This window comes from Nannospalax galili, unplaced genomic scaffold (genome assembly GCF_000622305.1).
Source record: "Nannospalax galili isolate Female #2095 unplaced genomic scaffold, S.galili_v1.0 scaffold31, whole genome shotgun sequence".
NCBI classification, from domain to species: Eukaryota; Metazoa; Chordata; class Mammalia; order Rodentia; family Spalacidae; genus Nannospalax; species Nannospalax galili.
In genome coordinates, this window is record NW_008332149.1 from 5774757 (window position 1) to 5838914 (window position 64158).

Genomic DNA, 64158 nt, shown 5'->3' on the forward strand with positions numbered 1-64158 from the left:
TGATAATTTTATACATGTGCACTATACATTGTAGCTATTTTATCTCCCATTTCCCTCTCTCATCCCTCCACTGAACCCCTTCTTCTTCCCAACAAGTCCCCCTCCTATTTTCATGTTTTGGAGAGAGAGAGAGAGAGAGAGAGAGAGAGAGAGAGAGAGAGAGACAGAGACAGAGAGAGAGAGACAGAGAGAGACAGAGAGAGAGACAGAGAGAGAGGAGGAAAGGAGAGGAGAGAGGAGAGAGAGACCTGTTGTGCTTAATCAGGGTTGGGTGGGAGCTGATTTACTTGAGCATGGACAGGTTATCACTGGCTACACCACTGATAGCCCCCCCCCCACTCACACCCCAGTGACTATTAACTGCTAAAAGCCCCTCTACTAGGGGTGGCGTCTCATGAGCCCCTCTACATTCATGAAGGAGTGTCGAGAGACTCAGTTTGGGGCAGATAGTCATAAATGCTGTGAATTAATGAGTGTAATAGTCGTATCATGCTGAAAAGACAGCGTTTCACAGAACCTCCCCATACTCAGCTCTTGTTTATTCCACCCCCTCTTCCTCCATGTTCCCTGAGCCTTGAGTGATACAGATGCTCAGTGAAGAGCTGAGCACTCAGCAGTCACTTACTCTGAGCACACTAACCAGTTCTTCTGGAAGGCACCCCACATGCCCACTCTCAATTGGAGGGGCATTAGAAGCATGTGAACGGCAGAAAGCAGGGCTCATTGGAGGTCACTTTAGGGTCTGTCTGCTATAGATACTAAAATAAAAACTTCATTTGGAGGGGAATCTTTTTACATTTCAAAGTAACCATAATTTAAAAGGTGAAAATGATAATAATGGGACAGGGGTGGTGTTTTCACAGAAAGGGAAACATCTGAAGTAAAAAATAAGAGATTTTAAACTGCTGGGCATGATGGCACACGCCTTTAATCCCAGCACTTGGGAGGCAGAGGCAGGAGATCTTTATGAGTTCGAGGTCAGCCTGGTCTACATAATGAGTTCCAGGAGCTGGGGCTACAGGAGACCCTGTCTCAAAAAGACAAAAAAAAAAAAAAAAAAAAAAAAAAAAAAAAAAGATTTTAAAAGGTACTTTTGGTAAATGCTTTCAGAATACAATAAATTGAAGTTTGCATTATAAATTATTTAAATAATAAAACAGAACTAAGACATTAGCTAGCTGCTTTTTTGGATGTTTAACTGCCAGCAATAGTTTAAGTGCAAAACAGGATTCAGAAATTGTTTTAAAAAGCTAAAAAGGGCAACAGAAAATATTTGCAACATATTTTTAAAAAGAGAGGATTAATATCCAAAGCAGATTAAGAAGTTACAACCAATCAGTACAGAGAAAACAAGTCTAAAGAAAAACATAAGTAATGGAACTGGCAGTTCCAGAAGATAAATACAGAATTCCCTTATAACTAAGCAAACAAATGTTAAAATAATAATGAATCATAAAGGCCCATTCAAACAGTTAGAAGATAAGGCAAAATGATTTGTAATATCAAGATCTGTCATGAAGGTGAGAAACTGGGCAATCAAACGGTTAAATAAAAGATAAACAAGCTCTGTGGAAGTCAATTTTATAAAACCTTAAAAAGTTTTTTTAAATGCTTACTATTTGACCCAGTAATTTCACTTCTGGGAAGCTGTCTTGAAGAAAGACTTCTACTTCTTTCAAAGTAACACATAAGGATATAGCAGTATTTTTAAAATAGTGAAACACTGGAAATAACTTCAATGAAACACAATGAAGACTTTAAATATAACATGCAAATGCTTGTGAAATTATGACACCAAGTTGGCTTTTGCTTTTGCATACCCGCTTTAAAAGTTTGTGGCATAATGAGCAGAAAAGACTACACAATATATAAATCGTGGTCTTGTTTATGTAAGCAAGATCAGCAGAGTCATATGCTTGTGTATTCAAAGGACTGAAGCCTGTCAACCACTCAGCATTGGTAGTAGGAACAGAAGAGGAGGAAGAGGAGGAAAAGGGGAGGAGGAAGAGGAGCTCAGAGACAATCCTGCCATGTTTTGTGTACATTGAAAATATGCATTGGAAATAGAGACGGATGAAGAGGTTGTGGTGATGCCTCAGTGGGTAAAGCTTTTGATGCTCAAGGGTGAGGCCCTGAATTCATATTCCCCAAAGTCACATAAAACTAGAGGTGGTAGTGTGTGTCTGTAATCCCAGCACTCCTAGGATGAGATAGGAGGTGGGGATGGAAGAATCCCAGGAAGCTTAAAGGCCAGCCAGCCTGAAGTGTGCAGCAGTGAAAAGCAGAGAGACCCTGCCTCAAACAAGGTGGAGGCAAGGATCAGTACCTGAGCTGTCCTCTGACCCAAGTGCCATGCCATATACACCTGAACTCATACACAAACATGCATACATCACATATGCACATATACACATCACATACATACAAGGAATTTTTTTAAAAAATCAATGTATTTTAAAACAAGCAACTAAATTTAATGTCCTCCTTTACAAATTGCTTTCTGAAGCTGGGCATGATGGTGCATGCCTTTGATCCCAACACTTGGGAGGCAGAGATAGGTGGATTGCTGTGCGATCCAGGCCAGCCCAGTCTACATAGTGAGTCGAGTCCAGGCCAGCTGGGGCTACAGGAAGACCTGTCTTAAAAAGACCGCAAAACAAAAATCCTTTCTGAGTCCATTGCCTGGCTTGTGGATAAAAGATCCAAAATAGCTTATCTATCATCTATTTATCAAACTATCATCTATCTATCCACCTATTATCTGTGCTGTCATCTATCATCTTCATCTATTATCTATTTATCACCTATCATTTACCTATGTATTTATCATCTATCTACCTATCATCCATCCATCCATCCATCCATCCATCCATCCATCCATAGCATTTCTCCAATCCTGCTCTCTATATTTTTTATTTATTCTTGATCATTTATATTACTTTTCACTACAGACCTAAATTTATACCTTTTCTGTCTCAAATGGCTTCTTTGGAAGACCATGATATCAAGAGATGGAAGACCTGCACGAAACCCTGCTTGGCATTGGCATGGCATCGAGAAAGCCTTTCTTACCTGTGTTCTGTTTCCTTCTAGGAAAGACTCCAGTGGTTTGATTTTCTTAGCGAAATGATAACAAGCTGTAAGGAGCTCGCTCTGTGCTTCTGATTTTTTCCCCACAGAGAAGGAGGTTTTAATCTGACCTCATGTCACTTTGCTGTGAGAAGTGTGTGTAAAATGTTGCTGAGTTTTATGATGATGCTAGCTTTGTGGACAGCACAAGCAGCATTTTCTAAAAACCTCATTGTACTTCTTTTACATAAAAAAGCAACTGAAAAGCTTAAAAGTTAAACTAAAAATTAAAAACATATGGTCTTGGGTTTCCACATTTGATTGGGTGATTGTATGTATAAATTATAATTCGACCCAAAAGTACCACTTGCCCATTTTGGGTTTATAAGTGCCAAGTCAGCACAAAGCCTTGTAAAAGCATACCTGTACAGGCTTTTATTCCATAAACTCGATGCAATAAAGCCCATCTTTCAGGCTCAGTGAAGTTCAGAAGATCTGGGTCTTCCTTCCTATAAATGTATCACGTTGCATTTACTGCCTAATAAAGTCTCAGAGAACAAGATTGTCCTGTTCACAACTTGATCCTTTACAAATTTACAAATGTAATGCTTTAACCTGCTTGAACTCCACACTGTCTCCCAGAGGGAAGATGGTAAGCAAGGAAGGTGTCTGTTCCCTGTTAGCTAGACCAGGCCAACAGCAGCCTGAATCAGGGGAGGTAGCCTCAAGCCTGAAGGGTGCAGCTGATCTCTGCTGGAGGTCTGTGGAGCCCCAGCTAATGAGGTTAATACTCCAAGGTCAAAACAAGAAAACAAAAGGAGAAAATGGGCACCCAGAACGCCTGCGACAGGGGCCTGGTAGCAGAAGGCTGGGTCACGAGGCGAGGACTGTTATAAAGCTGGAGGTCAACCCCCTGAAAACCAAACAGAGATAAAAGCTGATGGATGTGGACTAGGTGACATTGTTCCTTGTTAGCCATCACATGCTTAGAGGACATTTTCTCTACATTTGGATCAACTTACCTGGAAAGGGGGTTGTGACATTCATGTGGCCCCAAAAGATTTTGCAATAAAAGTTCAGCAAATTCTCTATCCTTCAAAATCTACCTAGAATGAATCACTTTAGCTCTTAAAAAAAAAAATGGCATGGCTTGGAAACAGCTCCAAAGGAGGTAAGTGAACCCTAGCTATCTTGCAGGTAATGAGGCGACAGTGACTTGGATAAAAATGTATTGTTTTATATCACACAATAATATATTTTAACTGTACAACCCAGAGCATTCTGAACTGAAAACAGCAATACAGAGAGCTGACATAGGAAATGCATGGGGTGGTAAAGAAAAGAAAAATCAAAAAGGGCCTTTGAGATGACTCAGCAGGTAAAGGTGCTTGCTGCACAAACCTGAGGATTGGAGATATGAATTCAATGCCTAGAACCCATGTAAAAGTGGGGAGACCCGATTCCACAAATTTGTCCTCTGGCCTCCACATGTGTACCTTGGCACATGACACCCCCCACATCATGCACATACACACATACACAATATCAATAAATGAGTAAAGAAAAAATAAAAAAAACATAGAACACAGGCTAGTTTGGCCCAGTTAGCAGAGACTTGCTTAGTATGTCAGAGACCCTGGGTTTAGTCTCCAGTATGGAATAAAACAGGTATGTTGGCATAGTCTTTAATCCCAGCACTTGGGAGGTAGAGGAAGGGAGAGTTAAGAAACTCCTTACTTAGAAATGGGGGCATGTACCTCACTCAGCATATGACTGTCGAAGTCCATGTGTGTTACAGGGTTTTCAGATTCCCTTCCTGCAAGGTTGGACCTTGTTTAAATTCCCTGAATGTTAGACCATAAGTCCACTGACTTGCTAAAATAGATAATTAAAGCTGTTTGCTAAACAATTCAAGGAATTACTTCAATTCCAATGACAAAGTTATAAGGCATAAATTAGGTAATTTCAAACATAAACATTTATATCTAAAATAATTAGCCAATGTTTCATTCCACCTTGTACAACAACTCAGCATCTTGGATAGAAAGTAATTTTTCAAAAATTTGTTTTTATTTTCTGTTTATGAGTGTTTTGCCTACATGGATGTAAGTGTACCATGTGTGTAAGTGCCTGCAGAGGTCAGAAGAGAGCACCAAATCCCCTAGAACTGTAGTTACAGACACCTGTAAGTCACTGTGTGGGTGCTGGAGTTCCCTGTAAGAGCAGCCAGTGCTCTTAACCATTGAGCAATCCTTCCATAGCAAGAAAGAACAAGTCATTCTAATCAAATGATGGTAGCTCTGTCTCAGGATGAATGTGCAGCCCTCAGAAATAATATTGCCCAAGGCCCACAATTGGTAACATTTTAATCCAGGTGAAAAATCAAGTTTTGCAGGTCTCTATGGTCACCCTAATGACTGGAAGAAAGTCAATCTAAAGGTGATCTGTGGAGGGTAGAGAGAGCAAGTGAGGGAACAGTGACCGATTAGAATTAAAGGAGAATGTTCTCAGGCAAACAAATGCCCAGCCCCCCTTTCTACCCAGTTCAACTCCTGTGATATGAGATATTTTATTTTTAACATATAAGGAAACCAGCCCTACAATTCCATGTTACATTTTAGTACCATAGGGCAAGGGGCTGAAACAGTTAAAAGTCTTTGATTAACAACTTGATGAACAAAACAGCACCCTGTGTTTTGGGTCTTAAAACACCAGTTGGTCTTTGTTTTATAAAAGGTTCTGGCCTTGTAGCTGTATCTAATGCAGCTACATTTTTTCCCCCTTTGGCGAAGACTTGCACAGAAAAGCTTGCCAGTGAAAAAGTCTGCTCGCAGTGGTAATGTGCTTGCGTGAACATTTTGGGAAATATTTGCTTATTCTTCACAACAAATATTTGGCACAACTACCGAGTCTTAAATAGTAGCTAAAACTGTCATGGAGGTATTTGAGAAGTAAGCTGTAAACAGTTCATTTCAGTGCAGCATTAACTTGCCTCTGCTGGGAATAATACAGGAAGTGTAAGAAGCACTTCCGCCACCCCCCTCCTTGTTTCAAAGAGGAGAGATGAAAATAAAGAACTGTGTGAGACAGTATGTAATTAAATGCAAACATGGGTCATGCCAAATGCATTCTTGCTTTAAGCCCTAAAGGAAAAAATTACATTGCACCAAAGCTCTGCTCTCTTAAGAAAAGTTTTCTTTCTTTCTTTCTTTCTTTCCCTTCCTTCCTTCCTTCCTTCCTTCCCTCCCTCCCTCCCTCACTCCCTTCCTTCCTTCCTTCCTTCCTTCCTTCCTTCCTTCCTTCCTTCCCCCCCTTCTCATTTTCTTTCGTTTTTCCTTCTCATTTTCTTATCCCCAGCCCTTCAGGCAACCACTGATAGCAGTTTCTTAAGTATTCTTCCAGAAATAGTCTTACCTGTAAGAATGTCTGAAGCCAGCCATGGTGGCACCCACCTCTAGTTTCTTTGGAAGGCTATATGCTACAGTGGGGAAATTACAGTGCACACCATCAGTCCAGTCAGAGGGCAGTGGGAGGCAGCAAATATCTCAGTCAGCTCATCCTTGCCCAGACCTGGCTTTGAACTCCAACTCCTCCACTCATTAATTTTGTGACCTTGGACAAGTTTTTTAACCTCTTTGAGTTTCCCATTGCAGACTGGAAAAATACCTAATACAACTGACTTCTTTCAGAACCTCAGTAAACGGAATGCCAACATGGAATGGCTTTGTTTTTGTCTGGTTGTTTCTTTTAGAAATGTTTGGAGAAAAAAAAAAAAAACCCTACCATTCTCATTCAAGAACTAAGACCCTCATAATTTTTTTGTCTGTGTTAACCAGCTCTGAGCCTAGAAATAATTTTCTGCTGGTATGTTCAACTATATCGAGACCAAGCAAAGTAACTGAGTTGCTTAACCTGGAAAAAAATTGGTCTTGGAAAATTATACTTTAACTAGAAAAGATTTGTTCTAGAAGATAAGCTGTTAAACCAAGCAACTAAGTGATTGACTAACAACTTGCTCAACAGATTCACTTCAAGACCCTAACTCTGATTCATACTTATCCAAAACTATAACTATCATGTCATGGGTGGTCACTCAGCCATGCCACCTCTGACGTTCAATACTCACCCTTAAGGTCACCAACTTCCCACCCCAGCTCCCTTTGCAGATTTCCCCACTTTGAGACTCAATGTTCTGTCAACACGCTCTTCTCTCTTCTCACTATAGATCTAATAAACATCTCTTGGCTTGACCAGCAGGCGTCTAGGAGAAGAGAATTAACAATCAACGCATCCCTTAACATTGCCTGTAAAGGGTTTCATAATGTTCTAGACACTGGAATTACAACATATACATCCTTGTTGTGACTTAAAGAGTTCTGTTTATAACCTTCTAGAAGCACTGTCCTAACCTTAGCTCACCATGGGCATGTGACTGAGGCTCAAGTGATTTGGAATGGGGAGGCAATTGGGGCATCTTAAATAGGGATGAGACAAGAGGGGAATGTGGTTTGAGATACCCCTATCTTTTTCAAAAGACTTAGTATGGTGACCCAGCCCCTGCCCGTGGCTGGTGGACACGGCTCTCCCTCTCTGAGCATAATCAGTATCACTGATACCTGAATCCTAGAAGTTCAACCTCCCCATCAGTTCTTGCCTCCAAAAACCTTCCTTGGTGTAGTATTGCCACGTTCACTGCCTCATCTTATAAACTCAGTGCTTCTTTATGGAAAGCCACAGGGACCCTGAACATAGAATCAAAACGTAGTGGTGGGAATGAAATTCACTCCTAAATATGATGAGTGTGATAAATAACTGGCCATTTTCATTCTTCTTCTTACCTGCAATATAATGTGATGGTGATACTGCCTTGGAATAAAAATGGAAATATGAGAATATTGCTTAATTGTACTATTTTTAAATATGTAAGAAAAGGGTCACTAATATCAATACCACTGTTTTGTTTTTAGTTTTACAGTGCTAGGGATCAAATCCAGGGCCTTATGCATACTGGGCAAGTGCTTTAGGACAGAGCTACACCCCAGCCTGCATTTATATATCAGAAATAAAAACGAACCTATTGTGAATTCATTAAATGGCAAACTAATATAATTTATCATCACGTCCTTCAGAGTTCTAGTCAAGACCAATAGAAAAACGAAACGTCGCAACCAGGGTGATACTCCATTTGACATGTTTGTTGTTGTCGCGTCTTAATAATTTTAAATTCTGTGCTTAAATGTAGATGATTCATCACTGATGTGGTTAGACACCATTTAAGGTGTGAAGTTAATATTTGCCAGTACAAAAGGGGGACTATTCCTCTAAACATTTTCTATGACTTGTCTTAAAGACTATTGCCATTTGGGAGAGATCCAAAGAGCAAAGTGAGAAATGTTTACAGCATATGAGCATAATAAAAAATGCAATCATGAATAAACAATACATTAAACTGGTAGGACATAGTTCACATTAGATCATAAGAATAAATATCAAAAAATACAGGCAGTATTTTTGAAAAAAACAACCAGCAGTAAAAAATTTATTTATAATACAAACCAGATACTCCAAAATAATTTGTGGTTTACTTAATTCTTACCGTTCATCCTATAGTCTTTTGAATAAGCTGAAGGAAGGCACCCGATTAACTACCTCAGCTGGTTTTGATTTTGATTCTGAATTTTCAGTGAGATGAAACCTCTAGTCCATATAACAAAAAGAGATGGCATGTCATTTTTAGAAATTTAGATCCCCCCCCGCGCAATATAGCTGCATATTAAAAAGAAATGTATTACAACAAATTCCTGTATTTCCAAATTGTCTTATTATTTCTGGCCAAACAATAATTGTATAGAGATTCTGTATAAAGGATGACCAGGCTGCTTCCGTCTCTGTAACGGGCACCCATAGAAAATCATTACAGTAACAAACCAGCTGCATGTAATAGAACACAAATGATTTACAACGTTCCTATGAGAAACTACTTTATTTCACATTATCATAAAAAGAACAGAACTGGCTATTTGCATGACAAATGGAAGAATTCCAAAATTCCAAACACAACTTGGCTTTCTAAAAAGAGTTAAATCAATATTACTGCTGGAAGGTGGTCTCCAAAGCCCTCTGCTCTAGGAAATATTAACATTTAGAATTTGCAAAGTCATCATTTGGCCCACAATGGAAAGGAGAAAAATCTACAAACACGAATCGAATACTGGGAGTCATACGTGCCCCTATCATCAGCATCCATGTTGTAAAGCGCTTACAGTTAGACATTCTGAACACTTTACTTCATTTAAGCCAAGAAGTAGAATACATTTTTGTTCCTAAATGAAGCTTGACCCTGAAATTTGAACCATACCAAAAGCCTTAGATGTCTGTGTGTTAATGTGTTTTGTGTGTGTGTCAGTCACTGTATCTGCCTTGTCAACAGTGCAGCCGAAGAGAACTGGTTCCTCCTGACAGCCTGACTCAACTGGGAAAGGAATGCTCGGATAACTCAGAAACCCAGTGCTCTCCCTCCACCCAGATACAGCCATGGGTCATAGAACCAAAGCTACTAGGATGGCCTGCCTCAAGATAAATCGAAATGGGTACATGAGACTCCTTGTCAGCTGTGGATGGATATGAAAATTGAAAAGCTAAATTCAATGCTGTAACTGGCAAGACCGAAAAATATCAAACAAGTCTGGAATAGGGGAGAGTGGAGATACAATGCCAGGTGACAGAAAGGAGACAGTGGGACAGGGAGGAGAAGAACCACAGGCTATCAGAAATGGGTCATCCATGCCAGGCATGAACGCCTGCTGCTAAGGCTCCCCACCCTCCAGCTCAGGACTGTGACTCGGCTTAAATAACCATGAAATTTCTTGTCTCTGATTTTGCTCCATTTATATCAATATAATAAAATTATAATATAATAACATACTGGTAATATTTATGTTTGTAACAGGATAGTAAACATAAAAATTATATGTAGTGTATATGTTCTATATTATGCACATTACATTTATAAAATTTAGGTTCTTATATATGTCACCAGATCAGAACAAGGTCCCAGGACACAAATGTTTATGTCTGAAAACCAGAATTCTAGTCTCATAAAAACTGCTGCCTTAGTATTCTCTTTAGGGGCTTAAGATACGGCTTAGAATTACACGTACTTGTTGCTCAGAGGATCTGAGTTTGACTCACGGCACTCACATCAGGCAGCTCACAACCACTTATGACTGCAGCTCTCGGAGATCAACTGCCTTTTTCTGACCTCCACAGGCACCTGTACTCACATGATGTACATTCCCAACATAGACACATACATGATTAAAAATAACAAATCTTTCAAAAAAAATCATCAGAGTGTCCTCTTCACAGTCATGCTTCTTTACAGATGTAGCTAATTCAAGTTACCTAATAAACTTTATGGTGGGTGCACTGGGTGAATGTAAAACATATTTTAAACATAACTGAAAAAGTACACAGTGAGTACAGGCTTTCGGTGTCTTTCTTCATTACTTCCCACCATGTCACAGTAACACTGTACAGCAACACATCGGATCTTAGAGAGGGCCAGCACTCAAACTTCAGGATTCTCCTGTGACGTCTTTGCTTTTACAAATTTGAATATCCATCTCATCAATGGATGAAACCTATCAAATGAAATGGATTGGCCCAAAGTGAGAGTATGTTCAAGAGAAACTAGAGGAATCAGTGTGGACAGGTCTTTCAAGAACTTTTGCTTCCCAAAAGGAAATAGCTACAGAGGTTGTGTGTGTATGTGTGTGTGTATGCATGTGTGTATATGTGTGCATATGTCTGTGTGTGTGTGCATGTTGTGTGTGTGTAAGCATGCAGTTAAAGGTCAGAGAATGACCCTGGGTGTTGTCCCTCGGGTGCTGTCCACTTTTTAAAAATGATCTATTTGTACTTTATGTGTATGAGTATTTAAATGCACCATGTTCATGCAGTGTCCACAGAGCTCAAAAGAGGGTGCCAGATCCCCTGGAACTGGAGTTGCAGAGGGTTGTTAGCTGCCACCTGGGTGCTGGGAACCAAACCACCAAACTCGAATCCTCTGCAAAAGCAGCCAGTGCTCTTAACTTCTGAGCCACCTCTCCAACCCCTCGTTTTTTGTGTTGTTTTGTTTTTTGAGGCAGAATTTCTCACTGATCTACAGCTTGACAAGTAAGCTAGCCTGGCTGGTCAGCAAGCCCTAGGGATCCACAGCCACCTGTCTCTACTCTCCAGTACTGGGATTACGAATGAGTGCCACCATTCCTGACTTTTTTCTTTTTAAACTCAGGTTCTGGGGATAGAACTCTGGATCTTGTGCTTGCAAAGTAAACACTTTATGGAGCTACCCCTCTAACCTCTTCTTGTTTTTTTAATGTGCGACTACTTTTATGTTGATGAGATTGATCCAGTAGAGAAGAAAACTCTTGAAGATGTGAGAGGGAGAAAGGATAATGGCAGATGCAAAGAGCTGGAGAAGACAGGAGGATGAGAACCAGGACCTGTGTAGATGAACTGTTCTCAGGTTGGGACACAGAACTGAGCTGTGATCTAGTGGAACAGGAGAGGACAGACAAGGATAGTGCTGGGGGCCTTTGTGGAATATACTGCTACCACTGTACCTCAAAAGTATATTGATTTTGTAAGGAACCTCACCACAATACCAATTTCCACTACAGTTGCAACCTACCCTGAGTCTGTAACTTTTTCCATTATGCTGATGACTATACTCTCTAGATGCAGTTAATTCTTAGGACAAAGTTCATTGACAGTATGACTTCAAGTTTCTATTAACTCATTTGTAACAATTAGTCCTAATGTACTTCCAGAAGTCGGGGGAATAGGGAACCAACCAGCACCTCACAACAGCATGGAAAACTCCCTGTTTGCCTCAGATCCCTGGGCTCTGGCCATCACTCTACTTTACTTGGAAAGTGATGCCTTTTGAATCAGGGATGCTAGCTCAGGCTCCACACTCAGGTACTGGATAAGAAATGTAAGGCTGTTTCCCTACATATATGCTGAAATAACCTGCTTTAAAAACACTTTTATTGATTCTTTGAGGATTTCATACAATGGATTTTGGGCATCCTCCCCCATCTCTACTCCCACCTACTACCTCCCTGACTACATAGTCTTTACTATTTAAAAAAATTATTTTTATGAGTGTATTGCCTGCATGTATGTAAGTGCACCTGTGGCATGCAAGCCCATGGAAGTCAGAATAAGGTGAATCCTTCTGGAATTGGAGTTATGGATGGTTGTTAGCCACCATGTGGGTGCTGGGAGTCATACCCTGATCCTCTGCAAGAGCAACCAGTGCTCTTAACTACTAAACCATCTCTCTAGCCCTCCTTTACTATTTTTTAAAGGTCTAGTTTGTGTTCCCCAAATGCTCTTGGGTATAGATCCATTCTCTGGAGCCTGGTCAACCTACCCAGCATCACACCCTTACAAAAACAGCTGACTCTTCCTCTCCAAGCAGGTCTCAATTGCCTCGGCTAAGGCTGGGGTTTTTGCACACTTCCCCCATCCATGCTGGGATTGTGTCTGGCTTGGCTTCCGCAGGTCATGCGCATGCTGTGACAAGCACTGTGGGTTCATGTATGCAACTGCCCTGTCATGTCTGGACAAAGCAACTTCCTTGCATTCATCCACCACATCTGGCTCTTACAATCTTTCCATGCCCTCTTCTGCAACACTACCTGAGCCTTGGGAGGAGAGGGTATGCTATAAGTGTGCTATTTATTGCTGAGCACTCCACAGTCTCTTATATGCTGTGAGTCTCTGTGGTAATCACCATCTACTACAAGAAGAAGCTTCTCTTATGAGAGTTGAAAATCGTGGTAATCTATGATTCCCGTTTCTCCTATCAAGATCTATCCAGAAAATATATTTGGATAAATTCAATCATTTCAGATTTAAATTGTAAATATTAATACAAATAAAATTGCAGGTAAAAAAAATCCTCCTCATCCTTCTTTCTGGAACAAAAATGAAGGTTCATGGTAGGAGTGAAGCTAAGGATGGAAGCCTGAGCAGATCTTTTTCCATCAGTGCTTGTCTGTCCATCATCAAGTTGAAGGAAGTAGCAGGTAGAGTCCTATCACAGTCAGTCCTTGATCCTTGATTTGTGTCCTGTGGATCTTCCCCATCCTAGCCTGGAGGACCCTTTAGGTCCATCAGCCCTCTCTTGATCATTTCTACACCTTTCAGGGGATGAACTCTTCAGAGGGTCTCTGGTGCTCTTGTGGTCAGAGGTTCAGGGGTAGGCTCAGATTCTGTTTGCTTAGTCTCCCTTTTCCTTAAACTACTATTTCCCTACTACTGTGGCTGCTCCAGGCCAACTTAGTACTTGGGATTGAGTAGCTCCTGGACCCGACTCACTTTCAAGGTCCCTCCCGAGAAGCAAGATAGCTTTGTGATGCCCACATTTATCAATTTTTCCTGGTTCTGATGCTTCACATGGGTGGGAGGAGTGGAAAGTTCTTGAAACCATTTCACCTATCCAAACATTGTGACCTTTTGCACAAGTCCTTCTTTACCTACTGGCAAATTCTTCCTCTAGCCTCTTTTATCAACTGCATTCTTCCCCAATTTTGTTTTTGTTTTTGAAGCAAATTCTTACACTCTAGCCCAGGCTGACCTTGAACTCACTATGTAGCCCAAACTGGGCTCAAACTTGTGACAGTCCTCTTGTCTTGGCCTCCAAATTATTTACTGTATAAACTTTGGCTAATGCTTCTTCTACTGTCTACTTTGAAATGGGAAAGTGAGAACTGACTGACTCTTTGGTCCATGCTGGGTTTCCTTCTCTGAAGCTCTCTAAGCACCGCTCACCTTGCTCTTGCTAGGAGAAGGTCACAAGGCACTGCCAATTACTAGGAAGAGAAAGGCATAAAAGTCACAAGCTGTTATCAGCCTTGCAACCACATGTGCCTGTTAAGGCATGCTTTTCTAAGAAGGTACTGGGTTTGCCCTTCCAGAGTAGATTTAAAGTTAGCCTCTTATTACAGTACTTTCTTTTGGTTCTGTGATATGCATCAGTTTTAGTCCATCATAAGGTTTTACTACATAGCTACGAAGTTCTTATTTTTTTCTCCACGCAAGTTCGTTTTCTTATAAAGTTGGCTTTAATATAATTTAAATGATGGCAAACTAGAATTTTCTAGCTTTTAAATCTGTCTGACTCATTTTTTTGAGACTGGGTCTCCCTGTAGCCCCAGTTGGCCTGGATCTCACAGAAATTTGCCTGCCTCTACCTCCTGAGTGCTGGAGTTGAAGGCGTTGACCATGCCCAACTCAATTCATAACATTTTAAGCAGACATTGGTACTCAAGGAAAATTTGTGGCTACTAGTATATATTTAATAGATACAAATCTGAAACCATGATAAAATTTCATAGTTATGAAATTCTTTACTGTTTATAAAAGACTTTTACATGTAGCATGTGTTCTATTCTGTAGCAAATGTTTAAGGCTGATTGAGGGGGTGGGTATGCTTTGATCTCCTGAATTAAAATCCAACATATTTCCATAAGGGACAGTTAGCACTTCATCCTTTTATCATAGAAGCAGAAGAGGTTAGTGAAGGCCTAAGTGGCTCTTTTTCCATGAATAATGTCCATTAACGTCTTTCATTTCTTCTGCCATTTATGGATGCCACACACATCAGAACGATTGCTGCTTACCAGACAGAGAATGCCAGGGGTTGTGCAATCACTCGTGTTTTGTTTGCCTCTGCTTTCACTGGCATCATGTCAAGGATGCTCCGATGATGCTTAAAGCCAATTGAAGTACAAGAGTGATTCAAAAGACATAGAGGGCCTGCTTTCCAAGTGTCCTGCTGCATCCTCGAGTGAGCAATGCTGAGGACAGTCTTGTGTTTAATCTTGGCAATTCAGTCCACAATACTACTGACAGCTACGACATGACTGTAGTGGAGATTTTCAGTGGCCCTTCTCTGTATTATAACCAGCAGGGGCTCCAAAGGTGACTGAACACATAAGGTGATGAACACATGCTTCTGAGCTAAAAATACTTTTGTTATCAAATATTCAGACAGTCTAAGTCATTGTTCAGTTCGGTTGAAAACTGCTTCCGGAACAATGGCTTCAAATGTGACCTTGGAACCAGAAGAGCTTGAGTTCTCAAAATATCATCTCTCCTCGGGCTTTACATCAAATCATAAAATAAAAGAAATGAGACAATATATAACAAATACTTTTAAAGATTCAGTAAGCAGAAGTACAGGACTAAATCTCACATAGGGCAAAAACCCCCATCACCAAATGCTTCAGCAGCAGCCTGCCAGTTTAGTGCTTTCCAAAGGCATTCATAGTCCAGAAATATTATATATTCTGTAAAGATCATTTAAAATCCCTTATTTGTGGAAGAAATTCCTTTTTTTCCACTCAAAGAACAAGAATGATGAGTTTATTTTGGATGAATGTACATGCCATGCATAGGTGTAAAGACCATGGGACAACTCTGTGGATCAGTTCTCTCCTTCCACCTTTTCATGGGTTCTGAGAGTCAGCCTTAGATTGTCAGGTTTTTACAGCAAGCACTTTACCCTCTGAGCCATCTCACTGGTGGGGATGATGAGTTTATGTAACTCTGATGATCATTTCTTTCAATAATAATCGTTTCTTCAGTCATTGAATTCCACCTAAAACACTAAGTAGTAACATCCCAATGACTTCACAAAGACTCATGATGAGACAGCTGGAAAAGAAAGAACTAGGTATTCTCTAAGTCATTTCCAAGAACAAACAATTTCTGCTTTTCAGTGAGCAGGACTTTGAGAAATTTGAAGTTGGAAGGGGCTATTAAGGCACGGACAGATTATAGTTTACCAGGTCTGCAGCTCTTTGCTTTGTAGAACAAGGGTCTTCTGGTGGGTGGGACTATGAGTGCCTCTCATTTTTACAAACTTCCAATAGTTTCATGACTGTTTAAAAAACATACGAGGGTCCAGCAAGATGGCTCAGTGGGTAAAGGTACCTGTCACCAAGTCTGACAACGTGAGCTAGGTCCCTAGGACCCACATGGTAGAAGGGGAAAAGCTACTCCAAGTTTTCCTCTGACCTCCCCATGCATGGTATGGGCACATGATTCCACAGATAGATACGTAGATAGATAGATAGATGATAGATAGATGGATAGCTAAATATAATTAAAAATAGGTATGACTACAAAAACTTGGCAAGTATACATAGGGAGACATAAGTTGTATATCTATGAGGCTTTGTTTATGATAGTTGAAAAATTGGAAACAACTTAAATGTTCTTCGGAAGGACAAAAGATCAAATGGGGCTAATTCATCTCAACCAGTACCATATAGTAAATATAGTTAAAGTAAATACATTCCTGTTCTATGCATGCATATACATTGATTTTGTTGAGGGAACAAAAGTTGTCCAACAATATTATGAGACCATAAACAAGAAGTTGAAAGTCATTCACATGAGACATCCTTATGTGAAATGTGCATTCTGTTGCACAAATTCTTTCCCTCCTCAACATGTCTTCTCAGTTCAAAGAACCTACAGATTCTATGAACAGAAGTTATACTGATTACCATGAGCGAAAAGTTTAAGACTTCTCAGAACCACTTGCCATACATGTAATTTCTTGAGCCGTTAGTGTCAATATTCTTCATGCAGGGCCTACTAATAAGAGTTATATGTTTGCTTCTTCTCTCTCTGATCATTAATTGCTTTTGAGAGAGAGAATGCTTGGGATATCTTAAAGAAAATGTATATATATTTCTCCCAAATTAGAGGATCTTTCATTAACAAATTACATGAAAAGGATATCTGCTTAGTGTATTTTCTGCATTTAATTAGGTAATTATAATGCAATTTGCTTCTTTGTGCTGGGGGTGGACTAGTTAGAATTATTAATGCTAAGGGATGCTTTGGTGGCTGCTGTGACAGACACTGATTTTACAAATGGCTCAAAGGTAGAAAATGACTTCCTAAAGATAACACAGCTAGTAACAGGCAAAGCCAAGATCGAGACCCAGGGTACCGGCTCGGGCTCTGCACACTGCATCCCATGTTATGTCTATGTATCACAGACTGCATCTTCATACTGCCCAGTCCCACAAGTCAGACTCATCAGCCCAGTGGTCAGGGATTGCAAACTCATACCAACACACCTGGTTTCTTTAAGTGGGGTCTGAGGTAACAACCCGGGTCTTCAGGAATGTACCACAAGTACTTTTCCCGCTGAGTCATTTCCCTATTCCTTTCTTACTTTAACTGTCTGTGAACATGGATTCAAGTGCCTTCAACATAACTCAGGAGCTTTGTTGCATGTACACACAAATGACCTATCTATTTCAGTTGTATATGTATATGAAGTTTGAAGATTTTTGTAATACCTTGAAAAGGCTTCTTAGGTTTCATCTCCATCTGGAAAACAATTAATATACCGATTACATAATGTGTACTGGAGCATTAATACTCTGGACCCAGTGGACTGTTTAAACACTGAGAGCTCTGTAATTGTCCTACAGGAGATTTGCAAGACTAGAGTTTTGAGGTGCTGATGTCCAACAGGAAAAATCTTCCACAACCCTTCAAAGGAACTCCCTCGTGGGACTTTCCTGAAAGCGCAGCACTTTCCTCTGTAAAGCCTCCACTCTGGAGGAATAATGCTGATCACTTTATCTCCTGGGGGGGTGCTGATTGCTTTATCTTTCTTTTCAAACTATTCTCATTGTAGCAAATATTGTTTACACTTTAAAATTAGAATTTCCAATATTTTCTTCCTATAAAATATTCCCCCCACACCCTCAATTTTGGAATTATATCGAAGATTTCTTGACAGATCATTAGTAAGAACATAAAAATAATAAAATGTAGCTCTCTTCAATTTTGGAAAATTGTCCTTTTTCATGCAGTTCTTCAACCTTTTAAAATTATGATCCATATAGATCTTAAAATTAGTAATAAAAAATTAAACTGTAAAAAAGTAAAGTTTGATCTCATGCTTTATATAACTACCATTATATTTCCCTATGAGCCAACTAAATGCTTTACCCAACTGACATGTTTTTCTTTTAAAACATATTTTATTTTTTATTTTGTGTGTATGAGTTTATTGTCTGCATGTATGTAAGTGCATGCATCCACGTCATGTCATGAAATTCCCATGTAGGTCAGAAGGTGTTGGATCCCTGGGAACTGGAATTACAGGTGGTTGTTAGCTGCCATGTGAGTGCTGGGAATCGAACCTGGATCCTCTGCAAAAACAGTCAGTACTGAGCCATCTCTCCAGCCCCATGTTTTATTTTCTTGATGTAGTAATGCAAGAATAAAGGAACACTCTAGGAAATTACCTCCCTGTACAATGTGGTTCCAGATTGTCTTTGGTTCTTATGATTTGTGTATTTGTTTCCCCATGAGCAAAAAAAAAAAAGCTATTTTCTTATTCTGGCTTAAAACCATTAAGTCATAACTTCTGATCTTGCTGGATAAGAATATTAAGTGATTTTTGGCTATAGCTAAGTTCTGGGAAAATTCGAAAGATATTTAGGGGTGATGGAAGAGGGGATAGTAATTTCAGTTGTTCAGCTCCTAGAGAATTTTCTGGACTGTGTTGGAGTCTGTACTGCATTATTGTGAACTGCTGCCAACTTCCACCCTAGAGATGGCTATATTTCAGAGATGAGTGAAATGATACTTGTAAACAAGTTTATAATCATGAGTAAAGCTTACCAAACAATTCAAGCTCTCCAGAAACACACATCCATTATTATAATTAAGTGCCTATTGTTTATTTAACTGCAACTATAATAGGGATGTGAAGCCTTTAAAAGTGCAATTTATAAAACTTCTAAACTTAAATTGGTTTTATGATACTTATTTTTTTCTGCAAATTTCAGGTGTCAAATTATTTCTCTCTAGAGTTGCTGGTGAAATTCCAGCACTGACTGTTTCAATGCCCTCTTTACAAATTCCTAAGAATGTTTTTCTTTAAAGTTGACAACTGCTCACTCTGGGACTCAGGTGCTGCATGTGCAGCACAATGATTTTGTACACGTGGCCTTTTCAAACACTCTCCTGGGGATGAAAAATTCTGCCTCTGCTGCAGAAGATTTAAACCTAGTCTGAAAACAATAAACACAATACCTTATAGTTTATAGCCATTTTAAGTTGGAAAAACACATTCCCATCTATCATACTGTTTTACTCTAAAAAATTAGTCAAGTAAAGGGAGAAAAGTCAGTCAACAAACTGGCTATCATGCCTACTTGTTGCTTAGGGCTATGAGACTTTGGGGGATATTCAACCTGACATTGCTACAGGACATTGCCATCTACCTACAAAGTCCCCCTTGGAGAAAGGTACAACGCAGTTACAACACGCAAAAAAAAATCTAAGGTTTCAGTAAATTTATGCCGTGTTGGGTCGAATTGGTTAGCTATCCTTGGCTGCAGGCTGGACAAGCTGCAAAGCGGTCCAAAGAACTTTAGAATTTCCTGGGAAGGAAAAGACAGAAATGGAAATAAAGGCCACAGAGGAAGTGTCTCCTGTAATTGTGAAACAGAGGGAGACAGATGCATTTGCCATAGCATGAGTGGGGAAAGGGCCGCTCAAGATCCCACAATACTCATCTCATGTTTTTGGAGTTGGAACTTGGTTTCTACCACTGCTTGTGCTCAGGGCATGCTTCTAACGTGGACTCTACACTCACCACTTGGGTGGGAGACCCAAAGGAGACCTGTTTAATCAGTGTAGCAACTGGGACTTCGGGAGGGAAAACAGCTTGACTCAGGAGGTCCCACAGACTGACGGCAGCAGACATGAGAACAGACCCAGGTCTTCTGACGCCAGCCCAATGCCTTCCCTGATCTTTATTAATCCCTGGTAGCTTTGGAATCTTTGATCTGCTTCCTTCGCCTTTGGTCTGGGCTTTCGAGGTCCTCTTTAGTCAGTTGAAAGGTTCCTCTTCAAAAAGAACGGAGGAGGATTGGCAAGAAGTGTGTCTGGGTCACTGAAGAGGAAGGATGGGCTCCCCCACCATGCACCGGAACAGCAGCTCTACTCCAGGCCCTGGGCGTCCACAGCACAGCCAGGACACACAACCTGCCTTCCAGGATGGAAACTGGTTCTATCCCAAGTGCAGGCGGTGTGCAGGGTCTGGCGCCCGCCTCTCGGGGCACTCCGGTCGGCCGCTGCCAGCTCATACCACCCAGCAAGGCCCCGCAGACGTCCGCCGGAACCACAGCCCCGCACTCCCGCTAGCGCATCCCAGCCCCTGCCTTCCGCGCCGCGCAGCCCCGTTGCCACGGCAACCAGGGAGGCGCTGACCCCCGACCCCTCCCGGCCCCGCCCCTCGCGCAGCCCAGCTCAACATGGAGCCAGAGAACCCGGAAGTGGCGCGGCCGCCGCCCTCCGGGCGCTAGGAGCCGAGGGTCCCCGGCCAGGCCTCGGCCCCGCGGTCCCGTTGCCCTGCAGCCCACGGCTCAGGCCTCATGTCCCGCTAGGGACGGCCGCGTCTGCCCGCCTCGCTCCGGTCAGCGTGACCCACCTCCGCCCGGGAGGAGGAGCTGCGACGCCGAGCAGCGGGCGGAGCAAGAGGCTGGCAAGAGCGTGCGAGCGAGGCCGCGCGGGCCGCGGGCGGTTCGTATCAGCGGGGTCGAAGGAGGAGCCGGGCCCGCGCGCGGCGGAGGCGGCTCGGCGGCGGGGACGCAGGCCGCAGGCGCTCCTACTTCCAAGGCGCTCGGTCGGGCCTTAGCTGCCTGCCGGCCGCAGGCCCCGGGCGCCGCCGGCTGCCGAGGACCGTCCCCGGGACGGTGGCTACGCGAGGCGCGGGAGTCCGCGCGGAGGCCTGGACGGCGCGGCCAGGTGATGTGGGCCCTTGTGCTTCTGCGGAGGAAAGGGACCCCCGAGCGGCCGGGTCCCGGCACTGGCCCCGCCGAGCTCTTTGACCTCAGCCCATAGGGAAATCGGGGACAGCACCCCCCATCCCGCCCCGAGCTCGGCGAAGTGCGCTTGAGGATGCTGTGATCAGGGAGTCGGGCTCTCCCTGCGGGAGGGGCACCACCTGCGCTCCTGAACTCGGTGCACGGACAAACAAATCCAAACAACAATAAAAGGGGGACAGAATGATGCTGTCCGAGCAAGCCCAAAAGTGGTTTCCAACCCACGTGCAGGTCACAGTGCTCCAAGCTAAAGATCTGAAGCCAAAAGGCAAAAGTGGCACCAATGACACATACACCATAATTCAGTTGGGCAAGGAAAAATACTCCACGTCCGTAGCCGAGAAAACCCTGGAGCCGGTCTGGAAGGAGGAGGCCTCCTTTGAGCTGCCCGGGATGCTCATGCAGGGCAATCCTGAGAAATACATTCTTTTCCTTGTAGTGATGCACAGGTCCCTGGTGGGGCTGGATAAGTTTTTAGGGCAGGTGGCAATTAATCTCAATGACATCTTTGAGGACAAACAAAGAAGGAAAACAGAGTAAGTTACGTAATTTATTTTGAATTTGGGGGAGCTTAAACATATATATGGATTTACTGTTCTTATGTATTTGAGGCATTGGTCTTTGGAATTGAAATATGACCCATTTTTAAGCACTATTTGCATGACTTTGAAGTAAAAAATAGCCTTTGCTATGAAGCATTTTTTTTTAAAGTGGAATGATTAACCCATTTTCTCATTTTTGTTTGAGGTAAGCATCTCTTAAATAATGGAATACTTTGAAAGTTAATACTTTCTGTAAGAGGCCTGGAGCAGTGTTCACCAACTAAAACTAATATAGGTATAAATTATCTTTAAACATTGCCATTTTCCATAATCAGAAAATTAAAATCAGCGAAATATTTCTATGTGTGTTGAGCACTGTGACTGTCAAAAGATAAAATTACTGAATTTTATCAGCTTTATAAACACAATTGGCCTTTATTTTTGCTCCCCAGTTTTCAGGGTCAGTACATCTTGATGGAGAAGAAAGTTGTTAAAAGAAAAAAAAAGTTTTGGGAGTACGCACAAACATCTTCAGTCTTGAACCCACTAACATTTTCCTTTGAATTTGCAGTATAGTGGGGCTATTGTTTACCAAAGAATTAGTTCAGCAAAGCTGGTGTGTTTAGAGTGCATTAACTGCTGTAAGATTGGAGACAGTGATTAAATTCTTGTGATGAAGTGATTTAATGACTTCTTCAATGAAAACATGGCTTTTAAAATATGACTTTCAAACTTGAGTTAGATATTCTTAATTTAAGAAATCATAATACAAATTAACACCAGGATGTTATGTCCTAAGTCGAAAAAAAGGACAGTGTTTCGGAATGTAGATAGATTCACCTCATCTCTTAACTACATTTTTTTTTCTAATCTGAGAGGACATTAAGGTCACTGGAATTTATGGGTGAAGAATGAGTGGAACTTCCAAGAGGACTTCAGATTTTCCAAAAAGCTTTGGTGTTCCTTACAGCTCTAACTGAAGTTTATGTGGCCTTTAGAAAACTTTTTTATAGTGATAATTTAAGTTTATGTTAATTTCTTACATTTTAAAATAACTGTCTCTTGATTTTTTTTTCTGTAATACCTGCCAGCTGACTTCTTTTAATAGGAATTTTTTGTTTTGTTTTGAATCAAGTCTTTTACTAAGATTTAGTGTGTGTAGGATAAAATGCTAGGAATGCAAGAGGGAAAAAATGGTAAATATTCAGACTGAGGAGGCACAAATATTTTAAAAAGAAAAAGTTTTTTTTTTTTTTAAAGTAAAGTTGCATACTTAATGATTTTAATAACAAAACTGATACTTAACACGTGGCCTTCACTTTCTTCTGAAGGGTTCTTCATCAGATTTAAAATGAAAACTGACCAATCTAACCAATAACCAAATAATTTGTCTCAAATTGTCAGTTTTGGGCAACTTGTGTATACTGTGAAAGTGTTTTAAATATACACTTTTAAGTATATTGCAACTTCAGATTTTTTTTACCATACTCTTACTGTTAATGAAAATACACTGCATGCCTCTGGAACTTAAATTTTCCAAATTTATGTAGGCCTAAGTCTGGACCCAAAGATCCTGTGGACCAAATAACCTTTTAAAATTTCTTCCTGTTTTATTTCTTTCTTTCAGAATCACAGTTACAGTAAATTTGGCCATGAACAGTGTTCTAATATCGTAGTCTCTATAAAATCAATGAGAATTTGGGGAGGGGAAATGCTTTGAAATGTTATCAACAGAGCTTGTGATGTTATTGCACGAAAAGGGATTTTTGGATATTATGTTATTAAACCCTTAAGTTTTTTTTTTTTTTGGTAACTAAATTGGTACTGCGTATTTGATGAGGTATCTTTATTGGTAATATTTCTAGATTTTTAATATATTTAATAGCTTCCTTTTCCAGCCCAGCTGTGCATGTGGCATAGTAAGAGACAGACTTGAGCCACCAGTGTATTAAAGAAAGGTATTTAATATTCTGCACATTGCTAACCCTTCTCAGCATATTCCCAAGTGCTTTTTGGAACACTGAAATGAGTGATGAAGGCTACCAGCTGATCTAGACATCCCATGAAACTGTTGGGTGTGACACTTTGCACTTTTTGACAGGGAAAATGACAAGTATTTACATCTTGTCTTCCAGTTGTGTCATGAGAGGCAAAAAAGAATTATGGTTAAAAATATTTAACTTATTCTTCCACTTTGAAATTTTTTTTTTCTGTTAAAGGATGGGGATGGGGTGAGGAGGGGAGGGCCCAAGCCAGACCCTTTCAGTGGAAAGAAAACTTTGCATCTCCCCCCTTTAATAGATGTCTGGATTGGTTCTGGCATGAGATTTAAGGGACTAATATAATGTTTAATGATAGAATAGGAAAATCATTGATGCTATTATGTAATATCCGTTGGTTTTTTGTTTTTATATTGAAGTAGGTGATTTTTTTTTTCAGTGTTCATGAAACTTAATATCAGTCCCAAGTTAGGTGGGTCGTACGTATGTAGATTTTTGCGTGGGGGTCTCTGTTGCACCTGCCTCCTGGCCTCTGGCACCCTCACTGCCAGCCTTGTCCGGTTTCTGACCACATAGCACCACTTGCTTGGGAATCGCTCCCACATGTGTGGTGGTTTTGAACATGGACCTGTGCCCACTGAAAATTGAACAGAGGCCACGCACCATTTCCACCCAGCGCTTCAGAAGTGGGAAAGCAGCAGCATTAACCCAGCCAGCGCCAAGTGCTGTGTCTTCGTTTTGTCTGTTTAAAGCCTGAGAAGACACTGTTTCAGGAAGGATTCTTGAAGTTCTCATTAAGACTTTCCTTCTTCTCTTAGTTTCGAAACAGAGCAGCTAAAGTTACTTGTGAGGCCTACCTTTGAAATTAGTGTGTTTGTCAGAGTTCTTTGCAGGTATTTCTTTTGGAGGAGGGTGGAAAAATTTACAGTTTATATTCAAATGCAGCATTGTTTTATTCTTTAAAGCTTATGTAGGTGTTTAGCAGTTCCTACTAAAGAACAAAACGGTAAAATACACAACGTTTGGAGTTGTAGCTTGGTGAGTTTAGGAATAAGGTTGTAGAAATAAAAACCAGAGTGGACTGTTTGTTCAGGGCAAGCTGCCCTCAGGGAGCTTGCTCTCCAGCACGAGGGTCTGGGTTGCCTCCCTCTTTGGCTCTCGTGCGTCTTGATTAAATGCAGCATTCTGTAATGTGTGACAGCCATGTGGCTAACCTTATTAACACATGTGCTTCATCAGATGAGGAAGAGCTTGTATTTTCCCGCAGATGCTACTCATCAGCTTTAGATGTTTCTCTTACCGACATCCACGTGGGAAGTGGCATGTCCTGCTCTGTGCCTCGGTTTCCTCGTGTCTGAATGAGGAGTGGAGGATTTGACCTTACTTCAAAGATTGTATGAATTTTGACCATCTTCACCCCCTTCCATTTTGGGGATTGTTAATACATTTTCTTAGATTTGCTTTCTTCTGCTAGGTTTTGGTTGCTTGCTTGGGGGCGCATTTCTTAAGTTTTCATCCTTGTTCCATGACGCCTCAGATTTTAGAGTGTTTCTCATATCACCCATCTAAAAGTGTTTCTCAGTTCATTGAAAATGGGTGACTGTTGTACATGACATCCGGTGCAGGGGCCTATAAAAGGGGTGTAGATAGGGGAGGGTCAAAATATGATCAAAATATATTGTATGAGATTCACAAAAGTTCAATTAAAAATTTTAAAAAACATGTAAATGAAAAAAAAAAATGGCGCTGTTTTCCAAAACCACGAGTCAGTTCTGGGTACTCAGCCGCACTGCATTTGCAGGTTTTGAGAGCTTGTGTGTGGGTTCAGGGCTCTCTGTCCACAGTTCGTTGCAGTCCTTTCTTCTTGGTCCCATTTCTTTTTAGATTTCACCATTTACCTTATATAAAATTTTTCTTAATTTAGGATCTCAAAATAATGCTTTATATTATAAAATTTTGTACTGTAAGGAACTGTTGGGCACCCATGCTGCATATAGTAATTGATTGAATGGTTTCGATTAGTTAATCAAGAAACCACCCTTGGGAACCTGATGTAGATTGTATGCGAACCTGATGTAGATTGTGTGTGAACCTGATGTAGATTGTATATCCATTCTTGGTCCTTCCTGGGAGCTGGTCCTCAGCTTGATGCATACATACTAAGTAAGTTCACTCATCTCTTGCCATATCCTGTTGGCAACAATGAGAAAAGGAACAAATGTAAAATTAGGTCAGAGTTGCTTTGTAGCTAAGGAAATGTGTTCCCCTCTGTTTGAGCTATATTTAAATAGCATGTCTTTAGAATGGGGCTAAAGACATGTGCAGAAGGATGTGCAGACAGTGCAGCAACTCCTTCAGGCTTGATTCTGCAGGCTTCTTGGCTCTTTGCCCTGTGGAGTGCCCACTAGTGACACCAACAACTGGAGAAATTCTTATGGAAAACTGTAAACAAAACCAAAATAAGCCCTATGTCTTATAGATCGCTTGAGAGTTGGCAGCATTGGGAGCAGGGCCCAAAGCTGGCCGTCTGGCCTCATTCATCAGCCTTTTTATTCAGTAGCATCAGTAGCTTCCTGACAGGAATATGGGAGCTTTTTTCTTGAAACTTCACAAAATGTCTTGTTTACCACTTGTTAAATTTTACTTATTTCACATAATCAGGAAAAGACTTAGATCCATTTCATAGGACTCTAAATGACATCACTTGCAGTTTTGATGAGCAAACTGTATGTAGTAGTTTCCATTGATAATAAAATTCCTATAATAGTCATATAAATCATATTAGGGGATGGGACTAAGTATTGCTTTATTTAAAATGTCATCATTTGTCATTTTGTGGTACTCAGAAATAATTTGAAGTGATGAATTCTTTCCAAGTTTCTGGCTCAGTGTTTTTGAATGTATAAATGTCCTCAGGCCATTAGTAACACTTATCCCATATGGAAACATAATTAGCTATTGTTGATAAGAATTTTTACTGATTGATGACTTTTGAATAATGAGGGGAAAGGTTATCTACAACCCTCGGTGTATTCTCCAAAGACTGTTTCTTTGGGTTTGTCTTGCTGCAAAACCAGGACCAGTTTGTTTGTTCTTCCTTTTCTTTTTAATAAGAGTAAAACCAGAAACACTGTAGTTGACAGATTGTCATTTGGTGCTTAGATTGCGAGATAAGTGATCACTTTACCTAGAGTTGGATACAACAAAGCTTGCTGTCTTCATATGTGTTACAACCGATTTTTTTTTCCCTTCTCTTTAAGGTGGTTTAGATTAGAATCCAAACAAGGAAAAAGAATAAAAAACAGGGGTGAGATAAAGGTCAATATTCAGTTTATGAGGAACAATATGACAGCAAGTATGTTTGACTTGTCGATGAAGGATAAAACAAGATCTCCTTTTGCAAAATTAAAAGATAAAATGAAAGGGAGAAAAAATGACGGAACGTTTTCTGATACATCTTCCGCCATCATTCCAAGTACTCACATGCCCAATACCAGTACTGAATTTTCAAGTGGTGAAATGCAGATGAAATCCAAACCAAAGAAGCCTTTTCTTTTGGGTCCTCAGCGGCTCTCTTCTGCGCATTCCATGTCTGATTTAACTGGGTCCCACGTGTCTTCAGAGAAGCTGAAGTCTGGCGCCATAGGCCCGACACATGTTCTCAGCCGCCAGATAGATCCCTTTGGAGTTGTTCCAGAAAGTGGTAAGTGGCATCTCATCTCCAGTCTGTCCTCATGGGTCTCAGTGGCCCTCTTTAAAGTCTACATTCTAAAGTTGAAAATAAAAATTGCAGTTTCTTGGTAGTGTTTACTAACACCAGGCATTTGTTAAATATTGACCAAGCATCTACTGATCCTCAGATTGTTTCTATTTGTATTTATATTATAGAACTTTTAAAAAAGATTCATTTATTTGATGTGTATGAATATTTGCCTACACATAGGTAAGTGTACCACATGTGTGCAGTGCCAAAGGAAGCCAGAAGAGGGTGTTAGATCCCCTGGAACTGGAGTTACAGGTGGTTGTGAGCCACCATGTGGGTGCTGGGAAGCGAACCCAGGTCCTCTGCAAGAGCAGCCAGTGCTCCTAACTGCTGAGCCCTCTCTCCAGCCCCTCTATTTATAGGTGGCCTGATCTCTTTTTTCACTTTCTCACAGAGCCAGGGAGATGGCTCAGTTGGTAAAGTGCATGCCTTGAAAGCATGAGGAACTGAGTTTGTTACCCTGAATCCATATTCAAAAAGTCAGGCATTTGGTGGTGCCAGTTTGTAATCCCAGTGCTGAGAACTTAGAGACAGGTAGATCCAAGGGATTTATTGGTGAGCGTTGGTAAGCTCCAGTACAGAGTGAGAACAAGGTGTAAGACTCCTGAAAAAAGACACCTAAGGTTGACCTCTGGCCTCTACACTCATGTGGCCACAGACCAAACACCCCTGCAGCATAAATGAACATTCCCTTTCATTATAGCATTCCTAGAAAAATGTTTGTTTTGAGAGGAAAGTAAATTTACTTCTAATGATGGAAAAGTCTGGGAATTTCCATTGTAATCATGCCAGCAGAGTCTCTAGTTTGACATTATACTTTGCTCATGTAATGGTTCTGCTCCAAGTTAGTTACTAATTGTCTAACAACACACTAATTATTATTAGCTACCTTCTTTAGAATGCTATACCTAATTTTAAGGTTGTTTTCTTTGATAATTTTGAGGGTTAATATCTTTAGTTAATTGCTCTCACTCTAAAAGCAGCAGAATCCACACAGAATGTGTCAGGTAGTATGATGGCATGTGTCACCAGTCACGTATTAACAACAAAATTATTTGTAGGAAGTCTCAAGTCTCCACACAGAAGAACACTGAGCTTCGATACTTCTAAACTGAACCAACGTGACAGCATTGTGGATGAAGGTGAACCCTCTTTCGGGAGACAGAATGACCCATTTACAAACGTGACTGCTTCATTACCCCAAAAATTTGCAACACTGCCAAGGAAGAAAAATCCGTTTGAAGAAAGCAGTGAGTCATGGGACAGTGGTGTGAATTTATTTTCAAAAGCAATTGAAGTGAGGAAAGAAAATAAGAGAGAGAAAAGGGAGAAAGTGAGCCTCTTTGAAAGAGTGACTGGGAAGAAAGACAGCAGGCGCGCCGATAAGCTCAACGGGGGCTCTGATAGCCCCTCTGACTTGAAATCACCTAATGCATTTAGTGAAAATCGGCAGGACTGTTTTGATTATGAGTCAACCAATCCGTTTACAACAAAATTCAGGGCTTCAACTCTGTTGCCATCTTCAAGGTAAGCTTACTGAGGAAAAATCTGTGCTGCTGGGAAAACCTTATACTTGGAAATAGCAAATATTCCTTCTTAAACACATGGATAAACACACATGCAAACATACACCAAACACATGCACACACGTTTGTAATTCATCATAGAGCCAACAGTGTTGCTTGTATACATTCTTGGAATTGGATGTTTTACCTTGGAAGGAAAGGGTTCTTATTCTTCTAGACTACTGCTTACTATGTATGGGAGCTAGAAATCACAAGTTTTAGAGAAAACAGCCTGGTTTTATATGAGACCTTGTGAGAATGAATAAGCTATAGATATTAAAAATATATTTCAAGCCAGAAATATGTTTCTAGGTACTTCCCAGGGCTTAACTCATGGGCTGACTGAAGAACGTTAGTGGACCAAAAGCAGATCACGTGCTTTCTTTAACAAAGACGGCTGAAGTCTTAATGGCCTCATAATAGATGCTAACTCTCCTTATTAATTGGCTGATTGGAAATAATTTTGATTTGGGAATGTTTCCTGGACTCCAGTGACCCTTGAGGATATAGCAAGTCCACCAGTGAGTACGCTCTGGTGACTTACAGCCATAGGAATAATCAGATGGTAAAGGTTAGATTTTTTTAAAACTCCCAAGTTCTTCAAATATGTGTATGCTGGTACTTGTCCCACAGTAAAAGTTGAAACTACATGTGTCTCAGTATAATTATGGACTTTGTGCAAGTGAATGATGGGGGGCCTGGTGAAAGAGCTTCGAGTAAAGACTAGGATGAACTTCATGAAACTTTGAGTAATTATGGAAGAGCATGGTAGAGTAGAGATGGAGTAGTTTGCAGTGCAATGGAAAGCTTTCTTCCAGTTGTAAAATATAATAGCCCTGAGTGGGAATCCTGGCTTTGTGGTGTTATGACCTCTGTAGAGCTCAGCATCTGCAACTGTGAAGCAAAGGAAATAATAGTGTAGTTGGTAGGATTCAGTGAGGGTAAATAATACATGAAGTGTGTAGTACAAAGCCAGGCCCTCAATAGGGAGCCCATAGATGGTGAAGCCTGAATCTGAAGCCTGATAATGCTTTCCTTTTTTTTTTTTGGTCTTTTAATGAGACAGTGTCTCCTGTAGCCCCAGCTGGCCTGGAGCTCACTATGTAGAGCAGGCTGGCCTCGAATTCACAGAGATCTGCCTGCCTCTGCCTCCCAAGTGCTGGGACTACAGGTGTACGCCACCATGCCCGGCCTGATAATGCTTTTCTATAGAAGTATGGGCAGTAGTATTAATGTTTTCGTTGCAGATGGAACTCTGAGTTTCAGATTTTGGATTTGAGGGTTACTAATACTCAAAATGTAAACTCTATGCAGATATTCTAAAATCCCCCCAAATTGAAATCTGAAACTCTTTCGGTCCCAGGAATTGTAGAAAGGGAGCTGTGACCTCTGTTTTGTTTGAAGTTTTCACATATTTTATTCAGAATCAATGCTTTGCTGCTTTTGTCCCACTGTAAACAGGAAATGTAGCTCAGCAGCCACTTCTGGGCTCTTTGTCTCCCACCTCTCTGTCATGTATGCATCTTCTGTGACAGGTTAAAATCTGCACTGAACTTGCCAGGGGAAGTGCTCATACTGCTTGGCTTTTATCATCAGATGGGGATTTGCTGTAATTTTAGGAATGGCCAGAGAAACAAACATCCCATGTATCAATATTCTGTTGAAGAGTTCATAGTTTTGATGTGCTGTTTGAAGACATGTTGGTGTTTCTCCTGGTCTGCCTAACATAACACATTTATCTCATCAGTTCCTAGCTACAAGCTACAGGAGTAAATGGAAGCCCCCCCCGCCCCGCCTTCCTGATTTTTTTTTTTTCTCTTGTTAATTTTAAAGTCAGTGAAAATCAAGAAGATGGGAAATAGTTGGCAAATAATGTTTTAAAATTATGTCAGCATATGAAAAAAATAAGTATCTCAAGTCTTTAATTACCTTGTACTTGGGCTGTGTTCATACCTGGACTGCCATGGGCTGTAATAGGGAATGTAGTCTTTTGATAGATTTCAGTTTTGTTGGGGACTTTAATATAACTGATACTTCTATCAAAATTAGGCCTCTATTATTTGCTATATGATTGAAAGTGTAAAAATAAAATTTTCAAGGATTTACTTATTTTTATTTTATGTGTATATTTGAGTGTCTGCATGTATGTATGTATACCATGTGCATTCCTGAGGCCCACAGAGGCCAGAAGAAGACATTGGATCCCAGGATCTGAAGTGACAGGCAGTTGTGACCCTCCATGTGGGTACTGGGGCAGAACCCAGGTCCTCTGCAAGAGCACCAAGTATTCTCAACCCCTGAGCCATTTCTCCCACCCGAAGTATAGATTTTTTTTAATTTTAAGACTTTTTTTCTTAGTGTTTACGAGTCACCAGATGTGAGGACAGACGTATGGGTTCCTGGGAAATTACGCTTTGTGTGTCACAAGCCATCTTTGTGGTCAATGTAAAACATTTACAGTAAATGGGCAGCTCCAATTACTAGTGTATAAACAATTGACTCTAAGTAGAAGAAAAGAGCACAGTTCCTAGTTTCCAGCCAGTAGCTTTTTGGAATTGGGGAGGATATTGCCAGAATCATGTTGTCTTTACCCAGTAGTGTCTAGAATTCCCGTGTGCCCTCCAGGTATTGTCTCTCAGCTATGTGGATCATTTAAAACTCTTACAGTGGCATACAGACCTGTGCTTCTGAAGTTACAGACTCGAGTGTTGTAAATTATTTTTCCAGTATGCTAAGTAAACCTGCTTCCAGGGTCTCCTGGATCCTTGTGACCCATGTTTGTGATGATACTGAGTAATGCTCAAGGTAAACTGTGTAGCCATGAACCTGATGAGTGAACTGTTACCAGTGATTGCAGGAACCTGGGAGCTGCGTTAGCACGGGAGTGAGCAAGGTTTGTGATTAGAACTGGAGAATTTTCTTTATGCCCCTCTGCATCTTGAGTGTACTAAGGAACAATTTTTTTTAGGAGTTAGAGTTTTTGTTTTTTGTTTATATAACATCCACCTGGAAAAACCACTTGGAAATCACAAAATATGCTTCATCTTGCGTCTTTCTGGAATTGTTGCTATAGCCTTGGTAGAAAAGCAATGAGAAAATTGGTTAGGTTTATGTGGACTGCTTCACCACAGAGCAAGGTTCCTTGCACACTTTCCTGAGGTTACGAATTTGGTTCTTTACGGTAACTCGCCCTGCTTTGCCAAAGCCTGTCCCCCTCTGCTAGGGAGCACTGGTAGCTTCTTGAGCTGCCCCATTTTCTGATGCAGTCTTAGCATTTTGAAGGAACATTCCCGTCGTTCACTCATAGCTTAGTCATTTTTTCTCCTACCATCAGGAATGTTTTGAGGGCAGGCTATGCATTTCGTTCATCACTTTGATCTTAATCTCCAGCACAAGGCTTGGCAGACAGTACATGTTAGAAACTTTGAGCAAACACAGGAGAGCAGGTCGGTTCCCTAAAATGTTACTTTCATTCTGTCTCCTACTACCATCCAGTGTGAACTGTGAAGATATTTTTAGTAGACTGAAAATGGATCCAGGAAGAAGGTGGACACATGTTTATTTTTATACGAGCACTGTTTAAAATCTAAAGAGAGACCAGGTGTGTTAGCCAGTGCAATTTAATGAGATCCTTTCTCAGTGTTGAAAAAGTTTTTAAATAAAGAGAGTGAGGATGTAGCTCAGTGGTAGAGTACTTGCCTAGTGTGTGCAAGGTCCTGTGTTCAGTCCCTGGTGCTAATATTAAAAAAAATGAGTTTTATAGGGTCATTAAATTTAATATTATAATATAAATGACACACTTCTAGTGCCTGTAAGAACTTGGTATTAGGGTAGGTTATTAACTGTGGTAATTCCAGATCATAGTGGCTTTTCTAGGCAGTTCAGAGAGAGGGGAATGGAGTGAGTGGGTGCTCCATGGAGTTACTTGGCTTGTGCAGTCTCTCAGGAATGAGGCTTCTTAAGAACTTCCTTGTAATGTTTTTGCTGTGCCAGACAGTGTTCTGTGTCCACTTTGTCCCTTTTGCCAGAGTTCAGTCAGGTCCCATCTTCATTGCAACCCGTTAAGAAACTGGGTTTCCCTGTGTACCTGAGGGAAATGGGGTTGAGTTTAGTGTACACTGTTGTGCTGGCTGTGGGTACCGGCTCAGTTTTCCACTGAGAATCCAATACTGTCTAGCATGTGGCGTCTCTGCACATCTGCTTTTTGTGAGCAGGAAAGTGTAGTTGGAATTCCTATATTTTCCGAAAAATATGTCAGTTTATTGTTGGTAGTGTCTGCACTTCAGAATTGCTGCTCTGCCTGCTTTTTATTGATAAACATCACAGGGAAGTTAGCATCATCAGTATTGATGTTTTATTTATCAGCAGACTTGAAGAGTAATTTGTTGTATGGTTTTTCTTATAAAGCAGTGATTTTCTGTATCAGCAGACTATCATTTTCTAAAAACAAATATGCCTATTTGGCGAACATTTTAAAATTTATTTACAGCAAATGATTCTTTAAAGAAATGATAAATAACTTGAGGAGTAGAGATGGGCAGATGTGTTCACCTAATCAATGTTGCTTTTGAGACAGCATCTTTGTAGTCCAGGATGGGCTCAATCTGAGCCCCTCCTGCCTCAGCCTCCCAAGTACTGGGATTGCCTCAGGATACCACCACTCCTGTCATGTTTTCTACAGGAGCCTAGCCTAAACCCTCCCTGTAGGTAGTGCATGTGCTTGAGCTGTGGCTCAGTAAAGAGACAGTGGGGGTATGCTGCAATGTACTTCTGGAAGTACCTTCTCTACAGTCTTGCCCACATCGCCTCTTCTTCACACCTAGACTAGGGATTGGCTTTGTGGCCCACCTCTGGCTTGCTGACTGTTTCTGTAAGTGATGTGTTGTTGGGATACAACCATCCTGTCTAGGTGGCTGTTTGGTGCTAGAATGATAGGGTTGAATACTTGTGTCAGAGACACAACCTACAGAGCCAAAATGTTTTTGACTTTTTTAAAAACCTCCTTAGTCTCAATATGTAGTCCAGGCTAGCCTCAAGCTTGTGATCCTCTGCTTTAGTCTGCTTCTCCAGTGCTGGGATTACAGGTGTGCAGCACTACACTCAGCCTTATCCCTGGACCTTTTATAGAAACAGTGTGCTGACTCCTGCACTTGCCAAGAGGAGAGGATCTTTGGGAAGAACAGAGCGACCTGGATCCCAAGAAGATGTGAGTCCAAAAACAACGATTAGGACGTTGAAAGACAGATGCTCCCAGTATCAGTGGCTGAGGCCTTCGCATGTAGTTGACCTACCACTTCATTATTTATCCTGCTTATTGGAGCTGTGGGTCCCTTTTAAGAAAGCCCAGGTCGGAAGTGTATACTGGATAGTTTTTATTGTCAACGTGACACAAACTAGAATCATCTTGGAAGAGGAAATCTCAAAAGAGGAATTTCCTCCATCAGATTTGCCTGTGGGGGGTTGTCTAGATTGATGATTGAAGTAGGAGGGCCCTGCTCACTGTGGGTGGCACCATCAGTAGGCATGTTGGTCTGGGCTGTATGAGAAAGCAGGCTGAGCAAGCAAAGGAAGCAAGTCAGTAAGCAGCCTTCCTCTGTGGCCTCTCCTTCAGTTTGTGCCCTGACTTCCCTCAGTGATGGACTGTGACCTGGAAGTGTAAGGTACAAACCCTCTCCTCCCCAAGTTGCTTTTGGTCAGAGTGATTATCACAGCAACAAAAAGCAAAGTAGATCAAATGCTTAAGAACCATGGGTCTAAACACCAACTCCAAACTCCTCTTGCGAATGTTAAGGGTTATCGTATTTAGCTCTTTTGTACCTATGCAGCTGTTCTCTTAACTGAGCCTCCTACGGCTTTGGAGGTTCATTTCCTTACAGTACTTCCACTTCTACCCCATGGACCTTGTGAGCTGGGCTGTCTCCCCTTCTGAGCTCAGGCAAGAGTGTTCGAAGCCCATCAGTACACAGTGCTAAGAGCTCATGCTTTCTGGAGTAGGATCCTGCCTTTCTCTTCTTCAGATCTGATCTTAGGGAAGAGTTGGAATGGCCACCGGGGATGCTTGTTGGGTCTGGTTCTGCAGTCCTCCGAGTTGTGGAGCTCTGCAGCAGTCTTGCTGACTTCCTGCTTGGCCTCTTCTCACCTAGGGTAGTGTGGATTAGCACGGATCCTGTTTATTTTAATACTTTTTTAATTTTGTGCGTATGAGTGTATTGCCTGCAGGTATGTAAGTGCACTTGTGTTGTGCAATGCCTGCAGAGGTCAGAAAAGGGTAGTAGATCCCTTGGAACTGGAGTTAACAGATGGTGGTTAGTCGCCATGTGGGTGCTGTGAATAGAACCTGGGTCCTCTACAAGAGCCAGGCCCCTTAACCAGTGAGCCCTCTCTCCAGTTCTTGTTTTACTTTTTTTTTAAACCATAGTTATTCGGGCTTCTCTTGAGATGGAATTAGAAACTTTGATCATTGGGCCTTAAAGGAAAAGCAACATTTTCATAACTTCTCCCTGGTAACCAGTTAGGTTTAAAGCTGCTGAATGTCAGACTCATTCAGTAGGGGATCAGGAATTGAGGTGATAAACTTGGATATGGATGAACAACTTAGTCCTGTTAGCTTTGCTTGCAGGATGGTACCCTACCTGAGCTAGAGGGCCCATCTCCGAAGACAGCTTGGCTGAAGCAGGAGTAGAGAGGAGGGTAGGGATCCTGTCTGACAGAATAGATAGGCGACACCTGACCTGTAGTGGGCGTTGAAGTGGCAGACTTGTGTGACCATTATTTATGATGTGTGCTGGGGTGAATTGTTTGTCGGCATATAGACAAAACCTGGTCATCACTTGCGATGAGCAATACTAGAAGCATGCTTCTGTTCCATGGTACCGTAGTTGTTGAAGAGAAGCCCCATGATGTATTTTTCTAAGGAATTACAGTCCCTGAAAATGTTTAGACTCCATCTATAGAGAAAATTGCTCCTGTCTTGCTCTGAACTTCTTTATTTTTAAACCTAAGGCCTCACACAAGCCAGGCCAGCGCTGTACCACTGAGCTGTAGCCAGTTCTCTTTGTACTTTCCATTTTGAGACAAGGGATAGTTGCCCAGGCTGGCCTTAAACTTGCTATGTTGGCCAGACCCCCTTAAACCTGCTCTGTTGGCCAGACCCCCTTAAACCTGTGATGCTTCTGCCTCAGCCTCTTGAGTAGCTGGGATTATAGACCCCGGCCACCAGACTCTGAATGTCTAAAAACATCATTAATAAGAGCCTGCTTTGTGTGATGAGCTGATGTAGACAGTCAGAGATCAAGGAGTAATGGAAGACATTTTGTTTTCGTCTTGGAAACATGGATCTGTTTGTGATTGACATGCAGAGCTTGCTTTTCTTCCTTACCTCCTGATCTCCTGAGCTGTGAGTACCAGGTAGTGCATTCCCAGTCCTCTAGGATAACTAGTGCTGTGCTTGTTATTTAACTCCTGGACTTTTTTATGGTACTGGATCACATGTTTCCACTTGTCATTCCTGCAACCAAGAGCTTGTGCCCCTCTAAACTGATGAGCTTAGGCCAGATATTTTTTAGGAAATACAGCAATAGTATCTAACACCAAGATGTTGGATTTATCGCTAATATTTTGTAATTCTACATGACAGCATGCCTTTTACTTTTGCAGTCTGGTTACTCTCCATTCTTCCCCCACCCCTTTTTCTCTCCTTCTTAACCTAGTTACTTCCTGGCTGTGTCATACGTTCCTAGGAACTTCAGTTATCCAGAATGTATGTTTAAGTATGCTTCTAATTTTTACAGATCAAAAAAGTCACCATAGACTTATTAGCATGTAACTATTTTTAGGAAACTGTATTATATGCCCATAAAAATAGATTGCTGATGTAAAGTTACATTTTTTTATTTGAAAAAATACAGTAAACAAATGATCCTAAAGAAAAGACCTTATTCAGAGCTGTTAAATCTTCATTTATAATGCCCCTTATGCTCATTTCCCCCTGAATGAGTTTAAAGCTCAGTCCTTGGCATCATAAACCTTCCCATGAATATATTTATTTTAATAGGAATATTTACTTTTTGTACATATGTGTCAGAAGGTAATTTGCCTGTTATTCTTGGTAGGCCATAAATCTTTCACACAGCTGAAAACCTGCAGCCTGGTTTATGAGACTGAAAATGTAAACTTGAAGATGATTCTTTGAGCCACTAATCCATTAGTGTCCTGGGATTTACAGGATGTTTCCTGTGTAACACAGACTGGGAAGGAGAGGTATTCAATGTGATTAGTTCCCACAGCACTAACTAGAACTTGTGTTTGACTCCCCAGAGAGTGCTTGAAACTTTTTTACTCTTTGTCGTCCGAATGCTCATTATAATGGGTCTCATTAACTGGTGCATCTCCCTTTGGGTTAATTTGCAGATACCAACCATGCCATCCCTTTGCTGACTCACTAATGCAAATTGATATTTATTGCTTCAAAATTGAAAACAAAAAAAGCTGTATAACCAAAAGCACAAACTTTGCTTAAGTTTTCCCTTTTTATCTCGAGCTGAGAGATAAGATACAGAGAGATTATTTGAGAGAGAAGGAAGAAAATAAACCAAAACCCCCACAAAAACTACTGTAGGTTAATAAACTGATGTGAAAATTTCTCAATTTACAGCACTTGACAGGTGCTAAGAGAAAAGCATCTTTAATTTTAATGTGTTGTTAGGACCTCTTTAGAGAGACTGTACAAGTTATTAACAAGGTCCTCTGAGACAGGAGACGGGTAATTAACAAGACCTGTGGAGATGCAGTTTAGGTAATTAACGAGCTCTTAGGCACTGGACACAGGGTAACACATAGTGAGTCTGATAGTTAAAGAGAGCAGGTCATTACAATATGACCAAATGAGAGATAGAACCCATAAGTCCTCTGGAGGCTTCTGATAGGAAGGTATTAAGATTGTATTCCAATGACCCCAGGGTGCTAATTTTTATAAATCAATATGTAAGATTTTGGGTTTAAGGTAATATTTGAGAGAATTATTTCTCCGTTAAACCAAGAAGCAAGGGAGCTTGATGCATGCAGATAGGTGATCTTCGTTAAAGGCTGTTACAGAACTGTGTGGTTGAGGGTACATTGGAAGTACACAAGTTCTGTGCTTCCCAGTTGCTTTAAATGTTGGTGGCTGTATATACTTTTCACTCTTGGCCAGTTCCCTAAAATTGCCTGTGCTGGATTAACCTTGCTCCTCTTTGACTTTAGAATGGTCAGGATGTCAGCCAGAGAGGAGGTGCTCCCAGGGCCAGTTTGGTTTTGATATACTCTCACCTGGGTTCTTCCAGTCAGCGCTCTGCTGCCTTCATGTTTAGGAGTTTCCAGTTGCAAATACTTGGTCTGGTTATTTCTTGTGTATGCTATCTATAATTTTGGTTCAGAAAACTCCTAAGCAAGTATTTATTACAGACCTCTTATCTATAGTATGTGGCTGAGGATAACTATGAATATGGCTCAACACAGAATCATAGACCTAAAACATGAGATTTTTGTAGCTCAGTTGTATAGTCTGAGCATAAACTTTGAAGGTAACCATGTCATGCTGCCATGTCAAAAGGCGGGACAGGCCTGCAAAGCTTAAGAGTATAGAGTTTAACTTTGGATGACCTCCTGTCTCTGCTCAGCTCCCCAGGCCATCAGGATGGCTATTTTTTGAATTTCAGCTCTGATAATCAAATGATATTTTCATTATCATTTTTTCAGTGTTTACCATATGTAAGAGAATCAGATTACTAAGTTATGGATCTTGTTCTTTGAGTTTATGGAGTTAGTAAATATTAGGTCTTAGTTTCATCCTAAGGACTGGTGTGCGGGCACTGGGAAACCCTGAGCATTTTTAAGTTGGGTTATGATATAATGGAGTTAAGGTTTTAGCTCAGAGCTAAGATGGAGTGCCTGTGGGGATGGAGAGGGGGAGGAAGATAGGAACTTGAGACTGGGAGACCAGAAAGGAAGTCTGTGAATATTGAGGTGTGTTAATTGTGGACATTTGGCAGTGAGGGTAAAAGAAAGGAACACCTTTGAGAAGTGCATCTGCCCACTAATCTGTTTTTGCCCTGGGTGGAAGGGGGGCAGGCAGTGCTGAGGGATTGAGGGATTGGTAAGGGAGGAGGAATGGAACTGCTCTAATGACGTGTCATGTGTGTGTATGAGTGTGCATATGGGTGCCAGCCATTGACAATGGGTGTCTTCCGCAATCTCTCCGCACCCTACTTTTGATACAGGGTTTCTTACTGAACCTGGAGCTTGCCAATTTGGCTAGACTGACTGACCAGCAAGCCCCAGGGATCCTGTCTCTGAATCTCCAATGCTTTACAGGCACATGCTGTGACTGTGCCCAGCTTCTGTGGGGTCCTGGGGATCAGAACTCAAGTTCTTCATGCTTGCAAAGCAAACACTTTACCAACTACACCATCTTCCCAGCCCATGATGTGTCTTAAATTTGACAGGATACAGCATTTAGTACAATAGTGTAAGGTCTGTAGTCTCTGAATCAGACTTGACGTTGAGTTTTTGAGAGCTTGGTGGTATTTCTGGTTTTGGTTTTTTATCATGAGGTAATACCTTGTCTGTTTCATTTTATTTCAGAGAATAGAAATTATGTTCCTTTTGTTGACACAAGGAAGTTAGTACAAAAACAATAACAGTTCTTGAAAGTTTGTTTTCCAACATTTTAGTAATCTTTGGCTTCTTTGAACACAAGAATGTAAATTCCAGTGTTCACAGGTTTGTACATTCAAAGTACTTTCATCTTAGCAGTGCAGTGACTGTATTGCATATTTCTCTTCAGTGGTTCTGGTTTTCCAGACCTCCCCATTCGTAGGCTCTTGTCAGTCTGTGGGAATAACCTGTGCTTAATGTTGGTAGCCCTCCTTTCTGTCACACTTTTTCACCAGGCCTCTGGCTTTCGTACTTAGGACGTTTCCACTGTGACCACATCACCTGGGATTACTTTTATTTTTGTGATAATAAAGCTTTAGCTTTTTAAATACAGGGAGTGTTGTGTATATTTAACTTATGGTGGTGCATTGTAGCCAGTGTGTTTTAAATACCTAATTGATGACATATAAAATAGAGCAGCTAATTTGATAATGAAGATGTTTTCCTTATCTGTATTTAATCAGTTTCTAAATATTAGGATCTAGATATTTGACATTTGTCTTTGAATTTATGTCCTTTAGAGATGACTTGTTTTATTCTCCTTTGAATTATTACATGTTAATGTATAGTGTATATATTAAATGATTATAAGTAAATAAATATGTTAAATGATTTTTTTATGTGTTTTATGTAAGTTTAGAAATCTTTCTGCTAAAAGGACGCATACCATTTAATTAAACAGCAGTAACTTGAATCAGCTTGGTCTTCTTAAAGTTCAGATTACCGTTTTTTGTTTGTGGTTAATAAGCACGTTTAAAGCTCCACTAAGGCTGAGAGTAGAGGGTTGTTGAAGCTATGATTGTCAGAAAGCCAAAGTCATAGTATCGAAGGGAAGGGACGTTTAAGAAATCACCTAGTAACACAGAGTAGAGTGTGCTGTAGGAAGGTCGCGGAGGGGCAGTTTGGTCTACTGAAAACTGGGGAAGTGTTTCTTCTGGAAAGAGGCCTTTCATCTTTATCTTGACTACTGAACATGGGCTCTGTAAGTTAGGAAGTGAGTTGATAGACACTTCCGTCTTAGTAAACAGTAATAAAGCTCTGTAAGGAAGTAGTTAGCCAGGCATGGTGATGCACACCTGTAATTCCAGCACTTGGGAGGTTGAGGCAGGGAAATCATGAGTTAAAGGCTAGCCTTAGCTACATAGTGAACCCTGACTCAAAAAAAAAAAAAAAAAAAGCGGTTTGATATATTTTAAAGAAATAATTTTTAACAAGGGGTTTTTTTCTATATAATATTTAATTTTTTACAAACAATTAATAAACCCACGTCTTTCTTTCTTAGTGGGAATTGAAGCGGTTTGATAGATTTTGAAGCAATAGTTTTTAAACAGTGGTTTTGTACTATTATATCATTAGCTTTTTACTAACAACTGAGTAATCACAGCATTTCTTTCCTAGTTGGAATTAGGGAGCTGTATTCAGTGTCTGTCATTCCGTGCCCATAGGCTCCTGAGGAAGTGTGTTTGCTACTGTAGGCTACCAAGGAGCCAATTAACGGGTGCCCTGCAGCAGCGTGGCATTAGTATAATGAACTCTTTGTTAGGGAGCCTGGTGTGGGGATGGTGTTCCAGCGAAGCACATATTTTGTTTATCAGAGAGGCCCACGAATATGTTTCTTTTGTACAGATTTTTCATCTTCAAAGAAATGAATGGTCCAAAACTATTAGAAATAAAAATCATACAAATATGATTTAAGTTTTAATTCAGAGTTGTATTTGGTTCACTTCTTTAGTGAAGGATTTCCCAATGTAATACGAAAATATAAGTACACTAATAGCATATTTTGATGGGAGTATGGGACAGGCGTGATGAGTTCAGATTTAGAAGTCAGGTTTTGGTTCGAGTCTCTGGTGAAGCTGTAGGCCCTCAAATATTAGCCCATCAGATAGGCTGTCATGGTACGAAGGATAAAGGCAATTTATTGAACACTTCCAACATTTCAGAGTCCCCTTTGGGAAGGCCATTAGCCTTAGAAAGGGCATCAGCTACAGAAACCCAAAGAGGCTCTGGCGATTCTCTTCGGCAGATCTGAAGGCAGCCTCTTATTGTCTCAGCAATGAAAGCAGTAGAAGATACTGCTCCAATAGCTTCAGAACTCAAGGTCCTTAACATGTCTGAAGTGGTAGCCTCTGGACTTTAATGTTCTGTCATTTTGTGCTTTAGAAAATAAATACTTCTTCACAGAAAAGAATGTGATGAGAATTTGAATATTAAATATGATTATGCTATCACCAAATTATTTTTAGAATGATATCTCTTTTATTTACAGAAATGATGAGGATCTTAAAACGTCTTTCCCTTGGGCCTGCTTTCCTTAGACTTTTAGATAACATATATAGGGTGGCATTCTGAAAAAGAGATGTTTGCTTTCAACTTGATGATGAAGGGAAGTTCTTGCCCTTCCTCTGTTACAGTTGCTCTCAGACTAGAATTCTGTTGCTGCCAGGAGACAAAGGCTGCATAAGGCAAAGTCTGTTTCAGGCTTCAGTATGTGGAAGTAATTGTCCTAATGCAGTTGGGAAGTGCTACTGGAGTAAAAACTATAGATTAGGCCAGACCTGGTGGTGCACCTCTACAGTCCCAGCTTCCAGGAGGCAGAAGGAGAGGGATCATGAGTTCAAGTCCAGTTTGGCTACATAGCAAGACCATGTGTCACAACAACAGCAGAAATTACAGAAGTTTAGATGGACAGAGTTAGGCAGTTAAAACATAATGGAAGGGGAGAATTAACAGTCTCAAAGATGAGAGGAAAGGGCTTTTGGGAAGGAAAACATGAACGCTTTAAAGGACTGTCAGGGACTCAGTGTGTCTAAAACAGTCAGAGGCTGGAGGTGTTGGTGATGATGGGGCTGCCTTATTGGAAACTTGGCCCGTCACAGCAGTGGTGCTCTAGAGTGCAAGGAGTGCGGAGATCCTGTTCTAGGAAAACTCAGAAAACACTGATGTTGTAATTGCTCACGTGACCTGGGCCTGAATGGGAAGAGACACACAAACTCAAAGAAGGGTGTCAGTGAGTCTATATTTCAAGTAGGATTTTAGATTCAGAAAACTTTCTGAGGTTAAAAAGTGATTTTTGTGACTTTAATTATTAAACTTGTAGGGGAAGCCAATGGGAAAGTTATTGTGGCAGAAGAAACATGTAGATAATCATGGTCTGTTAGAGCTGCAGTCTTTAAATTGGTGAGAGCCAGTGTTCTAACTGTTCTAAACTTGATCACAGTGCACTTTTTAGGACTGGGCTTCTCCTGCTTGGGAGCTTGGGGAGGTGGGAGGACTCTACAGCTGGGCTTCTGCAAAGAAGTAAACAAAGGAGCCCTGGTTAGTGTGCTGGGGGAGGGGCTCTGAGGACGCCCTGCAGTGGACAGCCTTTCTTGAAGACTGCAGGATGACTGCAGCCTTGGGTGCTTGTAGGCCAGCACCTCACTGCAGGCTGTTCTTCAGCCATGAGGCCCTTCCTGGGGACCCTAGGGCAGCTGTGACTGCTGTCCTAGGCATGACTTATTCTAGTCACGGCCTTGTGTCTTAGCCAAGAGTAGTGTGGGACCCAATGGCCTTTTTCACCTGAGGATCACTGGATGTCTCCCTCTCACCTTCAGGGAGGTGTCACCTCTGCCTGGGATAGTCCTTAGGAACAGGCAACAGGGCTGACCTTGATCGCATAGGCACAGAGAGAGAGTCTACTGGTGCCAACCCAGCAAAGGGGCTGCTGGTACCTTGTTTTTATCACTCCTTCCCAACTTCTAAACTAAAAAAAAGTGTCCTCCCCCTGCCCCCAGTCCTAGCCAGTAGTGGGCATGTGGCAGATGGTAGGCCAGGGTCTCCTTAGAGCAGAAGGATGAACAGTACAGCTTCCCCAAGTGACAAACGATTCTTTTTACATCAAGAGATACATGGTGGTATTATGGAGTAAAATGTCTGCATTTTCAAGTTCACGTTGACGTCACGTGTGAATGTTGCTGGATTTATTCTTCTCGTGTATTTGGGGTGCTTAAAGAGAAAAGTGTTTGAGAAGCTTAGCTTGAAAGGAGTGGGGTTTGGCATCCGCTGGGGTTATGTTTACAAATCTGTGAATTGTTTGATTGACTGTTTTGAAAATAATTCCCATTACTTTTCTTTAGCAGGAGAAAATAGTAAGTTAATAAACTTGATTGAATATTATTTTCTTGAAACATGCCTTCGTTTCATAGATGTCTTTGAGTTCTGGGACTTGGTCTAGCAGCATACTAGTGTCCCTTCTAGAAAAGCAGCTTCAGAGTGACTGTCCGTGATCTTGTGTCACTGACCACGGTTTTTTAATTGTTTTGCCTCTGAGATCTTGTACAAGATGTCCTATGAGAGCATCAATAAGCAAATTGCTGTTAGTCCCCACAGACACTTATGCATTAGTTGTGTTTTGTCATCCGAGTGTTTAGTGGTGCATGCCCAGTCCCAGGAGAGGTAAGTGCAGTATCTGATGCTATTCTGTCATTAATTTGACTTAGTCCTGAGTTCTTAGCTTCTTTCCCTAAAAATAAAGAAAAAATACAAATACTAAGTTTTATCTCATCTTCTCAGCCTCATCTCTTTTGCCTGTGCAGCAAATGTAATTATAATTGAAATGTTCTAAGTATTGTATTTATTGGAGAAATCTCTTTGGCCATTTCTTTTATTTTATTTAATTAATTTATTCATTTGTGCTTTGGGAAGATGATTAGTCACATTTTAAAAACTGCTTTTATTGTGTAACCTCTCTGAAACATGAAATATAAAAATAACTATTAATAAGATTTACTAGAAAGTTCTCATATTAATTTGTATTGTGGTCAAATAGCTAACATGGTTGCAGGCCTGGTTGGTATGCTGATCAACTGACTAGTTGAGTTGAGCTTTAGAAATCCATCAATTTGAAAACGTTCCAGTTCTTATTAAAAGTTGTATTAGAGTAATTATTGCCATCTTCAAAGGAGCTGAAAACACTCTACTAGCGTCCCTTTGATCTGAGTGTAAGTAACCGCTGTTACTCAGGAAAATGGTCTTCCCTGCTCTTGTTGGTAGACATTATACTAACTTACTATTGGTTTACTAAGTCAGCAATCCTGGCTTTTAAAATCGTTATCAAGCCCTGGGTGTCACATCACTAAGCATCCAGATGGTTACTATGCACCACCACACCACAGATGACATGTCAGGCGGAAGGACTGAAAATGTCAGAGAGATATGGTTCCTTCCAGGGGCTTCCAGCAGCAAGGCCGGGCAGCCTTGGGCTGAGGCTGGGTCTAGAGAAAGCAGCTGTTGGCACATTTGTGACGTAGAGTATTGGCACACTCAATGCTTTTAACCCTCTTCTGATGTTAGATAAAAACATGAACTTTTTTGAGTAGTTAAGTAGGTTGTATCTGGACTCAGGTGGTAGGCCATTGGTCTGGAAAGATAAACTGAATAAAATGTGGTGGGCTTGGAAACCTAGGCTAAGGAATGAGTCCTCATTCAGGAGGGATTTCAAGGTCAGAAGATTTTTTTTTTTGACAGCCGAATCATGAAGTTAGACTTGTATCTGAGATACTGCCATAGCCATTGGGACCTCAGCTAGATGGATTAAGACAGGGTCAGTAGCGTGGCCATGGCTGAGGCATAATAGTTTGCCGTTTCTTTAGAATTTGAAAATACAAAAAAAAAAAAAAAATTGAGGTTTTTGCCTAAAAACTTCGATATGTTAGTATTAAGACATTTTATCAGTTTAAAATATTTTTAAACATATTAAGTTAAAATGCTTTTTATCGGTTTAAAAGTTACTTTAAAATTCTGTGCCTCCCCCATACTTATATTTCTTAAATTCTGGAGTTTCAGTTTATACAGAATCCCTTTTTAGTATGAACATGTTCGAGTTTATTTTCTACCTGATTAAAAACACCATTCTCCTTAACCTGTCAGCAGCTCAGTTGAGCAGTCAGACCGCATTATTCGATATCTTGTCTGACATGAGGACAGCAGTCCAGAGAGAAAGATATCACAAATTGGTGCCACACTTCAATAAATAGAGACATTTTATTTTGCACCAAGCTAATTCAATCCAGTTCAGTTAACTCTTTTTTCCCCCTGTAAGGACAGATCAAAAAAGGCAATCATGAATGACTGAGTTGGTCATGTGTTTGACACATCAGTGTGTGTACACAAAGCAGACCACAAGGGAGGGCTCGGCCTTCGGGTTTCAGACAATACCCAGTGTGGGAGCCTTGCTCGGTGCAGGGTGCAGAATGGGGACCTCACATGTACGCTCAGGTACAGAGGGCGGGGGCTGGGGCCAGCGCCCTGCACAGATCCTCACACTCCTCACGATACAGAGCATTCCTGCGAACCCTCAGCCCTTTCTCAGGTGGTCGTTGAGTTTCATTTTAGCTTCCAGAGTCAAAATTACTACTGTATATTGTTTTGTGATTTTGATAAAGTCTTTGCTCTAAATATGTTTCTTGAAAGCCCTTATGATACTGTAACCAGGCTTCTGTTATTTCTTAGTTCATTTCTTCCTGAGACAGATACTAGAATATGCAGGCATAATAGTACTCATTCTCAGGGTTGGAAGGGGTAGGTTATAGCCCCAAACATGAAAAGTGAAACCCCATGCATGAAACAGGTCCTCCTTCCCAGATGCTGTGAAAGAATGAGTCCCTGACACCTCCTAAGAATTTTGGGGTATTCTGCCTCTGCTTCCTGTGAATGAGGTCCCCATGATGAGGTCAGGTTGGCTAGTTCATCCAGGAAGCCTGTGATGGGCTTCAGCAGTGTAGTCAATGATCACCGAGACCTCTACAGAAAATGTGCCTAGTGCTGGTGTCTCAGTTAGGACAGATCCAGAGCCAGGTTCTACCAGTTACCAAGGAAGGACCTCAGGCAGGTCACCTGACATCTCTGTGACTCTCCCTCATTTGGAAAGTAAAGTTATGGGTGATACAAGCTCGGAGTCTGTGACCTCTTTGATTTTCATGAAGATAGCTGAGTTCGTTTTGGTGGAGTTTAAAATAATGTCTGATGCAGATTAAGTGCCTTAGATGTTTAGGAAATTATTTATGGGACATGTTCTGTTTCCCAGTTACCCATTTTATCTTCACAACAGACTTACTTGGGAGATACTTTTGCTATCCTGGTTTTATAGATGAAGGAACCAAGACACAAAGTTAAGTTGTTCAGGGCCATACAGTGGCAAGTATAGGGCAGAGTGCAGTTTGAGTTCACACCACCTGGCTCCTGGGCCCTGACCCATCTCTACTCTTGAGCACCCCATGTCCTGTCAGCCTGAGTGTAAATTATGCTGTCCTTGAGACTGTCACCAATGGAAAGTGGGGTGGCGCAGCGTGTTTCTTCCTTCATCAGAAAGCATGCCATGAGGTAGTGGAGCAAGGAGAGGTTAGTCCCTCTGGACGCTTCATCCCACTAGCTCGGATTGAGAATTGGAGACAGCAGAGATCATGCACCAGCAGCAGCTACCACTGCACGACACTGTAGTGTGGGGGACTCTGATGATGTCCTCTTGGACTTCCTATTTGTCATGGTTCTTTTCAGCCACTCTCGCCATTCTCTTGAGACATTGCTGGCTCAGTGAGACTACTATAACACTGTGCATGCACCATGGAAATGGTGACATCCGGGAATGGGAACATGGGAAATGTGTGAGCCACAGAAGTCTGTCAGTGGTGGATTGCTGGTGCTTAATGTGACTCACTCTGTCCACCGGTCACCCAGCTCCACTGAAGTGCTGAGCTCTTCCTCAGGAGCATTACCTGGGGAAGGTCAGCCAGCTCTTAGGACCTAGCTGTGCAAATCTCAGCCATAACTAGCCAACCCTTCGCTATGTGGGAAACTCTCTTGATGTGACTGTATGCACACACATGCCTTGTAGGGTTTACAGTGTGGGACATTATGTGTAATTACGGATGTGTTCCAGACAGTGTTTCCAGTGGCCACACTTCCTGTCACAGTCCAGAGTTTTAAAAGTGAATCCCTTAAGTCTTCAGAGAATTCCAGTTATTTTGATGATATTATGTAGATAATGAAGACATACCTATCTTACAGCTAAGTCTGTGTGTGTAATAAAAAAAAAACAAACAAACAAACCCTGGGACAGTGCATGCTTTGTAGCTGTTCTGGAGCTAATACCCTTAAGTGCTGGGTACAGTTTAACGTGTAAGAGCACTGATGAAACATCTACTCATCGGGTGGCTTTGAAGTTGAGCTGCTCTGGGTTGTTGTTGTCCCTTCCTAATGCCGTATTTCAAAGGAGAAGATGGTTGTGGCATTCGGCTGTGATGTCTTCTTATTCTCCAAATGGAAGAAATCTGTTTCATTTTGGTCTGGTTTTGACTTTAAATTTTGAAATCCAGCTCCCTTGAAATCACCTTGCAATCACATCAATGACAAGAGTGGTCTCTGCCGCTCTGTATTCTTTCTCGTCCACAGGATGGTGTTTGAAAACTAAAATTTCCAGAACATCTAGCATTTTAAAGAGTGCCTTAACTCATTCTGTAACCTTTCCAAACCCGAGTTTACTTATTTCTCCACAATTATCAGAAGGGCTGGGGCATGTAAATGTAAGATGAGCAATATATTGTAAGAGCTGCTTTTCTAAAATATCTTGCTGAATAAAGTCACTATGCTTAAAGATATTTAGAAACTGTATTTTAAGATGTTTGGTTCCTCAATTCTAATTATAACTGAAGAGATTTTTTTTTCAGAGTTTAAAATTGCAGATGGTTATAGAATGATGAATAAATACTATTTTGTCTCTACATCTTGGATTAAATTTCACTCACCCAAGGTAGGACTTTAGACATTTGTGTTGCAATGTGGTTTAACTCTTTTGTATTTTAACCATTTTGTATCCCATGTGGACTGTGTCACACTTTTAACATTTATTTTATGTTTTATTACTTAGTTTTCATGTGAATCCGACAAGCAGTGAAGACCTCAGGAAAATCCCGGTAAGTCACTAAGGGGTTGGAGAATTACCAGAGAGCAAGCCTGGCTTCTCCACCACATATTCCTAAGAATGCCTTTGTCTCTTTGAGCATCTCAGTGGCAGAAGTATTGTAGATCAATGTGGTAATGTGGGGAGAAAGAAGGAAAGTGAAATTGAGGCTTTGCCTTTAATACACAAGAGGGCGTGGCTTCTGTCTGTGATCAGAAAAAATTCAAGCAGATTTGGCTGAAGTGTGTCTGGAATATACATGCTTTTTTACAGCCTTGTGACGTTAAAATGAAAGCTAGATGTCAGAGTCAGTAGTGGTGAAAGACGACCAGTGGTTTGTGTTGTCCGGACAAGGATTGAATGAAGAGCAAAACCGATTGCCAACCCCCACCAATAGGAAAAGCAGCTTGGTAAGACACTGCATCAACCAGGAAAGGATTTGGAAGAGCAGATACCTTAGGACACTTGTTTTCCAAGTCAGAACAAAACCAGATCTATCCAAGGATTGGCAGTGACCAGTCAAATGGTCTGGCATAGTTTGCAAGGATTGTTGAGATAGCTTAACCTCATTTTATTATTTAAAGTCCAGAATTGGCTATGAGAGTTCCAGAATTGGCTATGAGAGTTCCATTACTTCTACAGTGCCTTCTAAATATGCTAACATAGAGAATAAGTCACTTTATAAAAATAGGGGCAAATGTTCTTGGGAGAGAACTCCAGTCTTACTGAATAACAGAGATAGCCTTCATTTCAGGAGGCTGGTCGTTTCTCTTTCAACCATCTGTCCTTAATGTGTGTGATCCAGATGTATAAGAAGCTTTTTAAGCAGTCACATACCAAAATTTTCTAAGATATGATTTGACTAAAGGAAGTCAAGGCGGGGTTATAGTTTGTTTTCTAAACCATTCTATGTGCTGTTGTCTGTCTTGAGAATGGTAGGAAGCAGCATTGTGAATGCGCAGGGCTTTGCATGCTGTTTTTGCTGTTTTTTGTAAATGATTTGTAAGTTTTGATGTTTCATAAATACTCGTCTTTATAATATGGCAGTCTGGCAGGCAGTGTCAGAATATATGAAGTTAGCCTTTGATCAGATAGTAAAATGAATTCTATCAGCCCCGTTACTTAATCTCAAACAAAACGCAACATCAAAAAAATTGATTTAATATGTGGCTATTGTTTATTAAGTAACCTTAATTACAATTTCTGTGCTTGTAAACGTACTTTACCAAATCTTGTAATTTATTGCTGTAAAAGCATCCTCAGAATTCTTTAAAGAAATAAAATGTGAAAATTGTTTTAGTTCAAGGATTTAAAGGTGATAAAAGAATCCTTGATGTGTGATTATTTTTCTCTGGAATACTAACTATTCAGAATGACAGTTAAAGGATTACTAGGTGTTGTTAATTTACGGCAAGATACAATTAAGAGGAGAAAGCTCATCCTCACACAGACTGTTCTTTAGGAAAAGTATGTGAACAATTTTTATGTTGAGGCGTGTAAGATGTTTGAAGTAATTTACATGAAGTTATCCAGTAATAGCCATCCGGCGCGTCATCCTCTCCCCTCTGCACGCAGTGCTGTGTAATTAAGTTTGTATGTCGCCTGTGCCGCTGCCAACGCCTGCCTGTGGAGGCGCGGTGTTTAAGCAGGAGCAGTAGCCAGTTGAAAGGGCAGTGCAGCTCTTTAAGGCCTAATTAAGAGCTGAAAGGGAGATGAAGGGAGGAGGACAAAAGATGTGAACGTAGCTGAGATGATATTCCCAGAGCAAAGTTCCTCATTAGAACAATAATGAGATGATCAGAGAATGCCAGGCCTCGTCCTCTCCCTCTCTCTCCTCTGGTCGCCTTGCATGTCAGTTAGGACCCCACCAATATTTGGTTACCAGGACAACCTTTCTTTAAATCTTCAGTTATTTTGAGTCCTGATAATGTGCTTTTGTCTAAATTTAAATATTGTAAAAAAATACATATTTTCTAATTTAAAAGGCTAGATTATGGGTAAAGCAAAAATAACTTGCTAATAATTGCCATGGTCTTCTGTTCAACTGTTATTTAAAATTCTAACAAAAAAGAATTCCTATAATAATTCTGTTATTCTCTCATCTGATCTCCATTTCCATATATTGGTGTGGATATTTTATTTTTAGCTGAGATGGACTAGGAATGAGGAAGGCTTGGTTGTGTGAGGAAAGAGAAAAGAAAATTTACATTGCATTTCAGACTAGGACGACATCTTAAGAACATATGTGCTGTCTTTCTGAAGTGTGCGGGAAGAACACACGGGGTGCGTAGGCTAGCCCTGGCTGCATAGGCTCGCCCTGGCTGCTTTGCTCCTTGGCAGCCGAGAGGCTGGGGCTTTCAGCTTTCCCTGAATAGTAGTAGTAAACATATCCTTTGGAGAAACAACTTTTGCATTTGCTAGAGAGTTTTCTTCTTTATAAGCAAGCTAATTTTTATATCCAGAAAACAAAACATCTTAACATTCTATTCTTTATATTAGTTAATAATAATCTTTATTATTTTCTTTGAAGTTATAATCAGGGATATATCTATATTTATTGAGTACTATGTCAGTTTAAAAATTGCATGCCTAAAATTAGAACGTTTGCACGGTTCTCAAATATTGAGTAAAATCTGGAATCAAGCCTGAAGCTGTTTTTAATTATTGTATCTTCTTTTCCAGAATATAGCTTATAATACATGTGTTTCTAAGATGTTTTCCTGTTCCGAAACTCAGTGCTGAAATTTGGGGTAAATTTTCACCTAAAAAGACAAAGGCAAATTTTAGAAAAGAACAGAAATGTGTTTCTAGGGGCGGGACAGGGAGGGAGACAAATAACATGTGTGTGTATTCTTAATTAGGGCTCTGAAGTGTTGAACAATATTCTGAAATACTAGATTATCTTGAGAGAGTAAGATGGTTTGCATTATGCCACTGATTTAGACTACTTATGTGAAAATGGGAATTTTTTTGCATGTCATTCATCTTCAGAGTCTTAGAGAAATATTGAAAAAATTAACTACATTAGCTAGTATACTGATACAGTATTAAATGTAGACATGAGAGTGATTTTAAAGTATATTCTGTCACTTGGCAGTTTGAAGAAATCAGTTCATTTATATGTAATTTCATGAAGATTAGAGAGTTAAACATGCTATTATATTAAATTCATTAAAAAATAAAGCAGCCAATCAGTAACAGCTTGTTTAAATAATTTCATTAAGCCCCATGGTTCTCATAAGAAGTACTATTTTTAAGTAAATGTTTTATCATAAAAATGAAATCACATTAGTTGGACTTTATTATTTTAAAAAAATGTAGTTCAGAATAATCACTTGGTAGGTGACAAAATTCCGGAGTTGAAAGGGGTTGGAAGAGAAGTGTCGTTTATCAGATCAGGAATGTGAGGCCCAGCTTGATTTCTGCTTCATATTACTTAGGCTGAAGCACAAAATTTAACTTATATTTGACAAATTTAAAACCGGTATACGTTGTCTTTATTATAGAAAAATGCTTAATATAATGTGAATGTTTTATGAGAATATAGTTGTTAAATTTATAATATGCCTTCAAACTACTGATGACCAGTTAATTATATATACTCGTGTGTGTGTGTGTGTGTGTGTGTGTGTGTGTGTGTGTGTGTTTTTATCAGAGAAGAGACTAGGAAGCCAGCACTTAACTCTAGAATTGTCCCTAATGGGTTAAGAGCAACATTTGAAAGGTTTTAGGGGCAAAGATAATGTTAACTTGGTTTCATCTCTTCTATTTGCTGGTGCAGAGCACATTGTTTGAAATATATCTTAAGAGAATTCAAATTCACTTGCCTTAAATCTCCTCTCCAGTATTTCAGTAGCTCTGGAACTGACCCGTGCTCCCCTAGATGATCTCACTGGTGCCATTTATTTCTGTAGAGCACAGCCCCGACATATCGTTTCTACCTATATGTGATCTTAGCCTAAAGACCCAGAAGCGATTTCTGCTTAGAACCCTTCACTGGTTCCTTCTTTCCTAGAAAGTCTCCACGTCCTCAGTGCTGGCCTTGCACTCCTGGGTGGTGCCAGCCTCTCCTTTTGTACCTCATTTTCTGGCTGTGCTTTCCCTGGCCTTCAGTGGGCCACTGGACCTTGAGTCTTGTCTGCTCATTGTCCGAGTTGACCCCACTGCTCATGTCTGCCTGCAGAGTCGGGGATACAGTTTGTCACCCCCCCCCCTGCAAAAAAGCCCAAGGCCTGGACTGTGAGAGAGGATTTTCAGCTTGAAATTTTGTGTGTCAGGGAGAAAGAAAGGATCAAGCTTAGGTGACCCAGGTATCACACCAGCTTCTGTCCTGAGGCTGTGAGGTGGGAGCTTATAGTAAAGAGTCCAACCTTGGCTTTAATGATAGAAAGTTTGGGACAGTAAAACAAAGTAGATACTGAAAATGGAAAAGACACTTAATTTTTGTCAAAAAAGGGTCTTTCTGCGTTCCACAATCCTTGTTCCTGCCCTCCACTGAATGGATTATTTTAGTCCTGCCTTAAGAGCAAGAAAACCAATTTCCTCAATATTTTAGTTGATTTTTCTTAAAATCAAATGGATATGTTTTAAACAAAAGTGATAGAAAACACTTTTTAAGTTGTTGGGTTTAGTAATAGAACTGTGTTTTAAAGGCATAAAATAGCTACTTTACATCCCACATTTTACATAATGAAAACTTAAATCCCATGCCTGGGTGATGGGGGTGGTGCACGTGCAGGTTGGGAATTGAGGACAGCATTAAGGTCTCATCTGCTGAGCAGTTTTCTTTAGCTTTTGACATCATACTACTCTTAGAATCCTTTCTAATAAGAGTGAGTTGAAGCAAAACCCTTTGTTGGTTATATTTATGCTTTTGTTTCATTTTTCTTAGCTACTAGATGAAGGTCAGCCAAGTGAGTGCAATGAGAGGGAGGGTAGCTAACCCAGACATAACTAGTAACATGGTTGTAGTTGAACTCCGAGCTTCCTAATAACAGGGCAAAAAAGGGAAATACATGTAAAGCAAATAGATATTGTGTGGGGGAGGAAGAGATGAATCCATGACTCAAGGAAGGAGAGACTCCCTGTCAGTTAAGACAGTGACTGCTCCCATGGGTGCTCACTGATTCAGTTCCAGCTGCCTTCAACCTTCCTCTCAAACGAGAGAAGCAGGTTGGCATCGCTGCTTCTCAAAGCCACCATCAGAAAGCTGAGGCAGAGGTGTAAGGCTGAGTTCAGTGGACGCTACCTGCGAGGACAGTGTCCACGAGCGCAGTTTTAGTGTTCTCCCACCGGATTCCTGCTGCTGTTTCATTTTAACATATTTTAGTCATGTTAGCTACCTTGTGGTATGACGAAGAAGGCATATGCTATCCCCCACCTGCTTTGGTGTGCTGGGATGGCCATGCCTTCTACATCCTGTAAGTGCTCTACCACTGTGTCGCCCACCCCTTGGCATTCCTCTCCTGAGTTAGTCCTAAATTCTCTGCTCAGTCTCTGGTGTAAAATGGGGTTTCAGATGCAGAGTTAGGATCAGGACTCTGATCCATCTGCCCTTGTTCCTGTCTGAGACTGGCCAGGCCATCTAGGAACGGTCTCCCTGGACCTACCCAAGGCTGGAGGGAACGTTCATCAACCGAAGCAAAACCAGAAGTCCAAGTTCTGAGTAGTTCTTAAAGTCTGTCTCCACTGTCCTGCTTGCTAAAGTGAGTCTGCATCTCCTTCCAGGACAGCAACCCTTTCGATGCCACAGCAGGGTATCGGAGTCTGACCTATGACGAGGTGCTGCAGGAGCTGGTGAAGCACAAAGAACTCCTTCGGAGGAAGGACACCCACATCCGGGAGCTGGAGGACTACATCGACAACCTCCTTGTCAGGGTGATGGAGGAAACCCCCAGCATCCTCCGAGTGCCCTATGAGCCGTCTAGGAGAGCTGGCAAGTTTGCCAATAGCTAGTGGAGCCGATGGCGCCGTGTCTGTCATTAGGAAGTGAGAGGGAGAGGGTAGGAAGGAAGAGAGGGGAATGCAGTACTGGAAGGAGACCACACCATCAGGTTTCATTTCATACCCTCCTTCATTGGGAAAAACCGTCTGACCTGTCAGAATTGACAGGAACTATCAAGAGTGACCTTTGAAGTGAGCCAAAGACTCTGATCGCTTAAGGTGAACATGGGCCAGTGTCTCGGTGAGTAACAGCTCTGTGGCATTCACTTGGGTGCTGGTGCTGGAACCCAGTCTGCCATAGGCCCAGAAATGCCTTTAGCAGCCCACGAGTTATTCCTCAGGAATAGATTCCATATAGCAGAATTGAGACTGGTTGGATTCTCAGAGGTCAGTGTGTAGACATACTTAGCGTCAAGAATACTGCTCTTTACAAACACTACTGAAAAAATGGTTCCTATTTTATATACACGTATCCGTACGTGAATAGATATGTTCATGTGTCTTTGTATATAAAGTACATGCATATACCTCATACACATGTGTGTTTTTAGAACATTTCAAAACAAGTGGTCGCCTCTAAGGTTAGGATAGCACTTTTAGTCTAAATGCGCTTTTGCAGTATCCACACAAGACTGGTCATTGGCAGGACTATCTCAGCTCTGTGGTGACTGCTTCAGACCACTCCTGACTCAACCTGATTTCAAAGTGAGTCGCTGTGTCTAATTCCAGCATTCAGCTTTAGCGCCTGTCCCCCAAAGTGACGATCTAAGGTCTTTTTTCAAGGACTGACCAGGTCTGAGTCTGGACTCACTTGACAGGAGCGTCAGTGTCTTTCCGGCAGTGCTCACCTGCTCTGTGTTTTCTATACAACAAGAGCAGAGGGTAAGCGGCACCCTCTGTTTGTTCTGCTGGGTTTTGCCTTTGAATCACTAGCAAAGAAAGTACGTTTGGGGGTAGGCGGTCATCTGGTGCCCGATCACCCAAAGTAACGCACAGATTCTAGGAATGGAAAATTAGTCTGGGTTTCAAGTTTCATCAGTAATAGAACAGATGGTCGCCTTTGAGCCTTGACTCAGTGTGGCAGCGAGCACTGGGGAGAAGCCCTTCACTGCCGAGAGGGTGCGTGGTGCTTTAGGAACTTATTTGCCACTGAATTTATGGGATCTTTTTTAAGCCCATCTCCCCAGAACATCAGTTCCTCCATGGATTAGTTTTATGTTTGTACAAAACTATTTTGAAATTCAAAGTGAACAACAAGTTGAAAGTGTTGCTGATCTGATCTTTCAACCTTGAAAATCCAAAACACTGAAACCCAGTCTGTGTCTAAAGTGAAAATGAAAAGATCACCTGCATATGGAGACTTGATCAATCCCTAATCCTCTAGTGGGTTAATGTTTCCTGATATTTATCTCTAGTCAGACTTCACTCAAACAAAAACAGAAATAATAGTTTTGCTTATTTTAATATTTTTTAGTCACAGAACTTGGTCAAGCTTATGTTCATAAATGTGTTACCTGTTTTTTTCTGAGTTTCTGTGTTTTAACATGCATTTTTAAGTGGTGAGATTTGTGTCCCAAATGCACCCTTAAATACCTTTCTAAAATTTAAAAATGGAGAAGGAAAAAAATAGTCATTTTAAAATCAAAATTTCCCTTCACTTATAATTAAACATATTCTGTAATAAACTTAAAAATCTAGTATAGGATCTGATTTTCCGGTTGGAAGTCTCAGTGACTATTATTTTTAAATGGTGCCATTTTAAATTAACTTCTGGTAAATATGAAATTCTTAGCAAATTTTTATCTTGGTATTGTTGAGACTCAAACATTTGAGCACCCTAGTCCGTGTGTTTTCAGTATTATGACAGGTATCTGCAGGTACAGTTGTATACGTTAGCCAGATCTGTTCTTTGTAGAATGAACCTGAGCTGTTTTGTCCTGGGAATACATTTTCCATAAATAAACCTCACTAAAGAGCATGGTTCAAATACTGTTGCTCTTTTTAATGAGAAGTTTGTTTATAAGGAGCAGTTCTTTGCCTCTATAAAAATTGATAGTAGACACCTCCTTTTATGAGTGATTGGCTGTACTGAACCAGTGTTTTGTCTTCAGAGTCCGAGACAAGGCTTTGTCCAGTGGTAGTCTTGTAGCCAGTGAGGTTTATCCAAGGTACAGATACTGCTGCCTGAAAACAAAATATAAGACAAATGTATTTAAAACTAAATCTGCATTTACTGCTTTAGAAAATGTGGTGTTGCAGGTTTTGAGAATTTTTCCTCATGACCCAGAACACATATTTTTATCATCAGTCCACATAACAAACTTAAAGCTCCCAAGTAAATTACAGTGTGTCCTTTGTTTGAGCAGAAATGCAAACCTGGGTGTCTGCAGTTTCCAACATTGTAAGGAAAAAAGCCAGGAAGATCATCTAGGCTTATTTTTCCAAAATTTATTGCAAAATATTTAATGATTTACTTTTCTGGTAACTTGAAGTGGAAGCGAAATTTCTGTGCTCACTAAATAATGCACGGCACAATCTATTTATAAGGAAATTATACTTCTGTTTTTAATGCCTAAAAAATCCACGCTCAAAACATTCCCACCTACAGCAGTTTTTAAAATCACAGAATCAATACTTATCTCAAGCCTGATTTAAGTGAACATACGTACTTGTGTTACATAATTAAACTTTCTGCTCGCTCTCTTTAAATAAAACAGTGTTGTTTTACAACCAGTCTCCTCCCAGTCCTAACACTCAGCTTTGACAGTGTTGCCCACGCCATCCAGCCGTAGGGCTTCAGTTTTCATTTATTGGGCACCAAGGTCATTACTTAGACTTGTATATAAAATATCGTGTAACCTGTTTGTAAGTGTTGGAAGTATTGCTTCTTGCTGCTGTGTTCTGCATTGAACCTTGTTTTGCCTTCCTCCCACCAATGTAGTATTCATAGATTATACTTAACTATGTGTATTGCTTTTGGCAGTAAATCAAGATTTAGTTGTAATTTTCCAGCTGTGAAAATGTTGCCTTGCATTTAAAAGGGTTTCATGAATAGAAACCTAAGTAAAACAGAGCTCATTAGTGACAGACCTGCTTTTCCATATCTCCCCTTTGCCATGTCCCCCCACGCCTGCCTCCTCCTGCCTCCCACCCCTATATGGGTACTTATTCTTTAACAAGGAGAATCTTTGAAAAAGGGGAAAGAAAAACGTGCTGTCTCTAAGTATCTACAGTAACTGCCACACTAAAGCCTTTCTTTTCCTCTGTAGTTGTTTTCCTCTAAAACATAAAGCAGCCCACCTCGGATTTGTAAAACAAGCTGGAACTCTTTGAAGACCACGTCCCCATCTGTCCTGTGTGTATGTCCACGAATGTGAAGCATGCCCAGTCCTTTGAGCTCTCTGCAGCAGAGGGAAAGGATTGTGCTGCAGGCTCGTGGTGGTATTGGAAAGGGTCTGTCAGCACGCATTGGAAGCCCACATTTTCACAGATTTATAACTTTCGTAATCCAGACATAGTCCTTGGCAGTATTTAATATGCAATAGGTAGCACCTTAACTAATTAATCTGCATATGAAGGGCTTTCTGATGCGTTTAATAAGACATGTAGAAACTCCTCAAGCATTAAACTAAAGTTGACATTTTATTTCATTTACTTTTCTCTGTCAAAAAAAAAAACAAACTCTTATAATGGAATTGAAGCCTGTTGATGGTACATTTGGTCCCATTAATTCCTGAAGCTTCCAGGTGGTTGATTTGTGAGGTACAAAAAAAAAAAAAAAAAATGCTGCAGATTCAGAAATGTATATACTTAGCAAGTGTTTGAGTGATGTAAGCATTATTTATAATTGAAGAATATTGCCCTTACCTTCCTAAGTCAATGCTTAGTAACTTGTATACACTTTGCAGGTACAAACACCGAAGTATGTAAACATTGTATAATGTGACCATTGTATAATTTATGTAATCTGATGCATGAATCCAAATTTTATATATGATTATTGATTTGTTATAGTTGATTAAAGTGTTTAAACTTAATCCAGTTGTCAGAATTTCTTGCTGGCCAATAGAACTGTTACCATTATGTGTTTTTATATATTTTTTATTATTTTTATTTTATGTGTACAAGTGTATTGTCTGCATATGAGCAAGTCTTCATTGTCTCTTAATAATGAGTCCATGGTGTGTTGGGGCAAGTGTTCTGTAAGGCCTGCCTCTCCGAGACTGTGGATCCCAAGAGTAGACTTTCATTTTTATTGTTTTAGTGTGTGTGTGCTTGTTGAGGGGGTATACATGTGCCACAGCATGCATGTACAGGTCAGGGGACAACCTTGGGTGTCATTCCTTGCTTCCCACTTTGTTTGAGACAGGGTCTCTTTTTTATGTATATTTTATTGAGTTATTATGCATTTCATACAATAAATCTGAATTATATTTAGAACCCCTCCTCCTTCTGTACCCCCACACCCCCTCCCTGGATTTCATGCATTGTGTAGTAAATGTTAAGGCCTATCTGGTCAAGCTTTTGTATCCAGATGTCTCTTGGTGCAAGTTCATCCACTGGAGTGTAGTGAGCCTGCCTAGAATCACTCCTTTAAAGAAGATCTACTCTCCCTCACCCAGCAGTCATCAGATGCCAGTAGTTCCTTGGCTAAGGTTGGGGCCTGCTGCTCATTTCTCTAGTTCTATGCTGAGGTTTCGTCAGCATGGGTTTTGTGTGTGCTGACACTTGCTGCAAGTTCATAAGTTTCCAAAGGCCTGAAAGCCTATGCTTCCTCGTGCTCGAGCCGACCCTGCCTCAGGGTCTCTTGTTGCTCGCTCACTGCTGCACGCACCACACCAGCTGCCCATGAGCATCGCCTCCCAGCTCTCCATGGGGCACACTGAGATTATTCACGCGCCGCTGCATCTGGCTTTTATATGGGTTCTGGGAATCAGGCTTGTGCACCAAGAGCTTTGACTCACTGAGTCATCTCCCCAGCCCTGGAAGAGAAGTTTCTAAGAACTTCAGGGTAGCTTTGTTTGCATGTGGAGATGCCCTCTGTGAATGAGCTGTGCCGAGTTTACAGTTTGGTGGAAACTGACCTTGAGGGTTGACATTCTGGCTGAGGCCCACGGCTTTCTTCTTCATTATTTCATTTATTCCCCACATCCAGGTAAAGAATGCACAAGATTTGGGAGAAAAAGTGGAAAAACCTGGTTTTAGTACTCAAGGAAGAGCACAGCAGGACTGAGAAACCCATACGCTTCTCAGCACTTACCCTCCAGCCTGTAGCTGAAGCCACACATGCCAGTGCCCTCAGAGTGGACCAGATGTACATCCACCCATCAGTGAGAAGTCTGGGTGTCATGTATGTACCATGTGTGCATGTGTGTTTGAACATGTAGATGGCAATGCACCTAGCACTTATAGATTCTGAGATGCAGTCCATGTGTAGTCCTACATGCCAGTCAGACCTTCCTGGAGCGAGGGAGCTCTCTGCAGGCCAGTGTGTGCTGTTCTAATCGCTGTCAACTCTGTAAGGTCTTAAGCCTGTTTCTCTTCTTCCCCCAGTGAGTTTTCTCTGTCTGTTCCATACCACCTAGCCTTTCCTCTCGTTCTAAGGGTGATTTGGGAGTGGAAAGCCGATATACTGAAGTGGCCACTTCTCACCCTGTAGTTTTTGTTTCAGTGCCTGACTCAGAAATGTTTCTGTTCAGATGGCCTTGTGAGCCAGATGCCCCACATTTTACATTTTTCCTCAGTCTTACATAGCATATTTATATCTTTTATGGATTTTCAGTGCTCTCCATGCTACCTGAAGACTCCAAGTTACAGAGCTTGCTCCAGATACCAACAAGCCCATTAAAGAAATTCATCCTTTCAATTCTGTTTCTCTAGAACCACTCCTGGTACCACAATGTGTATTAGTCAGGGTTCTCTAAAGAAACAGAGCCAGTAGAATGTGTGTGTGTGTGTGTGTGTGTGTGTGTGTGTGTGTGTGTGTGTGTATTTAGGGATTTATCAGATTAGCTCACAGGATAGAGTCCGAGTAGTCCTACAATGGCTGAACCACACTGGAGAGGCTGAACATCTGTTGGTCATTGAGTCCACAAGGCTGGATGTCTCAGTAGTCCCAATCTGGCGCTGAAGGTCTGACAAATTCCAAAAGATTAGCTAGTCTTCAGTCTACAGCAGCAAGACGAACTCACCAGCAAGAGAGAAGGCAAGCAGCAAAAAAGCTCCTCTGCCTTGGCCTTTTATACAGGCTGCCATCAGAAGGTAACACCCACATTTAGGGTGTGTCTTCCAATTTCAGATGATTCAATCAAGAAGGTCTCTCATTTCACTTAATCCCAGATCTAGTCAGGTTGGCACCCAGGATTAGCCATCACACCCAGCAAATGTTCTCCCTGGCATCACTACAGCAGTATGGGAACTGCACCCAGGCACACTAGAGCCATGCAGTTGCAATGCATGATGGGGCAGGTATAAGAGAATCACTGTCATGGGGGTGGAACCAACCCTGAACACCATGTCTGCAGGACAAGGGAGCCAAGTTCCTCAGCTCCAGCTCATCCTGGCCTTTCGGAAATGAAGGCAGGGCCACGGATGCTCAACCCAGTCACCGAGAAACTGAAAGCTCAGATTCTGCAATCTCTTTGGTGAATGGTGCTTCTGGCAGACCCAGTGTTGTCATCTCCATCGTTGGAATGATGAGTTTGAGAATGGTAGCGGTTGTGCTAGAGATGATTTTGTCTAAGCAAAAACTGGATCGGTGGAAGGGGCACGTGAGCTTGCGATTCCCCATGTAATAGGGAGCGTGGGGGAGGGGAAGGGAGGCGCTTCAACAGGTGTAAAATTGCATTTACACCAGGTGAAGTTCTAGAGTTCTACCAGAAAACATCGTGCCTAAAGTTAGCATTACTATATACTTAAAAAATTGTTAGAAATTTAGATTAATGCTAAAAGATTCTAATGCACTCAGGCTCAGAGCACTAGGTTACCTGAGACCTGCTCCATGGTTTCTGTGGGAATTGTGACTTTTCAACATCTTGTTTATAATACTCTTCCTTTGGGGTACCGATTATGTAAAATGTACCAAATCTGGGCTCAGTATTAGAAAAATGAATGTGATCTTGTGTTTTCCAGACACAGTAGCACCCACTTATCTGTGGGAAGTGTATTCCAGGACCCCAGAAGATGCCTGAAACCTCAAGTATCACCAGACAGTCTGTTTATATGTCTACATACCTATGATAAAGCTTAATTTGTAAATTAGAGACCAGCAAGCAAGCAACAACTATGACATAGAATGTTATGGCAATACACTAAATAAAATTGCCACATCAGTGCTTTGGCACTTCGGTCATTGTTAAGTATAATAAGGCTACAGGAATGCAAGCACTGTGGTACAGAACACGTGATTTGACAGTAGACAGCTGCTGTTTGATTGACAGATGGGAAGCAGGTCCACATGTTGATACCCTGGACAGAGAGGCGATTCATGTCCTCAGTGAGATGGAATGCTTGGCTGGAGATTGCATCACACTACTCAGAATGGTGTACAATTTGAAACTTACGAATTGGCTTTTCTGGAATTTTCCATTTAATATTTTTGAAGTATAGTTAGATTTTAAAACATGATAGCCATTTAAAATCCTACCATGCTTTTGCATCTAGCCAGAGTGGGAAAGATGGCTGGTTTTGTTGCATCATTAGTGCTCAAGGCCTTGTCCCCAGAGCAGCATTGAGGAGGTTAACTAGTGTGAATTCTCAGGCCCTGCTCCAGCCTCCAGAAGGTATTAAGTAAGGTCAAAGATGCTAGCATAGGAAAAGAATAGATGTGTGGTCCACATGCAGGGTAGCAAGATAAAGTGTTGGCTATGTAGCTAACGGCCAGCAGGATAAAATGTCGGATATGTACCCAAAGCCATAATGGACAAGATGAACAACAGCTCATGAGTTTAGGTAGGAGTTTTGCTTAATAGGCACTTCCTAACTTTGTGATGGTCCTGATACCTTTGTCAAATAACTTGTTTGGAAGAAATTTCTGTTCTTTTCACAATCAAAGCTGGGTGGAGGGACAGAGAGCTGGCTCAGTGGGTAAAGGCACTTTGCCACCAAGCCTGGTGTCCCGAGTTAAATCCCCTGGATGCTCTTGGTGGAAGGAGAGAACTGACTCCACAAGTGTTCTCTGGTCTCCACACATGAACTGTGACCTGTGTGCATGCACACATATAAATATAATTTTTAAAAGCAGTTAATCTTATTTCGATGGAAACATAGAATGTAGTCTGAAGATCTTGTGAGGTCTTGCATCAAATATTTACACACTAAGACACTAAGAAAAGGTCTCTGCATTGTCTTAAGGGTACTATGAGATTGCATCTGATAGGGCGTGTCTTCGTGGTTTTGTTCATCACAATAATGTGGGCGGCATTAACAGTGTGAATGGACTGGAGACCTCTGACTGAAAAGTTGCTAAATTGAGGTTCTCTGTTCCCTGTGTTGTTTCCTTTACTCAGGCAACCCCTGAATGACAGCCTCAGTGTCATTCACTGATTAGTCTGTTGTGGAAACCTAATATTAGGAGACTAGAGAGCACTGCTAATTCAAAATACTCCATTTGAACCTGTTGATTAACCTCTTTCAGAAAAAATTTGCTTAAGATAATCTTAAAGAGTAACAAAGCTGGCTTATGAGTTCCATTTGCTTACTTTCCTAGGTAGAAAGGAGGCCTAAGGGGGAAATGGCATAGAAAGCCCTGGGGGTTGGGCTGAGAACAGTAGGGCCCAACTCATGGGAAGACTGATCGTCAGTCTTGGATTAATTAAGGTTCTGTTCTGTGGGACCTACAGGACAGGCACCTCCTTTAAAGAGAAAATTCAGGGCTGGAGAGATGGTTCAGCAGTTAAGAGCACTGGCTGCTTTTGCAGAGGACCCAGGTTTGATTCCTAGCACCCATATGGAGCCTAACAACCATCTGTAACTCCAGTTCCAGGGGATCCAATGCCCTCTTTTGACCTCCATGGGCATTGCATGACGTGGGTGCATTTACACACATGCAGGCAATACACTCAAACACATAAAATTTAAAAAATAGCATATTTTTCCCAGTTAATTATTTATTTAATAACCACATACTTAGAAGAAGCATTTCATTACAACAGCATTGACATATTCAATAACAATTTTCTGAGCTAAGATGCATCTTTTTCAAAATTGGCTGTAAATTTTTAGGTTTACAGTTGAATTATTACAGTTATACAATATTGTACTCAGTATAAACCCTATAAGACATAAAATTAAATGAGGTTTTAACCTTTAAAAAAGATCTCCATTTCATTATTAAAATACAGTTTCATACAGAAAAATTCATTTTCAATGCAATTGACATTAAGATGTTTGCACATGCATTTCTAATCTCTATATATCTGATTATTACTAGTGACAGTCGGTTACTTTCTGAGCTCCTTGGTATCTGAGCATGGCTATAAAGTCATCAGGTAGATTTCAGTGGTAATGTTTTTCACATCTACTAATTATTATTTTTTAATTATTTTTTAAATTGTTAATAACTACATGGTTAGAAGAAGCATTTCACTACAGATTTAACATATTCAGTAACACACTCCAGAGCAAGAGTACATCTCTTTCACAAGTGGGTGCAAGTTTCTAGGCTTACAGTTGAATTATTACAGTTATACAATATTGTACTC

General features: G+C 41.0%; 1 protein-coding gene and 1 non-coding gene across 2 annotated transcripts; both read left to right on the forward strand.

Annotated features, from left to right (window-relative positions):
* Window positions 1-20466: 20466 nt before the first annotated feature.
* Window positions 20467-58494, forward strand: Rab11fip2 (RAB11 family interacting protein 2). The gene is made up of 5 exons (XM_008827325.3): window positions 20467-21550; window positions 26817-27259; window positions 28381-28846; window positions 48482-48527; window positions 54242-58494. The coding sequence occupies exons 1-5, from the start codon at window positions 21198-21200 to the stop codon at window positions 54467-54469; spliced, it is 1536 nt and encodes a 511-aa protein (XP_008825547.1). The 5' UTR covers window positions 20467-21197; the 3' UTR covers window positions 54470-58494.
* On the forward strand, window positions 56581-56715 carry LOC115069328. Its single transcript, XR_003848599.1, has one exon. It is a non-coding gene; the product is annotated as a U4 spliceosomal RNA (small nuclear RNA).
* Window positions 58495-64158: the final 5664 nt, after the last annotated feature.

Coding starts and splice junctions, on each gene's coding strand:
- Rab11fip2 (XM_008827325.3), top strand. CDS start 21,198: ATGATGCTGTCCGAGCAAGCCCAAAAGTGGTTTCCAACCCACGTGCAG. Junction 28,847..48,481: donor ACTCTGTTGCCATCTTCAAG/GTAAGCTTACTG, acceptor TTTATTACTTAG/TTTTCATGTGAATCCGACAA. Junction 48,528..54,241: donor AAGACCTCAGGAAAATCCCG/GTAAGTCACTAA, acceptor ATCTCCTTCCAG/GACAGCAACCCTTTCGATGC.